This window comes from Salmo salar, chromosome 10, assembly GCF_965601325.2.
Source record: "Salmo salar chromosome 10, fSalSal1, whole genome shotgun sequence".
NCBI classification, from domain to species: domain Eukaryota; kingdom Metazoa; phylum Chordata; class Actinopteri; order Salmoniformes; family Salmonidae; genus Salmo; species Salmo salar.
This window is the reverse complement of record NC_138300.1, coordinates 52,484,453-52,556,541: the sequence shown is the minus strand read 5'-3', so window position 1 is coordinate 52,556,541 and position 72,089 is coordinate 52,484,453. Positions and strand designations below refer to the sequence as shown.

General features: G+C 43.4%; 2 protein-coding genes and 1 long non-coding RNA gene across 3 annotated transcripts; all 3 read left to right on the top strand.

Moving 5' to 3' along the window:
• The first annotated feature begins 11,083 nt into the window (after nt 1-11,083).
• LOC106560602 (phospholipase A and acyltransferase 4) lies at nt 11,084-12,678 on the top strand. The gene is made up of 4 exons (XM_014123648.3): nt 11,084-11,180; nt 11,405-11,501; nt 12,101-12,378; nt 12,480-12,678. The coding sequence occupies exons 1-4, from the start codon at nt 11,157-11,159 to the stop codon at nt 12,585-12,587; spliced, it is 507 nt and encodes a 168-aa protein (XP_013979123.1). The 5' UTR covers nt 11,084-11,156; the 3' UTR covers nt 12,588-12,678.
• A 22,555-nt stretch (nt 12,679-35,233) lies between these two features.
• Nucleotides 35,234-37,635, top strand: LOC123724424 (phospholipase A and acyltransferase 4). Its single transcript, XM_045687902.2, has 4 exons — nt 35,234-35,306; nt 35,530-35,626; nt 37,058-37,335; nt 37,437-37,635. Exons 1-4 carry the CDS (start codon nt 35,283-35,285, stop codon nt 37,542-37,544), a joined length of 507 nt encoding a protein of 168 aa, XP_045543858.1. The 5' UTR covers nt 35,234-35,282; the 3' UTR covers nt 37,545-37,635.
• Nucleotides 37,636-62,156: 24,521 nt separating this feature from the next.
• Nucleotides 62,157-64,774, top strand: LOC123724423 (uncharacterized). Its single transcript, XR_006756967.2, has 4 exons — nt 62,157-62,784; nt 63,161-63,303; nt 63,421-63,626; nt 63,746-64,774. It is a non-coding gene; the product is annotated as an uncharacterized LOC123724423 (long non-coding RNA).
• Nucleotides 64,775-72,089: the final 7,315 nt, after the last annotated feature.

Below are 72,089 nucleotides of genomic sequence, written 5' to 3'. Positions count from 1 at the left end.
AACCTTCTTGCCACAGCTCGCAATGATGTGCCATCCTGGATGAGCTGCACTACCTGAGCCACTTGTGTGGGTTGTAGACTCCGTCTCATGCTACCACTAGAGTGAAAGCACCGCCAGCATTCAAAAGTGACCAAAACATCAGCCAGGAAGCATAGGAACTGAGAAGTGGTCTGTGGTCCCCACCTGCAGAACCACTCCTTTATTGGGGGTGTCTTGTTAATTGCCTATCATTTCCACCTGTTGTCTATTCCATTTGCACAACAGCATGTGAAATTTATTGTCAATCAGTGTTGCTTCCTAAGTTTGACAGTTTGATTTCAAAGAAGTGTGATTGACTTGGAGTTACATTGTGTTGTTTAAGATTTCCCTTTATTTTTTTGAGCAGTGTATATTCAAAGCACAATTTTTTTTCTCAGTGATTAGACAACTTTGCAGTATTGTATTTTTGGGGTGTTATTTCTTACATTATTTCCTCAGGACGTTTCCGTGTGTTTTTTGTTGTTGTTGTATTGCATCCATGTGTGTATTGTTTTGTATCGCTAGGTATTACTGCACTGTTGAAGCTAGAGACAAAAGCATTTCGCTGCACCTGTGATGAGAAGATAAGAAACCCGTACACTGATCCAGCCAGCATCACTGCTCCTTATAACATTTTAGGTATCATCCTCAAGGCCTTCGTCAGAGCTTTGGTGAGTGTTTATATTTTGTAGCTGTTACACATACAGGATACACACTACCTGTATCCGTATTTCTTTTCTCTCCTTCTCCCCTCACAGGTGATAATCATCATTCCCCAATCAGAAGACACCTGCTCCTTTTCCATTACCCTATCACATCCCTTTCCCTTGGTTTAAAACCCCAGTCAATCTCTCTCTGGAGTTCAATCTCTCTCTGTGAGCTCGATCTGTGTGTTTAATCTCTCTGTGTCTCAAGCGCTCGCTATCTATCTCTCTCTCTCTCTATGCAGATCGCTCGTTTGTTTTTCCCATACATGTCACAGTTGTCCGGTACCTGTGAGTATTGTTTGGTTGTGGTGCATGACTGTTTGTTTGTTAGTGGGAAAAGGGGTACCAAGACAAGTCGCCCATGGGCATACACAACCCGTAGGTAATTGTTGTCTAAATACCCTAGTTAGAACTGGGTGGACCACCCACTGTATTTTTGGTTACTTAGCTAGCTGTTATTGAAATAGGCTAGTCTATTTTAGGGGTGTTGTTGGATTATTGTTTCTTTTCTTGGGTCCAGCTCAGCCCCTTTTCTCACACCCTATTACCGTGTGTTTAATTTAGGGACAGACGTTCGGCTAGCGGATCTTAGCCGATCTTTGAGAGTATCTCTACCGCTCCTGCTGTCTCTAGAAAGTTGAAAACAGCAGGTCTGGGACAGGTAGCACGTCCGGTGAACAGGTCAGGGTTCCAGCAGGTCTGGGACAGCAGGTCTGGGACAGGTAGCACGTCCGGTGAACAGGTCAGGGTTCCATAGCTGCAGGCAGAACAGTTGGAATTGGAGCAGCAGCATGGCCAGGTAAACTGGGGACAGCAAGGAGTCAAGCCAGGTAGTCCTGAGGCATGGTCCTAGGGCTCAGGTCCTCCGAGAAAGAAAGAATTAGAGAGAGCATATTTAAATTCACACAGGACACCGGAAAAGACAAGAGAAATACTCCAGATGTGACAGACTGACCCTAGACCCCCGACACATAAACTACTGCAGCATAAATACTGGAGGCTGAGACAGGAGGGGTCAGGAGACACTGTGGCCCCATCCGATGAAACCCCCGGACAGGGCCAAACAGGTAGGATATAACCCCACCCACTTTGCCAAAGCACAGCCTCCACACCACTGGAGGGATATCTCCAACCACCAACATATCATCCCGGGACAAGGCCGAGTATAGCCCACAAAGATCTCCGCCACGGCACAACCCAAGGGGGGGGACGCCAACCCAGACAGGAAGACCACATCAGTGACTCCACCCACTCAAGTGACGCACCCCTCCCAGGGACGGCATGGAAGAACACCAGTAAGCCAGTGACTCATCCCCCGTAATAGGGGTAGAGGCAGAGAATTCCAGTGGAAAGAGGGGAAACCGGCCAGTCAGAGACAGCAAGGGCAGATGCATGGTTTGTACATATTTATATCAAAAACCAGCTTTTTACATTAGCATGTGATGTTCAGAACTAGCATACCCACCGCGAACTTCCGGTGAATTTACTAAATTACTCATGATAAACGTTCAAAAAACATACATTATTTTAAGAATTATAGATACAGAACTCCTTTATGCAATCAAAAACATGGATAACATACAGCTGGCTGGGTTCTGTCCATCTGCAAGATAGAACATCTGCCTCCGGTAAGACAAGGGGTGGTGGTCTGTGTTGATTTGTAAATCACAGCTGGTGCACAAAATCTAATATTAAAGAAGTTAAGGTTTTACTCGCCTGGGGTAGAGTCTCTCATAAGCTGTAGACCGCACTTTTTACCAAGAGAGTTCTCATTTATATTTTTCATAGCTGACTATTTACCACAAAAACGATGCTGGCCCTAAGACAGCGCTCAACAAGCTGTATAAGGCCATAAGCAAACAAGAAAATGTCCATCCAGAAGCGGTGCTCCTAATGGCCGGGAAATTTAATGCAGGGTAACTTAAATCCGTTTTATCCAATTTCTACCAGCATGTTTGTTACGCACACATCTTGGAGGGGGGAACGCAACACCCTGCTACACTCAACTCCCCGTGGAGTGATAGAGGTATGTGACTGTAGGTGCGGGTAAGGATGACAGAGGCAGAATATGTTACAGTTTACAGGGAATTTATTTCCTTCACACGGTAATTTGGGGAAAAGGGGCGGGACGGAACCAAAGAAAATAAAAGTTAGTCCTCTCTCCTACCTTACCACTACTTATCTTAGCAGCACCTGGCCAGCTAACCAAAATACAGGGGATGGTCCACCCAGGTCTTACCTAATGTGCATAGACATAGTAAATGCTACAGGTATATGTATGCTCGCAGGCCTCTTGCCTAAGCACTCCCAAGGTGCCCCCCTGGGAACAAAAACAAAATAATTACAACTGTAAAGTGAACGATTTCACTAATCAAAAACAATCTTATGGCATACACATACACCTGCAGGACCGGCTACAAAATACTTTACAAAACTTATATAGACCAACAACAAAACACAGAACATACCAAGAAGCTCTCTTCCTAACAAAGGAACAATGGCTTTTAAAGCTAGGAAGGAGTCGGTAATTGCCGACAGCTGTATCCCCTAACGAGAGGGCGGGATCAGAGCTCCAATCGGCAATGGGGGCCAACCAATCAGCTGCTTGGGGGAATCCAGGAAGCCATTTCCTGAAATACACACATACATATACACAAACCCACAACACAGAAACTGGGGAACGTAACACGCCCACCACAAAAGCTGCAAACTTCCAGTTTGCAACAACAAAAAACACGCATCCCAGTTACTAAACCTGCGATAGAGCATCGGCAACCACATTCCCCGAACCCTTCACATAGTTCATCTGTACATTGTATCCTTGTACAATCAGAGCCCACCGCATAGGGCAGAGGTTCTGATTGTACATTTGCTTCAAAAACACCAAAGCTGTCATCAAGGCAAAGGGTGCCTATTTGAAGACTCTCAATATGAAATATATTTTGATTTGTTTAACACTTTTGGCTACTACATGACTCCACGTGTTAATTCATAGTTTTGATGTCTTCACTATTATTCTACAATGTAGAAAATAGTCAAAATAAAGAAAAACCCTTGAATGTGTAGGTGTTCTAAATCTTTTGACCGGTAGTGTATATATTATATATATTGTGTTGTATTCGGCGCATGTGACAAATACAATTTGATTTACTATGAAGACTGTTGGAACGCATTTTTAAACATTTATTTTTATTTTATTTCACCTTTATTTAACCAGGTAGGCAAGTTGAGAACAAGTTCTCATTTACAATTGCAACCTGGCCAAGATAAAGCAAAGCAGTTTGTCACATAACAACACAGAGTTACACATGGAGTAAAACAAACATACAGTCAATAGTACAGTAGAAAAATAAGTCTATATACAATGTGAGCAAATGAGGTGAGATAAGGGAGGTAAAGGCAAAAAAAGGCCATGGTGGCGAAGTACATACAATATAGCAAGTAAAACACTGGAATAGTAGATTTGCAGTGGAAGAAAGTGCAAAGTAGAAATAGAAATAATGGGGTGCAAAGGAGCAAAATAAATAAATACAGTAGGGGAAGAGGTAGTTATTTGGGCTAAATTATAGATGGGCTATGTACAGGTGCAGTGATCTGTGAGCTGCTCTGACAGCTGGTGCTTAAAGTTAGTGAGGGAGATAAGTGTTTCCAGTTTCAGAGATATTTGTAGTTCGTTCCAGTCATTGGCAGCAGAGAACTGGAAGGAGAGGCGGCCGAAGGAGGAATTGGCTTTGGGGGTGACCAGTGAGGTATACCTGCTGGATCGCGTGCTACAGGTGGGTGCTGCTTTGGTGACCAGCGAGCTGAGATAAGGGGGGACTTTACCTAGCAGGGTCTTGTAGATGACCTGGAGCCAGTGGGTTTGGTGACGTGTATGAAGCGAGGGCCAGCCAACGAGAGCGTACAGGTCGCAGTGGTGGGTAGTATATGGGGCTTTGGTGACAAAACGCATGGCACTGTGATAGACTGCATCCAATTATTGAGTAGGGTATTGGAGGCTATTTTGTAAATGACATCGCCGAAGTCGAGGATCGGTAGGATGGTTCAGTTTTACGAGGGTTTGTTTGGCAGCATGAGTGAAGGATGCTTTGTTGCGAAATAGGAAGCCAATTCTAGATTTAACTTTGGATTGGAGATGTTTGATGTGAGTCTGGAAGGAGAGTTTACAGTCTAACCAGACATCTAGGTATTTGTAGTTGTCCACATATTCTAAGAACCGTCCAGAGTAGTAATGCTGGATGGGCGGGCGGGTGCAGGCAGCGATCGGTTGAAGAGCATGCATTTAGTTTTACTTGCATTTAAGAGCAGTTGGAGGCCACGGAAGGAGAGTTTTATGGCATTGAAGCTCGTCTGGAGGGTTGTTAACACAGTGTCCAAAGAAGGGCCAGAAGTATACAGAATGGTGTCGTCTGCGCAGAGGTGGATCAGAGACTCACCAGCAGCAAGAGCGACACAATTGATGTATACAGAGAAGAGAGTCGGCCCAATAATTGAACCCTGTAGCACCCCCATAGCATTGAAACCAGGATGTGGCCAGACCAGCTTCCTCTCATCAGTTTTTGGCCTCAAGCCCAGAATTTTTTTCAGACATTTATCGGTGTGAAACATCCTAAACCAGTACATCCTCCTTAGTCTACGTGATAAACGACAGATGTGTGGAATGGGTCAAAGTGGAGCTTGCAAGCATTACGACCATATATGGAGGGGTTGTAATTTTCCACCATAGTGTGCACATGTAAGAGTAATTGTGTGTATTGATGATGAGAGAAATAAAGAGACAGAGAGATCAAACCAGATGCTGTATCTCATTGAATACGATCAAAGAGTTCTGACTCCATCGACCATGTTCAGATATCAGTTTCACTATGGTGTTAGGGGCGGCAGGTAGCCTAGTGGTTAGAGCTTTGGGCCAGTACTCTGCTGTTAGGGGCAGCAGGTAGCCTAGTGGTTAGAGCTTTGGGCCAGTACTCTGCTGTTAGGGGCAGCAGGTAGCCGAGTGGTTAGAGCATTGGGCCAGTACTATGCTGTTAGGGGCAGCAGGTAGCCTAGTGGTTAGAGCATTGGGCCAGTACTCTGCTGTTAGGGGCAGCAGGTAGTCTAGTGTTTAGAGCATTGGGCCAGTACTCTGCTGTTAGGGGCAGCAGGTAGCCTAGTGGTTAGAGCATTGGGCCAGCACTCTGCTGTTAGGGGCAGCAGGTAGCCGAGTGGTTAGAGCATTGGGCCAGTACTATGCTGTTAGGGGCAGCAGGTAGCCTAGTGGTTAGAGCATTGGGCCAGTACTATGCTGTTAGGGGCAGCAGGTAGTCTAGTGGTTAGAGCATTGGGCCAGTACTCTGCTGTTAGGGGCAGCAGGTAGCCTAGTGGTTAGAGCATTGGGCCAGTACTCTGCTGTTAGGGGCAGCAGGTAGCCTAGTTGTTAGAGCATTGGGCCAGTACTCTGCTGTTATGGGCAGCAGGTAGCCTAGTGGTTAGAGCATTGGTCCAGTACTCTGCTGTTAGGGGCGGCAGGTAGCCTAGTGGTTAGAGCATTGGGCCAGTACTCTGCTGTTAGGGGCAGCGGGTAGCCTAGTGGTTAGAGCATTGGGCCAGTACTCTGTTGTTAGGGGCAGCAGGTAGCCTAGTGGTTACAGCTTTGGGCCAGTAACCGAAAGGCTGCTGGTTCGAATCCCGGAGCTGACAAGGTGAACATCTGTCATTCTGCTCCTGAACAAGGCAGTTAACCCACTGTTCCATGAGCGCTGAAGACATGGATGTTGATTAAGGCAGCCCCCCCCTCATCTCTCTGATTCAGAGGGGTTTGGTTAAACGCGGAAGATACATTTCAGTTGTACAACTGACTAGGTATCCCCCTTTCCCTAACATATTACTTCACTCTCCCCCAATTCTGGAATTGGAATATAGGCTTCCACAAATACATTTCCAGAAGAACATCATACCTGGAGTTACCAAATGGATGACCTCTCCATTTCCAATGTACAGAGCCCAGTGTTTGTATGGACCTCTGTTTATCTCAATCATGTCACCAATCTCCATCTAAGAATAAGGTGGGTAAGAAGACATGTAATTATGTAACACCCCCTTCCCCCCCACACACACGCAGTCCTGTTTTACTAACATATTTCCTCTAACCCCTAACCCTAAAGCTGGTCCCCACAAGTATAGTTAAACATGTCCACACACACACACACACACACCTTTTATGGTATTGTTGATTAATATAATTTAGCATTAGTCAAAGATCAGCAACAGTACTTACTGTGGTCGGGCTCCTGGTTTTCATGTGAATGTTGATTGTGTCTAGTTAAAAAAATCTTGCCCTTTGATTACAAGATCCAAAACTAACATCCTGCTATTCAATTTAACTCTAAAGACCCAACCGTTTTTGCAACTAGCTCAACCTCTGGCTTAGAATGTTTGTTTCTCGATTCATTTTACTCACTAATTCAGAAAGGAAACACCACGTAGAAATATATTTAACCATTTATTTTTAAAAAATGAATAATGCAAGTCTTGGCGACATAGGTTCTGCTCCTTCAGGGTAGCTCACTGCCTAAGCAAAGTAGAAATATTTAAAATGACCTACAAGCAGTGAGTGCAGTAAGCTATAATAATTCGCCCAAACAGCAGAACCACACACCTGACTATGTGTAGCTACGGCAGAAAGCTTTGATTAGATATGATCAAATAGACCAGCTAAAGTCATCCTACCATTACAGGACTGTATACTATAGACCAGCTAAAGTCATCATACCATTACAAGACTGTATACTATAGAACAGCTAAAGTCATCCTACCATTACAAGACTGTATACTATAGACCAGCTAAAGTCATCCTACCATTACAGGACTGTATAATATAGACCAGCTAAAGTCATCCTACCATTACAAGACTGTATACTATAGAACAGCTAAAGTCATCCTACCAATACAGGACTGTATACTATAGACCAGCTAAAGCCATCCTACCACTACAAGACTGTATACTTTGTAGCATGACCTGTGTAATGTACTGTATGTCTCATTTGACGATCCGCAGGATTCCTTCGCAAGATAAGCTGTTATCTTGGCATATAGGAATATTCTATGTATCTAACTAACAACAGTAAGCAATACAAACCCAGCCGTTCTGGAGACACACCGCCGGGTGCTCTCGCTGAAATCATCTGGTGGGTCTACATTAAAATATCTCCTTATCTAGCAAACAGCCTTAAGTAATGACACAGCCAACCACCTGTAGCTATATGCAATGTTCTTTATATCAAGTAGCCAGAAAAGACGACAACATGTAGGCTATTGACCGTGGCTGACGCCATCATAGCAAACATAATGAGGCATGATACTGGCAGACCTCATCGTGTTCAGGAGTTTAATAGACCAGTGAATGGCATTCTAACATTACATGGCTGTCTACCATGCCTATGTGTGAAAGCTAACTATGTATGTTCAATGTTAGCGAGCTAGCTAACATTGGCTATAACTTGCAATGCAAATGGATTTCTGTTACTACTCAGATCATACACGTAACGTTAGATAGCTAGACTCTTACCCGTATACATGGATGAACGCTTCACGGCAGACTGTAACCCTTTAACCTTTAACTCCATTTTGTTTGTAGCTACATCTTGTTTAGCCCGGGTTATGTCAAGTCACTCTGGTTTACACTGACCGTGTGCTAGCGAGTAGACCAACACAACTTTTTCCCACTGAATTTTGTTGATAGCACCTGCTAAATTTAGGAAAGCAATGTTGTTGAGAGCAGTAGCAACACTTTTGCAGTTATTCATGGGTAATGTTATATCTTTCAAAAAAAGCCGCAGTAGCAGAGATTATCTACACATACTGAGCAGCTCACGTTAGAGACAGAAGCATGCTACATGGCAGACCAATCCGAACTCATCTCCGAGCATGTCCAGCCGAGCCATTATATCAGCCAATCAGGTTCCTTTCTTTTTCCGTGGCTAAACCAGCTAGGCTCATAATTTAACAATTTTATTCGTATTTACAGATTGGATACAAGTTTGTTATTAATGCACATGAATGTTCACATGTTCCAGAAGACATTTCTGCCTAAAAACAATTTTGACCAACAACAAAAAAAAGACGATAAAACGCCTCTGCTGTGAAGTTGTGACATGCGACATACGCCTAGCTTCCTGAAACGGGTCACAATTGCTAAAAAAAAAAAGTAATCCATCAGCCGGAAAGTAGAGCATTGCAGTAGTCTAACCTAGAAGTGACAAAAGCATGGACAAATTTTTCTGCATCATTTTTGGACAGAACATTTCTGATTTTTGCAATGTTACGTAGCTGGAAAAAAGGTATCCTTGAAACAGTCTTGATATGTTCGTCAAAAGAGAGATCAGGGTCCAGAGTAACGCTGAGGTCCTTCACAGTTTTATTTGATACAACTGTACAGCCCATCAAGATTAATTGTCAGATTCAACAGAAGATCTCTTTAATAAAATCAACACTCTGATGGCATAGTCTCAGAACTGTCTGGTGACAATCCACAAACACAACAAACTGATAAAATTCTGTAGTACAGAGACATTACAAGCTAATTGTTAGAAAGTGTTTGACTTCATAATGTTCATGTCCTCTTGTTCTTCCCTTAAGGTCTGCGGGGTCACCAGGGTCAAGGTTCAGGTCAGTGGGGTCATCTACTTCTGGCCTACCACCCGTGGAAGCCGGACCTCGTTGGAGCAGAGAGGTCGGGGAGAGGTTACTAACACTTTCACCCGCCTCTTGCTCGAAGTCAGCTACCACCCAGAGGATGCCCACAGCCACAATGGCTGTGAGTCCCAGGGTAAGCAGAGTGTCCCTACTGGGTTGTAGGAGGTCCCAGGGTAAGCAGAGTGTCCCTACTGGGTTGTAGGAGGTCCCAGGGTAAGCAGAGTGTCCCTACTGGGTTGTAGGAGGTCCCAGGGTAAGCAGAGTGTCCCTACTTGGTTGTAGGAGTGAAAATAGTAACATATTCTTCTGGCTCTGCTACCTGCTTACAGTGGGAGGCATGGATCCAGGTGTCTTTCCCTAAGCACTTTACCTTCGCTGGGGTAGTGAGGGCGATCTGATGTGGTCCTTTCCACCTGGGTTTCAAAGGTTCTTTACAGCTGTTGTGCCTCCTGACCATTACCCAATCTCTCCAGGCTGGAGATCGTGATGGGGACGGTTGTCTGGGGGAGTTTGGGCAGCAGAAACCTGTGAGGTGAACAGCTCGAATACATTAAGTCAGAGCTATACAGTACTTCATCATACTGTCATCCAACAGATGCAGATCAGAGACTGCAGCTGGTGTTGACTCGGGTCCTCATGGGATGGGCCATCAGTACCTCATGTGGACTGAGGCCAGTTTTCAGGACCAGGGTGGAACACATTGAAAACAAGGCAATGGATAGCACATCCACCCAGGCAAGTCCTGTTTTGAGCACATATTTTTTACACTTTATTTTTCAAAACGCCATTGTAGCGTTCTACAAGTCCAGAACATTCCGGATGAAACAGTACATGCAAATTTCTCTTAATTTGCATCATGTCACACAATTCTTTCATTATCTTCGAGGTGAAATGTGTCCCCCTAGCGTTAACTAAACTTTGTGGTACACCGAGTCTTGGAACAATATCTTGTAACAGGCACTTAGCCAAAGTCTTTGCTTCCTCATTTGCTTCAATCCATTTAGAGTAACTGTCAAGCATTACCAACATATAATTCTTTCTTCTACAGGCAGGCATGTGAACAAAATCTTTTTGCATATTTACCAAAGGGCCCGAGCGGACTGGTAGGCTTGACAAAGGTCTGTGCTTGCGTTTCCTACGTTGTGTTCTACAACTACAGTAGGTTGACTATGACCTTAATATGGTGACCTTAATATGGTGACCTTAATATGGTGACCTTAATATGGTGACCTTAATAATATGATTTAAAACCAGTGTCAGAGGAAGGCCTGAAGAATTGTCAAAAACTCCAGTCACCCAAGTCATAGACTGTTCTCACTGCTACCGCATGGCAAGTGGTACCGGAGCGGCAAGTCTAGGTCCAAAAGGCTCCTTAACAGCTTCTACCCCCAAAGCCATAAGACTGCTGAACAATTCATCAAATGACTACCCGGACTGCTTGTAGGTCATTTTATATATTGCCGCTTTTCTTGGGCAGTGAGCTACTCTGAAGGAGCAGAACCTATGTCGCCAAGACTTGCCTTATTCATTCTTTATTAAGGGGTTAAACATATTTCTATGTGGTGTTTCCTTTCTGAAGTAGTGATTATGTAGAAACAAATATATAGAAAAAGAAACATTCAATGCCAGAGATAGAGCTAGTTGCAGGAACGCTCGGGTCTCAAATAGTTAATTTGAATAACAGGATGTTGGTTTTGGACCTTGTAATCTAAGGGCGAGGTTTTTTTCATTAGACACAGCCCACAGTGAGACATTCACATGAAAACCAGGAGTCCGACCACAGTAAGTACTGTTGCTGATCTTTGACTAATGCTAATTTATAACAATCAACAGTATCATAAAAGGTGTGTGTGTGTGTGGGACATGTTTAACTATACTTGTGGGGACCAGCTTTAGGGTTAGGGGTTAGAGGAAATATGTTAGTAAAACAGGACTGTGTGTGTGGGGGGGGGGGGGGGAAGGGGGTGTTACATAATTACATGTCTTCTTACCCACCTTATTCTTAGATGGAGATTGGTGACATGATTGAGATAAACAGAGGTCCATACAAACACTGGGCTCTATACATTGGAAATGGAGAGGTCATCCATTTGGTAACTCCAGGTATGATGTTGTTCTGGAAATGTATTTGTGGAAGCCTATATTCCAATTCCAGAATTGGGGGAGAGTGTAAACATCATCTGATATCAAATGTTAACAGCATAGTACTGACCCAATGCTCTAACCACTAGGCTACCTGCTGCCCCTAACAGCATAGTACTGACCCAATGCTCTAACCACTAGGCTACCTGCTGCCCCTAACAGCAGAGTACTGGCCCAATGCTCTAACCACTAGTCTACCTGCTGCCCCTAACAGCATAGTACTGACCAAATGCTCTAACCACTAGGCTACATGCTGCCCCTAACAGCATAGTACTGATCCAATGCTCTAACCACTAGGCTACCCGCTGCCCCTAACAGCAGAGTACTGGCCCAATGCTCTAACCACTAGACTACCTGCTGCCCCTAACAGCAAAGTAAAACTGATACCTGAACATGGTTGGTAGAGTCAGAACTTTATGAACGTATTCAATCAGCTACAGCATCTGCTGTGCTCTCTGACTCTTTATTTCTCTCATCAGCAAAACACACATGTACAATTACACTTACATGTGTGTATACACACACACACACACACCTTTTACTTTCTTCCTGTTTTGTAGATGGGCCTTCAAGAGTAGTTTTCTGCAGTGTTAGCTCATCCAGCGGCAGTCTTTCCTGTAAAGGCATGGTTACAATAGAGAAGTTAAAGGATGTGGCAGCAGGGAATACTTACAAAATCAACAACTACTTGGATGACGAGTACAAACCAAGGCCGACTGACGTCATTATGGGGGAAGTGGACAAAATGAGAGGCCGCACAATAAAATATGGCCTCCTTGGAAACAACTGCGAGCATTTTGTTACTTTCCTCCGTTATGGCAAATCAGAGTCCAAACAGGTAGACATGACAGTATAATTGAGAGAATATTCTAATTAATGCTTTGCTTGATGAGATGCACTCCATATTAATTTATTTTCTGCTTGTCTTTTTCCTTATAGGCAGATGACTTCATGAAGAATGTGTTAGCTGGTCAACTAGGCCTGTTTGGTGTAATGGCTGCTGTTGCTGTTTCTACAGTTGCTGCAGCTAGCACAGTTAGTAAATAATTTATTGGTTCTCTCATGAGTCCATGGAGAATGTCAGTGATGCAAAATGTTGTTTATAGCCTAATGAATAAAGGACCATCTCAAAGACCAATGTAGTTGTGTGGTAATTTTTCATTCAAAGCAAACAGAATATTAAATTAATACAGTTGCCTTTATATTACCAAAACCATATTACCATGACCTTGATTAATACTGCAGGGGGCTAAATCAGGGTCACACAGTGTTTCTGGGAAGTCTTAAACAAATCAACTTAGAAACAAAAGTATACACCTCACACACATGGTTATGGGCTTAAACAAAAGAAGACACCTGTACCATGTCAGATATAGAGATGAAATGTATTACATTTTGAGTTTGCATCCCAATATTAGACTTTATATACACTACCATTCAATAGTTTGGGGTCACATAGAAATGTCCTTGTTTTTGTCCTTTAAAATAACATCAAATTGATCAGAAATACAGTGTAGACATTGTTTATGTTGTAAATGACTATTGTAGCTGGAAACGGCTGATTTTGAATGGAATATCTTCATAGGCATACAGAGGCCCATTATCAGCAACCATCACTCCTGTGTTCCAATGGCACGTTGTGTTAGCTAATACAAGTTTATCATTTTAAAAGGCTAATTGATCATTAGAAAACCGTTTTGCAATTATGTTAGCACAGCTGAAAACTGTTGTTCTAATTAAAGAAGAAATAAAACGGGCCTTCTTTAGACTAGTTGAGTATCTGGAGCATCAACATTTGTGGATTCGATTACAGGCTCAAAATGGCCAGAAACAAAGAACTTTCTTCTGCAACACATCAGTCTATTCTTGTTCTGAGAAATTAAGGCTATTCCATGCGAGAAATTGGCAAGAAACTAAAGATCTCGTACAACGCTGTGTACTACTCCCTTCACAGAACAGCGCAAACTGGCTCCAACCAGAATAGAAAGATGAGTGGGAGGCCCAAGGGCACACCTGAGCAAGAGGACAAGTACATTAGAGTTTCTAGTTTGAGAAACAGACACCTCACAAGTCTTCAACTGGCAGCTTCATTAAATAGTACCCGCAAAACACCAGTCTCAATGTCAACAGTGAAGAGGCGACTCCGGGATGCTGGCCTTCTAGGCAGAGTTGCAAAGAAAAAGCAATATCTCAGACTGGCCAATAAAAAGAAAAGATTAAGATGGGCAAAAGAACACCGACACTGGACAGAGGAACTCTGCCTAGAAGGCCAGCATCCCGGAGTCACCTCTTCACTGTTGATGTTGAGACTGGTGTTTTGAGGGTACTATTTAATGAATCTGCCAGATAAAACATGGTCCTGAGAACCAAATCATGAAATACTTTTCCCAATAGATCCTTTTCCAGTACACACTGACATCACGCACAGATGCACGCAACTCTTGGCGGCAGTAAGAAAGCCATCGCCATCGGCGCCCATTCAATATAGCCTATACGTTTTTATTACTTCTAAACAAAATGACTTTGAGGTTCTCATACACTTACAATGATGTTTTGATTCTTGCTTGAACAGTCGCTAAGATTATATTTGCTTGTGATCTTTGCAAAATAACTATTTTGGATGCTACAGTTGCTAGCTAGAATGCTAAAGCTCATTGATATCGGCTGTAGCAAAAGCTAGCTAAAGAGCCATTATACTGGTTGAAGTGTTTCTTTAAGAATAATGCAGTTGATTTGCGATGACAAACATTATATTAAGCAGGACATTCAAAAGAGCCTTAAAATCCAATAATATTCCAAAAGTAGAGACAAATGCACTCATAAGCAACATGTAAATATAGGCTTTTTTCTATAAGAACTCCCTTTGTTCTGACACCAACTTGTGCGCATCATCCTCGTGCAGCAATGTTTGCAAACACAGAAAGGGGTCTATGAACAGGATTTCAGACCACCAACAGAGGGCAGTAATAGTTTACCTACTGATGTATGGGGCATGAGCATGGAACTGTTGCAAACTGTCAGACATGAGCGAGATTTGGGATTAACACATAAAATGTTTAACATTTAACATAAAATCTTTGAACATTCTAGATAAGGCATTCTAGATAACACGTAAGCATGTTATATCTATGAACATTTTGAAGAATACAAGCCTCCACGTCCTGAGAAGGCTCGAGAAGTGGCTTGATTAGACTATAGATAATATCATATCAAAATCAAATGAAACTTTATTGGTCATGTACACATATTTGCAGATGATATCGCAGGTGCAGCGAAATGCTTTTGTTTCTAGCTTCAACAGTGCAGGAATACCTAGCAATACAAACATGAGGTAGTCCTTCACTGTTGATCTTTATCAAGAACTACATTACTGTAGGGTAGTGGTTCCAGATCTTTCACGATTACTGTGCCACCAACTGAATTTTGCTCTGCCCGGAGTAATCCTGAAGTGCCCCCTCATATGCATTTTACCAGTAAGCCTATGGTCTCATGAGTTTTCTCAAGTATCCCCTGTGGATATACCAAGTACGCTCAGGAGTCCTAGCACCCCTGGTTGGGAAACCAGGGGTTTTTAAGTAAGCATTTCACTGTTGTATTTTGCGCATGTGACAAATACAATTTGATTTGATTTTGTCAACCACTTTGAAAAAAATGTTGATGACATCCGCTACTCATTCGCTCAGTTCACTGGTCTAACTCACACAGAACTACCCTACACCTTTAACCTCTTTCTCCACTTGACATCCTGCGACTAGTTAGGTCTGACCACCCGACAACCTGCCCGCTCGACCCCATCCCCTCCTCCATTCTCCAGACCATCTCTGGAGACCTTCTCCCATTCTTCACTTCCCTCATCAACTCATCCCTAACCACTGGCTGCATCCCCTTCTCCAGACCATCTCTGGAGACCTTCTCCCATTCTTCACTTCCCTCACCAACTCATCCCTGACCCCTGGCTGCCTCCCCTCTAACTTCAAAATGGCCCGAGTCTTTTCCCTCCTTAAGAAACCAACACTTGACTCATCTGATGTCAAAAACTACAGACCTGTATCCCTTCTTTCTTTTCTTTCCAAAACCCTTGAGCGTGCTGTCTCTGATCAACTTTCTAGTTATCTCTCTCAGAACAATCTTCCAGACCCCAACCAGTCAGGCTTCAAGACAGGTCACTCAACGGAGACTGCTCTTCTGTGTCCCGGAGGTTCTCCGCGCTGCCAAAGCTGACTCTCTCTACTACGTTCTCATCCTCCTAGATCTATCCACTGCCTTCAACACCGTGAACCATCAGATCCTCCTCTCCACCCTCTCAGGGCTGGGCGTCTCACTCTCTGCACATTCTTGGATTGCATCCTACCTGGCAGGCCGTTCCTACCTGGTGATGTGGCGAGGATCTGTCTGCACCACGTACTCTCACTACTGGTGTCCCCCAGAGTATGGTTCTAGGCCCTCTTCTCTATACACTAAGTCACTCAGGTCCGTCATATTCTCACATGGTCTCTCCTATCATTGCTATGCGGATGACACTCAACTACTTTTCTCCCCCCCCCCCCCCCTTCTGATACCCAGGTAGCGACACGTATCTCTGCATCCCTGGCAGATATCTCAACTTGGATGTCTGCCCACCACCTTAAGCTGAACTTTGACAAGACGGAACTGCTTTTCCTCCCGGGGAAGGCCTGCCCGCTCAAAGACCTCCATCACGGTTGACAACTCCACAGTGTCCGCCTCCCAGAGTGCAAAGAACCTTGGTGTGACCCTGGACAACACCCTGTCGTTCTCTGCAAATATCAAAGCACTGACCCGCTCCTGCAGGTTCTTGCTCTACACTATCTGTAGAGTACTACCCTACCTCACACAGGAAGCGGCGCAGGCCCTAATCCAGGCACTTGTCTTCTCCCGTCTGGACTACTGCAACTCGCTGTTGGCTGGGCTCGCCGCTTGTGCCATTAAACACCTGCAACTTATCCAGAACGCTGCAGCCCACCTGGTTTTCAACCTTCCCAAGTTCCCTGTCACTCCACTCCTCTACACGCTCCACTGGCTTCCTGTCGAAGCTCACATCCACTACAAGACCATGGTGCTTACCTACGGAACAGCAACAGGAACTGCACCTCCATAACTTCAGGCTATACTCAAACCCTACACCCCAACCCGAGCACTCCGTTCTGCCACCTCAGGTCTCTTGGCCCTCCCACCCTTACACGAGGGAAGCTCCCGCTCAGCCCAGTCCAAGCTCTTCTTTCTCCTGGCACCCCAATAGTGGAGCCAGCTTCCCCCTGTAGCTAGGACAGCAGAGTCTCTGCCCATCTTCTGAAACATCTGAAGCCCTACCTCTTCAAACAGTTTCTTGAATAATTCTCCTCCTCACCTCAACTGGCCTCCTATTGATCAGATTTTCACAACTCATTTACCAATCACATGTTTTGTCTTTTGATTGGAATACCCACAGGAGACCATTTTGAAAACTTTAAGAGCCTCCTTACTTGTTCACCTGTAAACCTGGTGAAGAGTGAAGACAAAGGCCCAAAATGCATTGGTTTTATCAACTGTTATCGACTTCCACTGTCCTCAAAGAGTTGCTGAATTTCTTCATCACTCTCACAGATGAGGTGAAATGATACAATGTATCCACTTTGCTGGCGATGTGTGCTGCTCAAATAATTATAAAATTATAACGACAGCCGGAGCGAATCAGACATGAAACTTTAACAACTCTATTTAGTAGGAATACTGGTACCCAACAGCAGCGGTTCCCAACCAGGAGTACTAGGACCTGGGGGTACCTGGCCTGTCCACAGGGTTTACTAGAACCCTTGCTGGTACTTGCCCTATCCACAGGAGGTACTTGTGAAGACTCATGAGATCATAGGCCTACTGTTAAAATGCACATGAGGGAGTTCTTCAGGGTTACTCCTGGCAGAGCAGAATTCAGTTGGTGGCACAGTAACTGAAAAAGGTCTGGAACCAGTACCCTACAGTAATGTAGTTCTTGATAAAGATCAACAGTAAAGGACTACCTCATGTTTTCACAATTAGGGGGCTGTGCATTGAACACAATCAGACAGTGTTCTTCAGACACAGTCGCCCTGTTTCTACACTGAAAAAACGGGAGAAGGTGGGCCGTCAAATTTACGAAAACGTGTTTTGTTTCTCCTCTCAATGCGATTTCATCGCTTGCAATCAATGAAACACAAAGCGCAAAATCAGATCTACTAGTTTGGGGAGTGTGAACCAATAAAGCTAATTCATGATGAGTAATCAGGAACAATTCAAACCGCGCGAGAGAAGAATCTTCCAGGAAGAACGCTGGGGCGTTAGCGGAGAAGACAGTACCTAGAATCTTGGTCAAGGTAAGAATGGTGATTGATTTTATTCAACGTTTGTCTGTGTGGTTGTGGTCAGAATTGTAAGCATTAATGTTATTAGTGATTGCTCCATACCCTCATTTTGTGCTCTTGGTTCTGAAACATATTGGCATGGCAGCTAAAGGTAAAAGACGATGTTGCTAGCTAGCTTCTATGAACAGTAAAACAGGACTATAGGTCAAGATTAACATTTTGCGGAGGTAAAGTTAGTTGGCGAAAACACCATGATATTTACCTATTGGTTAAGACCTTCAAATTTACCAAGCCAAGAACTAATTAAGGTTTGCTGAGGAGTGCACACCGCTTGAGCTAGCTAACATGCTAGCTAACTTGCTAGCTAACTAATGCTATGGTGCTTGTGCACGGCATCATCTGCAATCACTTTGCAGCAGCATTTAGTGCGCCAATTCTTTTTCTTGTGAGGCAAAAGTTACAGTTTTTCATTACATATTTAAGATCTAATGATTATACACCTAATCCTATGAGATTGGTGCTTTCATGCAGTTTAACAGTTTGCCGATGGCTGCCTTAATGTTGTAAAACGTGGTGCAAAGGTGACTTACAGACTTATTGAAATGGGATGTGGAGTTCATTTTAGAATTTGAACAGTGTTACTTTATATTATGGGTGTCCATTTATCATTAAATAAATAAATATTTTTCTAAAATATTCATTCAACGTATGTGCATATGAGTGGATGCGTGCATACATCAATAGATAATTAAATCAAACATTTCATAACAAAAAAAAATATTTAATTAACAAAATGTATATTTACAGGACCATGATGTTTGCCTACTACATTTGTGCTGCTTTGTCCACCCATTAAAATGCTATATAGTGTTGGTGAGTACTGTTAGAGGTTGTTTTAATATCTCCCCAAAAATTCACTCCGAATTCAAATCAAATTTATTTATAAAGTCCTTCTTACATCAGCTGATATATCAAAGTGCTGTACAGAAACCCAGCCTAAAACCCCAAACAGCAAGCAATGCAGGTGTAGAAGCACGGTGGCTAGGAAAAACTCCCTAGAAAGGCCAGAACCTAGGAAGAAACCTAGAGAGGAACCAGGCTGTGAGGGGTGGCCAGTCCTCTTCTGGCTGTGCCGGGTGGAGATTATAACAGAACATGGCCAAGATGTTCAAATGTTCATAGATGACCAGCAGGGTCAAATAATAATAATCACAGTGGATGTTGAGGGTTCAACAGGTCAGCACCTCAGGAGTAAATGTCAGTTGGCTTTTCATAGCCGATCATTTTCAGTCTTTAGGTCTTATGATATTTCTGTTCTCTTTTTTCAGTGTTGTGGAAATGTAAGTGGTGTTCAGAATTGGTGTCTGGTAGGTCCCAACTTTTGCATCATTACAAGTTAAAGACCCACATTACGGCCGTACTGTCCGTTACCCATGTACATACATTGACTGTCCATGCGCATTTAATTCCATGCAACCTGGAATGCCTTAATTGTGCACCAAAGTAAAGTCCACTCAACAGAGGTTACTAAAAATCTCACAAACGTGGCAATATTCAGTTGTCATCTATGTGCTTGTAATGATTTAGCATCAGAAAAGTATTATTTTGTACACATCAACAGCCATCTCAAGAGTAATGAAACTATTACTTCTATGTTTGTAGGCTGTAATTTTAAGACAAACATTAATGGTACCTTTTAAAACTCACAAAAATCGCAAACATTGCTCTCACACATGGTTGGATTTTAAACCTGGAGTAGTCACACCTACTAGAGTATTTTCACCATCAACGGATGAATCACATGCAAATAGTCAGGAAGAAGAGTTTGTTGATGATGCCAATGCTTCTTCTGATTTGTATTGTACAACTAAAGGCTTAGCAACTATTATTGAGGAAAGATTTGCAGCTTCTCTACTGAAATTAGAGCATTTGGCCAAGCTTGGCTATTGATGAGGGAGCTCCATCATTTGATTTGTTCCCCTACCTGTCCCTTTATCTAGTGGCTTTATTGGTGGCATCTTTCGTCAACATAATCTCCAAGTAGATGAATCGGCCATTAAAGAAATTGCTGTTGCAGTTTTGTTCTGGTAATCCTGTTCTAAAGTCTTTTGAAAAAGGTGGTCGTCCTAGCACTGCTTATCAGTGTAAGCAGTATTACAAGGAGCACTTCAGTGTTGTGGAGCCCCCTTGTAACTGAAGATGAGCCCGCATGGCTTGTACTTATGGAGCTGAAAGACATCATTGAGCTTGTTGTTGCCCCTGTGCATAGTGATGACTCTATTTCTTATGTAGAAAGCAAAACAATTGAGCACAGGCATCGATACAAAGACTTGTTCCCTGGCGTTAGGCTTCCACAGAAGCATCATTATCTGGAACACTACCCCCAGATGATTCGATTTTTTGGTCTTCTTGTAAGGCTATAGACAATGCGGTTTGAGGCCAAACATAACTTGAGGCTATCAGACACACAAGGTGCTTCACAAATGTCTCTTTCATTAGCCTCCAAGCATCAGAAGATAGCTTACCAGTTAAGCTCTCCATATCTTAGCAAGTCTGAACTTGAGGTTGAAACTGTCTCCACTCTCCCAGTGGATTTAATCAAAAATGAAATAGCTGAAGCCATTAGACAGAAGTACACTGACACACCTGAGGTTCATCTTTCCCAGTGTGTAACAAGTAAGGTCATAACCTACAGGAAGGGAATGATAGTTGGCCATAAATTAGCAGGTGGATTACCAGATTTTGGTGAAATTGTTCAAATTTGCATTTTGCATGAGAGTTTGTCATTGTCAAGGAACTGTGTGGTTGGTACAGGGAACATTATAGAGTCTTTGAACTTAGTCCTGCTCCCACAAGAGATGTCCCTCTAGTGGCACTAAGTGAACTGGCAGACAGTTATCCCTGGTTGACTGATCATTGGATCAGTCCGCATGGTGACTTTGAAATGGCATAGCCAATAAGAGTTTAAGTATATTTAGCACATACTGGTTGAATATCAATTAAAATGCAGGCCTGCCTAATCAATAGAAATTAGATATGAAAACAATTTCTTACAACTTTCAAATATAATTAACATGTTATGGACCATGAAGAATAATTCTTGACTGTCGTTCTTGTCTGTCTTCTATGCAGACTAAGAAGCAAGATGACGTCAACTCCTGCAGTCATGAATATCATCCTGATTGATGGCAGCTGCCAGAAACTGATTTTCCCTTGTGGACTACCTGATTCTGTGACTGACCTTTTGAACGATGTACCAAAGCAGTGTGGACCACTGCAACTTCAGACTTCAGTTCATGAATCCTATTTTTGGAAATGAGTTATTTTAACCTGACCTCAATGGCAGAAGTAGAGGACAAAGGTACTCTTAAAGTTATTGACATGTCAGAGACCCCCACAATTCATTGTGCTGAAACCTCCAGCAGTATCAACACCCCACTCCCGACAACCTCTGACTTCAATCGTCGCCACATCGATGACTCGTCAACACTACCCAATGGTTCAGTTGACACTGATATACTGTCTTCTCCAGAGTCCACTAGCTCATGGTCCTCTGGTCCTACTTTGTTCTGTGTGCCTCAATTCTCATATGATGCTGAGCTAAAACCTCAGCAGGCCAATTCACCTTACCTTGAAAGTGGCACTCTACTTGTTCCAGAGCCTAAGCTGAAGTCAGACATACTCGACGGCTTGTTGCAAGAAATTGTCCAGTATAAAGTTTATGCCACTGATGGAGAGATGGAACAGGTTGCACAGAGTCTAATCAAGAAGCATCCATGTTTGACTGAGAAGTGTTCCTTCACTGGATGTGGGGATGGAAAACCAGTTTGAAATACAAACTGGCAAACTACCGTACTCGCCTGAGAAGACTGGGATGTCCAGAGGTGACGATAAACTCCTTGAAGCACAAACCTGCATGGATGTCAAGTGCAGCCTATGGTGTTAAAAATCCAAAGAGAACAGAAAGTGAACTTTTGCCCCACAATTCCCTCAGGAGAAACAGAAGAGAGCCTCGAAGACATGCGGAAAGCTCTACTGTCCGACGTGAAGAAAGGAACAGAGACGGTGAAGTTCAAAATGGAGAAGACGTTTGCATACAGGAGACATGAAGTTGTCCGTGACGCACCCATGGTAGAGGACTTCATGACAAGATGGCCTTTGCTCCTTGAAGTCATTGAGGTAAATTAGCCATGCTTGTCTTATTGTTGATCTATTGGTTATGTTATCTGGGATTTGTTGGTGGAAGGTAGATTATTATTTTCCCTCAGCTTGCCACATAAGTAAGCCATATTCAGAGTTATCACCATGTGTGCTGACTGCCTAGTTATTTCTCTCCCTATAGAGAACCCTCTAGTTTACTGCTTGTGTAAACATCTCCAGTCTATTTTCCTTACTGCAGTTTTTAATTTCATTTGTTTAATTACTATTTGCAGGTCAATGCTGAGTTTAAGAGAAGAAGTAAACTGAAAAATAATAATTGTGTTTATCTAACATGTTTCATTCATGTGGAACCGATGTACACATTTGAATTAATTATACTGCTCAAAAAAATAAAGGGAACACTTAAACAACACATCCTAGATCTGACTGAATTAAATAATCTTATTAAATACTTTTTTCTTTACATAGTTGAATGTGCTGACAACAAAATCACACAAAAATAATCAATGGAAATCCAATTTATCAACCCATGGAGGTCTGGATTTGGAGTCACACTCAAAATTAAAGTGGAAAACCACACTACAGGCTGATCCAACTTTGATGTAATGTCCTTAAAACAAGTCAAAATGAGGCTCAGTAGTGTGTCTGGCCTCCACGTGCCTGTATGACCTCCCTACAACGCCTGGGCATGCTCCTGATGAGGTGGCGGATGGTCTCCTGAGGGATCTCCTCCTAGACCTGGACTAAAGCATCCGCCAACTCCTGGACAGTCTGTGGTGCAACGTGGCGTTGGTGGATGGAGCGAGACATGATGTCCCAGATGTGCTCAATTGGATTCAGGTCTGGGGAACGGGCGGGCCAGTCCATAGCATCAATGCCTTCCTCTTGCAGGAACTGCTGACACACTCCAGCCACATGAGGTCTAGCATTGTCTTGCATTAGGAGGAACCCAGGGCCAACCGCACCAGCATATGGTCTCACAAGGGGTCTGAGGATCTCATCTCGGTACCTAATGGCAGTCAGGCTACCTCTGGCGAGCACATGGAGGGCTGTGCGGCCCCCCAAAGAAATGCCACCCCACACCATGACTGACCCACCTCCAAACCGGTCATGCTGGAGGATGTTGCAGGCAGCAGAACGTTCTCCACGGCGTCTCCAGACTCTGTCACGTCTGTCACGTGCTCAGTGTGAACCCGCTTTCATCTGTGAAGAGCACAGGGCGCCAGTGGCTAATTTGCCAATCTTGGTGATCTCTGGCAAATGCCAAACGTCCTGCACGGTGTTGGGCTGTAAGCACAACCCCCACCTGTGGACGTCGGGCCCTCATACCACCCTCATGGAGTCTGTTTCTGACCGTTTGAGCAGACACATGCTCATTTGTGGCCTGCTGGAGGTCATTTTGCAGGGCTCTGGCAGTGCTTTTCCTGCTAATCCTTGCACAAAGGCGGAGGTAGCGGTCCTGCTGCTGGGTTGTTGCCCTCCTACGGCCTCCTCCACGTCTCCTGATGTACTGGCCTGTCTCCTGGTAGCGCCTCCATGCTCTGGACACTACGCTGACAGACACAGCAAACCTTCTTGCCACAGCTCGCAATGATGTGCCATCCTGGATGAGCTGCACTACCTGAGCCACTTGTGTGGGTTGTAGACTCCGTCTCATGCTACCACTAGAGTGAAAGCACCGCCAGCATTCAAAAGTGACCAAAACATCAGCCAGGAAGCATAGGAACTGAGAAGTGGTCTGTGGTCCCCACCTGCAGAACCACTCCTTTATTGGGGGTGTCTTGCTAATTGCCTATCATTTCCACCTGTTGTCTATTCCATTTGCACAACAGCATGTGAAATTTATTGTCAATCAGTGTTGCTTCCTAAGTTTGACAGTTTGATTTCAAAGAAGTGTGATTGACTTGGAGTTACATTGTGTTGTTTAAGATTTCCCTTTATTTTTTTGAGCAGTGTATATTCAAAGCACAATTTTTTTTCTCAGTGATTAGACAACTTTGCAGTATTGTATTTTTGGGGTGTTATTTCTTACATTATTTCCTCAGGACGTTTCCGTGTGTTTTTTGTTGTTGTTGTATTGCATCCATGTGTGTATTGTTTTGTATCGCTAGGTATTACTGCACTGTTGAAGCTAGAGACAAAAGCATTTCGCTGCACCTGTGATGAGAAGATAAGAAACCCGTACACTGATCCAGCCAGCATCACTGCTCCTTATAACATTTTAGGTATCATCCTCAAGGCCTTCGTCAGAGCTTTGGTGAGTGTTTATATTTTGTAGCTGTTACACATACAGGATACACACTACCTGTATCCGTATTTCTTTTCTCTCCTTCTCCCCTCACAGGTGATAATCATCATTCCCCAATCAGAAGACACCTGCTCCTTTTCCATTACCCTATCACATCCCTTTCCCTTGGTTTAAAACCCCAGTCAATCTCTCTCTGGAGTTCAATCTCTCTCTGTGAGCTCGATCTGTGTGTTTAATCTCTCTGTGTCTCAAGCGCTCGCTATCTATCTCTCTCTCTCTATGCAGATCGCTCGTTTGTTTTTCCCATACATGTCACAGTTGTCCGGTACCTGTGAGTATTGTTTGGTTGTGGTGCATGACTGTTTGTTTGTTAGTGGGAAAAGGGGTACCAAGACAAGTCACCCATGGGCATACACAACCCGTAGGTAATTGTTGTCTAAATACCCTAGTTAGAACTGGGTGGACCACCCACTGTATTTTTGGTTACTTAGCTAGCTGTTATTGAAATAGGCTAGTCTATTTTAGGGGTGTTGTTGGATTATTGTTTCTTTTCTTGGGTCCAGCTCAGCCCCTTTTCTCACACCCTATTACCGTGTGTTTAATTTAGGGACAGACGTTCGGCTAGCGGATCTTAGCCGATCTTTGAGAGTATCTCTACCGCTCCTGCTGTCTCTAGAAAGTTGAAAACAGCAGGTCTGGGACAGGTAGCACGTCCGGTGAACAGGTCAGGGTTCCAGCAGGTCTGGGACAGCAGGTCTGGGACAGGTAGCACGTCCGGTGAACAGGTCAGGGTTCCATAGCTGCAGGCAGAACAGTTGGAATTGGAGCAGCAGCATGGCCAGGTAAACTGGGGACAGCAAGGAGTCAAGCCAGGTAGTCCTGAGGCATGGTCCTAGGGCTCAGGTCCTCCGAGAAAGAAAGAATTAGAGAGAGCATATTTAAATTCACACAGGACACCGGAAAAGACAAGAGAAATACTCCAGATGTGACAGACTGACCCTAGACCCCCGACACATAAACTACTGCAGCATAAATACTGGAGGCTGAGACAGGAGGGGTCAGGAGACACTGTGGCCCCATCCGATGAAACCCCCGGACAGGGCCAAACAGGTAGGATATAACCCCACCCACTTTGCCAAAGCACAGCCTCCACACCACTGGAGGGATATCTCCAACCACCAACATATCATCCCGGGACAAGGCCGAGTATAGCCCACAAAGATCTCCGCCACGGCACAACCCAAGGGGGGGGACGCCAACCCAGACAGGAAGACCACATCAGTGACTCCACCCACTCAAGTGACGCACCCCTCCCAGGGACGGCATGGAAGAACACCAGTAAGCCAGTGACTCAGCCCCCGTAATAGGGGTAGAGGCAGAGAATTCCAGTGGAAAGAGGGGAAACCGGCCAGGCAGAGACAGCAAGGGCAGATGCATGGTTTGTTCATATTTATATCAAAAACCAGCTTTTTACATTAGCATGTGATGTTCAGAACTAGCATACCCACCGCGAACTTCCGGTGAATTTACTAAATTACTCATGATAAACGTTCAAAAAACATACATTATTTTAAGAATTATAGATACAGAACTCCTTTATGCAATCAAAAACATGGATAACATACAGCTGGCTGGGTTCTGTCCATCTGCAAGATAGAACATCTGCCTCCGGTAAGACAAGGGGTGGTGGTCTGTGTTGATTTGTAAATCACAGCTGGTGCACAAAATCTAATATTAAAGAAGTTAAGGTTTTACTCGCCTGGGGTAGAGTCTCTCATAAGCTGTAGACCGCACTTTTTACCAAGAGAGTTCTCATTTATATTTTTCATAGCTGACTATTTACCACAAAAACGATGCTGGCCCTAAGACAGCGCTCAACAAGCTGTATAAGGCCATAAGCAAACAAGAAAATGTCCATCCAGAAGCGGTGCTCCTAATGGCCGGGAAATTTAATGCAGGGTAACTTAAATCCGTTTTATCCAATTTCTACCAGCATGTTTGTTACGCACACATCTTGGAGGGGGGAACGCAACACCCTGCTACACTCAACTCCCCGTGGAGTGATAGAGGTATGTGACTGTAGGTGCGGGTAAGGATGACAGAGGCAGAATATGTTACAGTTTACAGGGAATTTATTTCCTTCACACGGTAATTTGGGGAAAAGGGGCTGGACGGAACCAAAGAAAATAAAAGTTAGTCCTCTCTCCTACCTTACCACTACTTATCTTAGCAGCACCTGGCCAGCTAACCAAAATACAGGGGATGGTCCACCCAGGTCTTACCTAATGTGCATAGACATAGTAAATGCTACAGGTATATGTATGCTCGCAGGCCTCTTGCCTAAGCACTCCCAAGGTGCCCCCCTGGGAACAAAAACAAAATAATTACAACTGTAAAGTGAACGATTTCACTAATCAAAAACAATCTTATGGCATACACATACACCTGCAGGACCGGCTACAAAATACTTTACAAAACTTATATAGACCAACAACAAAACACAGAACATACCAAGAAGCTCTCTTCCTAACAAAGGAACAATGGGGGCCAACCAATCAGCTGCTTGGGGGAATCCAGGAAGCCATTTCCTGAAATACACACATACATATACACAAACCCACAACACAGAAACTGGGGAACGTAACACGCCCACCACAAAAGCTGCAAACTTCCAGTTTGCAACAACAAAAAACACGCATCCCAGTTACTAAACCTGCGATAGAGCATCGGCAACCACATTCCCCGAACCCTTCACATAGTTCATCTGTACATTGTATCCTTGTACAATCAGAGCCCACCGCATAGGGCAGAGGTTCTGATTGTACATTTGCTTCAAAAACACCAAAGCTGTCATCAAGGCAAAGGGTGCCTATTTGAAGACTCTCAATATGAAATATATTTTGATTTGTTTAACACTTTTGGCTACTACATGACTCCACATGTGTTAATTCATAGTTTTGATGTCTTCACTATTATTCTACAATGTAGAAAATAGTCAAAATAAAGAAAAACCCTTGAATGTGTAGGTGTTCTAAATCTTTTGACCGGTAGTGTATATATTATATATATTGTGTTGTATTCGGCGCATGTGACAAATACAATTTGATTTACTATGAAGACTGTTGGAACGCATTTTTAAACATTTATTTTTATTTTATTTCACCTTTATTTAACCAGGTAGGCAAGTTGAGAACAAGTTCTCATTTACAATTGCAACCTGGCCAAGATAAAGCAAAGCAGTTTGTCACATAACAACACAGAGTTACACATGGAGTAAAACAAACATACAGTCAATAGTACAGTAGAAAAATAAGTCTATATACAATGTGAGCAAATGAGGTGAGATAAGGGAGGTAAAGGCAAAAAAAGGCCATGGTGGCGAAGTACATACAATATAGCAAGTAAAACACTGGAATAGTAGATTTGCAGTGGAAGAAAGTGCAAAGTAGAAATAGAAATAATGGGGTGCAAAGGAGCAAAATAAATAAATACAGTAGGGGAAGAGGTAGTTATTTGGGCTAAATTATAGATGGGCTATGTACAGGTGCAGTGATCTGTGAGCTGCTCTGACCAGCTGGTGCTTAAAGTTAGTGAGGGAGATAAGTGTTTCCAGTTTCAGAGATATTTGTAGTTCGTTCCAGTCATTGGCAGCAGAGAACTGGAAGGAGAGGCGGCCGAAGGAGGAATTGGCTTTGGGGGTGACCAGTGAGGTATACCTGCTGGATCGCGTGCTACAGGTGGGTGCTGCTTTGGTGACCAGCGAGCTGAGATAAGGGGGGACTTTACCTAGCAGGGTCTTGTAGATGACCTGGAGCCAGTGGGTTTGGTGACGTGTATGAAGCGAGGGCCAGCCAACGAGAGCGTACAGGTCGCAGTGGTGGGTAGTATATGGGGCTTTGGTGACAAAACGCATGGCACTGTGATAGACTGCATCCAATTTATTGAGTAGGGTATTGGAGGCTATTTTGTAAATGACATCGCCGAAGTCGAGGATCGGTAGGATGGTTCAGTTTTACGAGGGTTTGTTTGGCAGCATGAGTGAAGGATGCTTTGTTGCGAAATAGGAAGCCAATTCTAGATTTAACTTTGGATTGGAGATGTTTGATGTGAGTCTGGAAGGAGAGTTTACAGTCTAACCAGACATCTAGGTATTTGTAGTTGTCCACATATTCTAAGAACCGTCCAGAGTAGTAATGCTGGATGGGCGGGCGGGTGCAGGCAGCGATCGGTTGAAGAGCATGCATTTAGTTTTACTTGCATTTAAGAGCAGTTGGAGGCCACGGAAGGAGAGTTTTATGGCATTGAAGCTCGTCTGGAGGGTTGTTAACACAGTGTCCAAAGAAGGGCCAGAAGTATACAGAATGGTGTCGTCTGCGCAGAGGTGGATCAGAGACTCACCAGCAGCAAGAGCGACACAATTGATGTATACAGAGAAGAGAGTCGGCCCAATAATTGAACCCTGTAGCACCCCCATAGCATTGAAACCAGGATGTGGCCAGACCAGCTTCCTCTCATCAGTTTTTGGCCTCAAGCCCAGAATTTTTTTCAGACATTTATCGGTGTGAAACATCCTAAACCAGTACATCCTCCTTAGTCTACGTGATAAACGACAGATGTGTGGAATGGGTCAAAGTGGAGCTTGCAAGCATTACGACCATATATGGAGGGGTTGTAATTTTCCACCATAGTGTGCACATGTAAGAGTAATTGTGTGTATTGATGATGAGAGAAATAAAGAGACAGAGAGATCAAACCAGATGCTGTATCTCATTGAATACGATCAAAGAGTTCTGACTCCATCGACCATGTTCAGATATCAGTTTCACTATGGTGTTAGGGGCGGCAGGTAGCCTAGTGGTTAGAGCTTTGGGCCAGTACTCTGCTGTTAGGGGCAGCAGGTAGCCTAGTGGTTAGAGCTTTGGGCCAGTACTCTGCTGTTAGGGGCAGCAGGTAGCCGAGTGGTTAGAGCATTGGGCCAGTACTATGCTGTTAGGGGCAGCAGGTAGCCTAGTGGTTAGAGCATTGGGCCAGTACTCTGCTGTTAGGGGCAGCAGGTAGTCTAGTGTTTAGAGCATTGGGCCAGTACTCTGCTGTTAGGGGCAGCAGGTAGCCTAGTGGTTAGAGCATTGGGCCAGCACTCTGCTGTTAGGGGCAGCAGGTAGCCGAGTGGTTAGAGCATTGGGCCAGTACTATGCTGTTAGGGGCAGCAGGTAGCCTAGTGGTTAGAGCATTGGGCCAGTACTATGCTGTTAGGGGCAGCAGGTAGTCTAGTGGTTAGAGCATTGGGCCAGTACTCTGCTGTTAGGGGCAGCAGGTAGCCTAGTGGTTAGAGCATTGGGCCAGTACTCTGCTGTTAGGGGCAGCAGGTAGCCTAGTTGTTAGAGCATTGGGCCAGTACTCTGCTGTTATGGGCAGCAGGTAGCCTAGTGGTTAGAGCATTGGTCCAGTACTCTGCTGTTAGGGGCGGCAGGTAGCCTAGTGGTTAGAGCATTGGGCCAGTACTCTGCTGTTAGGGGCAGCGGGTAGCCTAGTGGTTAGAGCATTGGGCCAGTACTCTGTTGTTAGGGGCAGCAGGTAGACTAGTGGTTAGAGCATTGGGCCAGTACTCTGCTGTTAGGGGCAGCAGGTAGCCGAGTGGTTAGAGCATTGGGCAAGTACTATGCTGTTAGGGGCAGCAGGTAGCCTAGTGGTTAGAGCATTGGGCCAGTACTCTGCTGTTAGGGGCAGCAGGTAGTCTAGTGGTTAGAGCATTGGGCCAGTACTCTGCTGTTAGGGGCAGCAGGTAGCCTAGTGGTTAGAGCATTGGGCCAGCACTCTGCTGTTATGGGCAGCAGGTAGCCGAGTGGTTAGAGCATTGGGCCAGTACTATGCTGTTAGGGGCAGCAGGTAGCCTAGTGGTTAGAGCATTGGGCCAGTACTATGCTGTTAGGGGCAGCAGGTAGTCTAGTGGTTAGAGCATTGGGCCAGTACTCTGCTGTTAGGGGCAGCAGGTAGCCTAGTGGTTAGAGCATTGGGCCAGTACTCTGCTGTTAGGGGCAGCAGGTAGCCTAGTTGTTAGAGCATTGGGCCAGTACTCTGCTGTTAGGGGCAGCAGGTAGCCTAGTGGTTAGAGCATTGGTCCAGTACTCTGTTGTTAGGGGCAGCAGGTAGCCTAGTGGTTACAGCTTTGGGCCAGTAACCGAAAGGCTGCTCGTTCAAATCCCGGAGCTGACAAGGTGAACATCTGTCATTCTCCAAATGGATGACCTCTCCATTTCCAATGTACAGAGCCCAGTGTTTGTATTGACCTCTGTTTATCTCAATCATGTCACCAATCTCCATCTAAGAATAAGGTGGGTAAGAAGACATGTAATTATGTAACACCCCCCCTCCCCCCCCCCACACACACAGTCCTGTTTTACTAACATATTTCCTCTAACCCCTAACCCTAAAGCTGGTCCCCACAAGTACAGTTAAACATGTCCACACACACACACACACACCTTTTATGGTATTGTTGATTAATATAATTTAGCATTAGTCAAAGATCAGCAACAGTACTTACTGTGGTCGGGCTCCTGGTTTTCATGTGAATGTTGATTGTGTCTAGTTAAAAAAATCTTGCCCTTTGATTACAAGATCCAAAACTAACATCCTGCTATTCAATTTAACTCTAAAGACCCAACCGTTTTTGCAACTAGCTCAACCTCTGGCTTAGAATGTTTGTTTCTCGATTCATTTTACTCACTAATTCAGAAAGGAAACACCACGTAGAAATATATTTAACCATTTATTTAAAAAAAATGAATAATGCAAGTCTTGGCGACATAGGTTCTGCTCCTTCAGGGTAGCTCACTGCCTAAGCAAAGTAGAAATATTTAAAATGACCTACAAGCAGTGAGTGCAGTAAGCTATAATAATTCCCCCAAACAGCAGAACCACACACCTGACTATGTGTAGCTACGGCAGAAAGCTTTGATTAGATATGATCAAATAGACCAGCTAAAGTCATCCTACCATTACAAGACTGTATACTATAGACCAGCTAAAGTCATCCTACCATTTCAAGGCTGTATACTATAGACCAGCTAAAGTCATCCTACCATTACAGGACTGTATACTATAGACCAGCTAAAGTCATCTTACCATTACAGGACTGTATACTATAGACCAGCTAAAGTCATCCTACCATTACAAGACTGTATATTATAGACCAGCTAAAGTCATCCTACCATTACAAGACTGTATACTATAGACCAGCTAAAGTCATCCTACCATTACAGGACTGTATACTATAGACCAGCTAAAGTCATCCTACCATTACAGGACTGTATACTATAGACCAGCTAAAGTCATCCTACCATTACAAGACTGTATACTATAGAACAGCTAAAGTCATCCTACCATTACAAGACTGTATACTATAGACCAGCTAAAGTCATCCTACCATTACAGGACTGTATACTATAGACCAGCTAAAGTCATCCTACCATTACAAGACTGTATACTATAGAACAGCTAAAGTCATCCTACCATTACAGGACTGTATACTATAGACCAGCTAAAGCCATCCTACAACTACAAGACTGTATACTTTGTAGCATGACCTGTGTAATGTACTGTATGTCTCATTTGACGATCCGCAGGATTCCTTCGCAAGATAAGCTGTTATCTTGGCATATAGGAATATTCTATGTATCTAACTAACAACAGTAAGCAATACAAACCCAGCCGTTCTGGAGACACACCGCCGGGTGCTCTCGCTGAAATCATCTGGTGGGTCTACATTAAAATATCTCCTTATCTAGCAAACAGCCTTAAGTAATGACACAGCCAACCACCTGTAGCTATATGCAATGTACTTTATATCAAGTAGCCAGAAAAGACGACAACATGTAGGCTATTGACCGTGGCTGACGCCATCATAGCAAACATAATGAGGCATGATACTGGCAGACCTCATCGTGTTCAGGAGTTTAATAGACCAGTGAATGGCATTCTAACATTACATGGCTGTCTACCATGCCTATGTGTGAAAGCTAACTATGTATGTTCAATGTTAGCGAGCTAGCTAACATTGGCTATAACTTGCAATGCAAATGGATTTCTGTTACTACTCAGATCATACACGTAACGTTAGATAGCTAGACTCTTACCCTTATACATGGATGAACGCTTCACGGCAGACTGTAACCCTTTAACCTTTAACTCCATTTTGTTTGTAGCTACATCTTGTTTAGCCCGGGTTATGTCAAGTCACTCTGGTTTACACTGACCGTGTGCTAGCGAGTAGACCAACACAACTTTTTCCCACTGAATTTTGTTGATAGCACCTGCTAAATTTAGGAAAGCAATGTTGTTGAGAGCAGTAGCAACACTTTTGCAGTTATTCATGGGTAATGTTATATCTTTCAAAAAAAGCCGCAGTAGCAGAGATTATCTACACATACTGAGCAGCTCACGTTAGAGACAGAAGCATGCTACATGGCAGACCAATCCGAACTCATCTCCGAGCATGTCCAGCCGAGCCATTATTTCAGCCAATCAGGTTCCTTTCTTTTTCCGTGGCTAAACCAGCTAGGCTCATAATTTAACAATTTTATTCGTATTTACAGATTGGATACAAGTTTGTTATTAATGCACATGAATGTTCACATGTTCCAGAAGACATTTCTGCCTAAAAACAATTTTGACCAACAACAAAAAAAAGACGATAAAACGCCTCTGCTGTGAAGTTGTGACATGCGACATACGCCTAGCTTCCTGAAACGGGTCACAATTGCTAAAAAAAAAAGTAATCCATCAGCCGGAAAGTAGAGCATTGCAGTAGTCTAACCTAGAAGTGACAAAAGCATGGACAAATTTTTCTGCATCATTTTTGGACAGAACATTTCTGATTTTTGCAATGTTACGTAGCTGGAAAAAAGGTATCCTCGTCAAAAGAGAGATCAGGGTCCAGAGTAACGCTGAGGTCCTTCACAGTTTTATTTGATACAACTGTACAGCCCATCAAGATTAATTGTCAGATTCAACAGAAGATCTCTTTAATAAAATCAACACTCTGATGGCATAGTCTCAGAACTGTCTGGTGACAATCCACAAACACAACAAACTGATACATTCTGTAGTACAGAGACATTACAAGCTAATTGTTAGAAAGTGTTTGACTTCATAATGTTCATGTCCTCTTGTTCTTCCCTTAAGGTCTGCGGGGTCACCAGGGTCAAGGTTCAGGTCAGTGGGGTCATCTACTTCTGGCCTACCACCCGTGGAAGCCGGACCTCGTTGGAGCAGAGAGGTCGGGGAGAGGTTACTAACACTTTCACCCGCCTCTTGCTCGAAGTCAGCTACCACCCAGAGGATGCCCACAGCCACAATGGCTGTGAGTCCCAGGGTAAGCAGAGTGTCCCTACTGGGTTGTAGGAGGTCCCAGGGTAAGCAGAGTGTCCCTACTGGGTTGTAGGAGGTCCCAGGGTAAGCAGAGTGTCCCTACTGGGTTGTAGGAGGTCCCAGGGTAAGCAGAGTGTCCCTACTTGGTTGTAGGAGTGAAAGTAGTAACATATTCTTCTGGCTCTGCTACCTGCTTACAGTGGGAGGCATGGATCCAGGTGTCTTTCCCTAAGCACTTTACCTTCGCTGGGGTAGTGAGGGCGATCTGATGTGGTCCTTTCCACCTGGGTTTCAAAGGTTCTTTACAGCTGTTGTGCCTCCTGACCATTACCCAATCTCTCCAGGCTGGAGATCGTGATGGGGACGGTTGTCTGGGGGAGTTTGGGCAGCAGAAACCTGTGAGGTGAACAGCTCGAATACATTAAGTCAGAGCTATACAGTACTTCATCATACTGTCATCCAACAGATGCAGATCAGAGACTGCAGCTGGTGTTGACTCGGGTCCTCATGGGATGGGCCATCAGTACCTCATGTGGACTGAGGCCAGTTTTCAGGACCAGGGTGGAACACATTGAAAACAAGGCTATGGATAGCACATCCACCCAGGCAAGTCCTGTTTTGAGCACATACTTTTTACACTTTATTTTTCAAAACGCCATTGTAGCGTTCTACAAGTCCAGAACATTCCGGATGAAACAGTACATGCAAATTTCTCTTAATTTGCATCATGTCACACAATTCTTTCATTATCTTCGAGGTGAAATGTGTCCCCCTAGCGTTAACTAAACTTTGTGGTACACCGAGTCTTGGAACAATATCTTGTAACAGGCACTTAGCCAAAGTCTTTGCTTCCTCATTTGCTTCAATCCATTTAGAGTAACTGTCAAGCATTACCAACATATAATTCTTTCTTCTACAGGCAGGCATGTGAACAAAATCTTTTTGCATATTTACCAAAGGGCCCGAGCGGACTGGTAGGCTTGACAAAGGTCTGTGCTTGCGTTTCCTACGTTGTGTTCTACAACTACAGTAGGTTGACTATGACCTTAATATGGTGACCTTAATATGGTGACCTTAATATGGTGACCTTAATATGGTGACCTTAATAATATGATTTAAAACCAGTGTCAGAGGAAGGCCTGAAGAATTGTCAAAAACTCCAGTCACCCAAGTCATAGACTGTTCTCACTGCTACCGCATGGCAAGTGGTACCGGAGCGGCAAGTCTAGGTCCAAAAGGCTCCTTAACAGCTTCTACCCCCAAAGCCATAAGACTGCTGAACAATTCATCAAATGACTACCCGGACTGCTTGTAGGTCATTTTATATATTGCCGCTTTTCTTGGGCAGTGAGCTACTCTGAAGGAGCAGAACCTATGTCGCCAAGACTTGCCTTATTCATTCTTTATTAAGGGGTTAAACATATTTCTATGTGGTGTTTCCTTTCTGAAGTAGTGATTATGTAGAAACAAATATATAGAAAAAGAAACATTCAATGCCAGAGATAGAGCTAGTTGCAGGAACGCTCGGGTCTCAAATAGTTAATTTGAATAACAGGATGTTGGTTTTGGACCTTGTAATCTAAGGGCGAGGTTTTTTTCATTAGACACAGCCCACAGTGAGACATTCACATGAAAACCAGGAGTCCGACCACAGTAAGTACTGTTGCTGATCTTTGACTAATGCTAATTTATAACAATCAACAGTATCATAAAAGGTGTGTGTGTGTGTGTGGACATGTTTAACTATACTTGTGGGGACCAGCTTTAGGGTTAGGGGTTAGAGGAAATATGTTAGTAAAACAGGACTGTGTGTGTGGGGGGGGGGGGAGGGGGGGTGTTACATAATTACATGTCTTCTTACCCACCTTATTCTTAGATGGAGATTGGTGACATGATTGAGATAAACAGAGGTCAATACAAACACTGGGCTCTGTACATTGGAAATGGAGAGGTCATCCATTTGGTAACTCCAGGTATGATGTTCTTCTGGAAATGTGTTTGTGGAAGCCTATATTCCAATTCCAGAATTGGGGGAGAGTGTTAACATCATCTGATATCAAATGTTAACAGCATAGTACTGACCCAATGCTCTAACCACTAGGCTACCTGCTGCCCCTAACAGCATAGTACTGACCCAATGCTCTAACCACTAGGCTACCTGCTGCCCCTAACAGCAGAGTACTGGCCCAATGCTCTAACCACTAGACTACCTGCTGCCCCTAACAGCAGAGTACTGGCCCAATGCTCTAACCACTAGGCTACCTGCTGCCCCTAACAGCATAGTGCTGATCCAATGCTCTAACCACTAGGCTACCTGCTGCCCCTAACAGCATAGTACTGACCCAATGCTCTAACCACTAGGCTACCTGCTGCCCCTAACAGCATAGTACTGACCCAATGCTCTAACCACTAGGCTACCTGCTGCCCCTAACAGCAGAGTACTGGCCCAATGCTCTAACCACTAGGCTACCTGCTGCCCCTAACAGCAGAGTACTGGCCCAATGCTCTAACCACTAGGCTACCTGCTGCCCCTAACAGCATAGTACTGGCCCAATGCTCTAACCACTAGACTACCCGCTGCCCCTAACAGCAGAGTACTGGCCCAATGCTCTAACCACTAGACTACCCGCTGCCCCTAACAGCATAGTACTGGCCCAATGCGCTAACCACTAGACTACCCGCTGCCCCTAACAGCAGAGTACTGGCCCAATGCTCTAACCACTAGGCTACCTGCTGCCCCTAACAGCATAGTACTGGCCCAATGCTCTAACCACTAGACTACCCGCTGTCCCTAACAGCAGAGTACTGGCTGGCCCAATGCTCTAACAACTAGACTATCTGCTGCCCCTAACAGCAGAGTACTGGCCCAATGCTCTAACCACTAGACTACCTGCTGCCCCTAACAGCAGAGTACTGGCCCAATGCTCTAACCACTAGACTACCTGCTGCCCCTAACAGCAGAGTACTGGCCCAATGCTCTAACCACTAGGCTACCTGCTGCCCCTAACAGCAGAGTACTGGCCCAATGCTCTAACCACTAGTCTACCTGCTGCCCCTAACAGCATAGTACTGACCAAATGCTCTAACCACTAGGCTACATGCTGCCCCTAACAGCATAGTACTGATCCAATGCTCTAACCACTAGGCTACCCGCTGCCCCTAACAGCAGAGTACTGGCCCAATGCTCTAACCACTAGACTACCTGCTGCCCCTAACAGCAAAGTAAAACTGATACCTGAACATGGTTGGTAGAGTCAGAACTTTATGAACGTATTCAATCAGCTACAGCATCTGCTGTGCTCTCTGACTCTTTATTTCTCTCATCAGCAAAACACACATGTACAATTACACTTACATGTGTGTATACACACACACACACCTTTTACTTTCTTCCTGTTTTGTAGATGGGCCTTCAAGAGTAGTTTTCTGCAGTGTTAGCTCATCCAGCGGCAGTCTTTCCTGTAAAGGCACGGTTACAATAGAGAAGTTAAAGGATGTGGCAGCAGGGAATACTTACAAAATCAACAACTACTTGGATGACGAGTACAAACCAAGGCCGACTGACGTCATTATGGGGGAAGTGGACAAAATGAGAGGCCGCACAATAAAATATGGCCTCCTTGGAAACAACTGCGAGCATTTTGTTACTTTCCTCCGTTATGGCAAATCAGAGTCCAAACAGGTAGACATGACAGTATAATTGAGAGAATATTCTAATTAATGCTTTGCTTGATGAGATGCACTCCATATTAATTTATTTTCTGCTTGTCTTTTTCCTTATAGGCAGATGACTTCATGAAGAATGTGTTAGCTGGTCAACTAGGCCTGTTTGGTGTAATGGCTGCTGTTGCTGTTTCTACAGTTGCTGCAGCTAGCACAGTTAGTAAATAATTTATTGGTTCTCTCATGAGTCCATGGAGAATGTCAGTGATGCAAAATGTTGTTTATAGCCTAATGAATAAAGGACCATCTCAAAGACCAATGTGGTTGTGTGGTAATTTTTCATTCAAAGCAAACAGAATATTAAATTAATACAGTTGCCTTTATATTACCAAAACCATATTACCATGACCTTGATTAATACTGCAGGGGGCTAAATCAGGGTCACACAGTGTTTCTGGGAAGTCTTAAACAAATCAACTTAGAAACAAAAGTATACACCTCACACACATGGTTATGGGCTTAAACAAAAGAAGACACCTGTACCATGTCAGATATAGAGATGAAATGTATTACATTTTGAGTTTGCATCCCAATATTAGACTTTATATACACTACCATTCAATAGTTTGGGGTCACATAGAAATGTCCTTGTTTTTGTCCTTTAAAATAACATCAAATTGATCAGAAATACAGTGTAGACATTGTTTATGTTGTAAATGACTATTGTAGCTGGAAACGGCTGATTTTGAATGGAATATCTTCATAGGCATACAGAGGCCCATTATCAGCAACCATCACTCCTGTGTTCCAATGGCACGTTGTGTTAGCTAATACAAGTTTATCATTTTAAAAGGCTAATTGATCATTAGAAAACCGTTTTGCAATTATGTTAGCACAGCTGAAAACTGTTGTTCTAATTAAAGAAGAAATAAAACGGGCCTTCTTTAGACTAGTTGAGTATCTGGAGCATCAACATTTGTGGATTCGATTACAGGCTCAAAATGGCCAGAAACAAAGAACTTTCTTCTGCAACACATCAGTCTATTCTTGTTCTGAGAAATTAAGGCTATTCCATGCGAGAAATTGGCAAGAAACTAAAGATCTCGTACAACGCTGTGTACTACTCCCTTCACAGAACAGCGCAAACTGGCTCCAACCAGAATAGAAAGATGAGTGGGAGGCCCAAGGGCACACCTGAGCAAGAGGACAAGTACATTAGAGTTTCTAGTTTGAGAAACAGACACCTCACAAGTCTTCAACTGGCAGCTTCATTAAATAGTACCCGCAAAACACCAGTCTCAATGTCAACAGTGAAGAGGCGACTCCGGGATGCTGGCCTTCTAGGCAGAGTTGCAAAGAAAAAGCAATATCTCAGACTGGCCAATAAAAAGAAAAGATTAAGATGGGCAAAAGAACACCGACACTGGACAGAGGAACTCTGCCTAGAAGGCCAGCATCCCGGAGTCACCTCTTCACTGTTGATGTTGAGACTGGTGTTTTGAGGGTACTATTTAATGAATCTGCCAGATAAAACATGGTCCTGAGAACCAAATCATGAAATACTTTTCCCAATAGATCCTTTTCCAGTACACACTGACATCACGCACAGATGCACGCAACTCTTGGCGGCAGTAAGAAAGCCATCGCCATCGGCGCCCATTCAATATAGCCTATACGTTTTTATTACTTCTAAACAAAATGACTTTGAGGTTCTCATACACTTACAATGATGTTTTGATTCTTGCTTGAACAGTCGCTAAGATTATATTTGCTTGTGATCTTTGCAAAATAACTATTTTGGATGCTACAGTTGCTAGCTAGAATGCTAAAGCTCACTGATATCGGCTGTAGCAAAAGCTAGCTAAAGAGCCATTATACTGGTTGAAGTGTTGAAGTGTTTCTTTAAGAATAATGCAGTTGATTTGCGATGACAAACATTATATTAAGCAGGACATTCAAAAGAGCCTTAAAATCCAATTATATTCCAAAAGTAGAGAGAAATGCACTCATAAGCAACATGTAAATATAGGCTTTTTTCTATAAGAACTCCCTTCGTTCTGACACCAACTTGTGCGCATCATCCTCGTGCAGCAATGTTTGCAAACACAGAAAGGGGTCTATGAACAGGATTTCAGACCACCAACAGAGGGCAGTAATAGTTTACCTACTGATGTATGGGGCATGAGCATGGAACTGTTGCAAACTGTCAGACATGAGCGAGATTTGGGATTAACACATAAAATGTTTAACATTTAACATAAAATCTTTGAACATTCTAGATAAGGCATTCTAGATTTACATTTACATTTACATTTAAGTCATTTAGCAGACGCTCTTATCCAGAGCGACTTACAAATTGGTGCATTCACCTTATGATATCCAGTGGAACAACCACTTTACAATAGTGCATCTAAATCTTTTAAGGGGGGGGGGGGTTAGAAGGATTACTTTATCCTATCCTAGGTATTCCTTAAAGAGGTGGGGTTTCAGGTGTCTCCGGAAGGTGGTGATTGACTCCGCTGTCCTGGCGTCGTGAGGGAGCTTGTTCCACCATTGGGATGCCAGAGCAGCGAACAGTTTTGACTGGGCTGAGCGGGAACTGTGCTTCCTCAGAGGTAGGGGGGCCAGCAGGCCAGAGGTGGATGAACGCAGTGCCCTTGTTTGGGTGTAGGGCCTGATCAGAGCCTGAAGGTATGGAGGTGCCGTTCCCTTCACAGCTCCGTAGGCAATCACCATGGTCTTGTAGCGGATGCGAGCTTCAACTGGAAGCCAGTGGAGAGAGCGGAGGAGCGGGGTGACGTGAGAGAACTTGGGAAGGTTGAACACCAGACGGGCTGCGGCGTTCTGGATGAGTTGTAGGGGTTTAATGGCACAGGCAGGGAGCCCAGCCAACAGCGAGTTGCAGTAATCCAGACGGGAGATGACAAGTGCCTGGATTAGGACCTGCGCCGCGTCCTGTGTGAGGCAGGGTCGTACTCTGCGAATGTTGTAGAGCATGAACCTATAGGATCGGGTCACCGCCTTGATGTTAGTGGAGAACGACAGGGTGTTGTCCAGGATCACGCCAAGGTTCTTAGCACTCTGGGAGGAGGACACAAGGGAGTTGTCAACCGTGATGGCGAGATCATGGAACGGGCAGTCCTTCCCCGGGAGGAAGAGCAGCTCCGTCTTGCCGAGGTTCAGCTTGAGCTGGTGATCCGTCATCCACACTGATATAGATAACACGATAGATAGATAACACGTAAGCATGTTATATCTATGAACATTTTGAAGAATACAAGCCTCCACGTCCTGAGAAGGCTCGAGAAGTGGCTTGATTAGACTATAGATAATATCATATCAAAATCAAATTAAACTTTATTGGTCATGTACACATATTTGCAGATGATATCGCAGGTGCAGCGAAATGCTTTTGTTTCTAGCTTCAACAGTGCAGGAATACCTAGCAATACAAACATGAGGTAGTCCTTCACCTGTTGAGCTTTATCAAGAACTACATTACTGTAGGGTAGTGGTTCCAGATCTTTCACGATTACTGTGCCACCAACTGAATTTTGCTCTGCCCGGAGTAATCCTGAAGTGCCCCCTCATATGCATTTTACCAGTAAGCCTATGGTCTCATGAGTTTTCTCAAGTATCCCCTGTGGATAGACCAAGTACCCTCAGGAGTCCTAGCACCCCTGGTTGGGAAACCAGGGGGTTTTAAGTAAGCATTTCACTGTTGTATTTTGCGCATGTGACAAATACAATTTGATTTGATTTTGTCAACCACTTTGAAAAAAATGTTGATGACATCCGCTACTCATTCGCTCAGTTCACTGGTCTAACTCACACAGAACTACCCTACACCTTTAACCTCTTTCTCCACTTGACATCCTGCGACTAGTTAGGTCTGACCACCCGACAACCTGCCCGCTCGACCCCATCCCCTCCTCCATTCTCCAGACCATCTCTGGAGACCTTCTCCCATTCTTCACTTCCCTCATCAACTCATCCCTAACCACTGGCTGCATCCCCTTCTCCAGACCATCTCTGGAGACCTTCTCCCATTCTTCACTTCCCTCACCAACTCATCCCTGACCCCTGGCTGCCTCCCCTCTAACTTCAAAATGGCCCGAGTCTTTTCCCTCCTTAAGAAACCAACACTCGACTCATCTGATGTCAAAAACTACAGACCTGTATCCCTTCTTTCTTTTCTTTCCAAAACCCTTGAGCGTGCTGTCTCTGATCAACTTTCTAGTTATCTCAGAACAATCTTCCAGACCCCAACCAGTCAGGCTTCAAGACAGGTCACTCAACGGAGACTGCTCTTCTGTGTCCCGGAGGTTCTCCGCGCTGCCAAAGCTGACTCTCTCTACTACGTTCTCATCCTCCTAGATCTATCCACTGCCTTCAACACCGTGAACCATCAGATCCTCCTCTCCACCCTCTCAGGGCTGGGCGTCTCACTCTCTGCACATTCTTGGATTGCATCCTACCTGGCAGGCCTTTCCTACCTGGTGATGTGGCGAGGATCTGTCTGCACCACGTACTCTCACTACTGGTGTCCCCCAGAGTATGGTTCTAGGCCCTCTTCTCTATACACTAAGTCACTCAGGTCTGTCATATTCTCACATGGTCTCTCCTATCATTGCTATGCGGATGACACTCAACTACTTTCTCTCCCCCCCCCCCTTCTGATACCCAGGTAGCGACACGTATCTCTGCATCCCTGGCAGATATCTCAACTTGGATGTCGGCCCACCACCTTAAGCTGAACTTTGACAAGACGGAACTGCTTTTCCTCCCGGGGAAGGCCTGCCCGCTCAAAGACCTCCATCACGGTTGACAACTCCACAGTGTCCGCCTCCCAGAGTGCAAAGAACCTTGGTGTGACCCTGGACAACACCCTGTCGTTCTCTGCAAATATCAAAGCACTGACCCGCTCCTGCAGGTTCTTGCTCTACACTATCTGTAGAGTACTACCCTACCTCATACAGGAAGCGGCGCAGGCCCTAATCCAGGCACTTGTCTTCTCCCGTCTGGACTACTGCAACTCGCTGTTGGCTGGGCTCGCCGCTTGTGCCATTAAACCCCTGCAACTTATCCAGAACGCTGCAGCCCACCTGGTTTACAACCTTCCCAAGTTCCCTGTCACTCCACTCCTCTGCACGCTCCACTGGCTTCCTGTCGAAGCTCACATCCACTACAAGACCATGGTGCTTACCTACGGAACAGCAACAGGAACTGCACCTCCATAACTTCAGGCTATACTCAAACCCTACACCCCAACCCGAGCACTCCGTTCTGCCACCTCAGGTCTCTTGGCCCTCCCACCCTTACACGAGGGAAGCTCCCGCTCAGCCCAGTCCAAGCTCTTCTTTCTCCTGGCACCCCAATAGTGGAGCCAGCTTCCCCCTGTAGCTAGGACAGCAGAGTCTCTGCCCATCTTCTGAAACATCTGAAGCCCTACCTCTTCAAACAGTTTCTTGAATAATTCTCCTCCTCACCTCAGCTGGCCTCCTATTGATCAGATTTTCACAACTCATTTACCAATCACATGTTTTGTCTTTTGATTGGAATACCCACAGGAGACCATTTTGAAAACTTTAAGAGCCTCCTTACTTGTTCACCTGTAAACCTGGTGAAGAGTGAAGACAAAGGCCCAAAATGCATTGGTTTTATCAACTGTTATCGACTTCCACTGTCCTCAAAGAGTTGCTGAATTTCTTCATCACTCTCACAGATGAGGTGAAATGATACAATGTATCCACTTTGCTGGCGATGTGTGCTGCTCAAATAATTATAAAATTATAACGACAGCCGGAGCGAATCAGACATGAAACTTTAACAACTCTATTTAGTAGGAATACTGGTACCCAACAGCAGCGGTTCCCAACCAGGAGTACTAGGACCTGGGGGTACCTGGCCTGTCCACAGGGTTTACTAGAACCCTTGCTGGTACTTGCCCTATCCACAGGAGGTACTTGTGAAGACTCATGAGATCATAGGCCTACTGCTAAAATGCACATGAGGGAGTTCTTCAGGGTTACTCCTGGCAGAGCAGAATTCAGTTGGTGGCACAGTAACTGAAAAAGGTCTGGAACCAGTACCCTACAGTAATGTAGTTCTTGATAAAGATCAACAGTAAAGGACTACCTCATGTTTTCACAATTAGGGGGCTGTGCATTGAACACAATCAGACAGTGTTCTTCAGACACAGTCGCCCTGTTTCTACACTGAAAAAACGGGAGAAGGTGGGCCGTCAAATTTACGAAAACGTGTTTTGTTTCTCCTCTCAATGCGATTTCATCGCTTGCAATCAATGAAACACAAAGCGCAAAATCAGATCTACTAGTTTGGGGAGTGTGAACCAATAAAGCTAATTCATGATGAGTAATCAGGAACAATTCAAACCGCGCGAGAGAAGAATCTTCCAGGAAGAACGCTGGGGCGTTAGCGGAGAAGACAGTACCTAGAATCTTGGTCAAGGTAAGAATGGTGATTGATTTTATTCAACGTTTGTCTGTGTGGTTGTGGTCAGAATTGTAAGCATTAATGTTATTAGTGATTGCTCCATACCCTCATTTTGTGCTCTTGGTTCTGAAACATATTGGCATGGCAGCTAAAGGTAAAAGACGATGTTGCTAGCTAGCTTCTATGAACAGTAAAACAGGACTATAGGTCAAGATTAACATTTTGCGGAGGTAAAGTTAGTTGGCGAAAACACCATGATATTTACCTATTGGTTAAGACCTTCAAATTTACCAAGCCAAGAACTAATTAAGGTTTGCTGAGGAGTGCACACCGCTTGAGCTAGCTAACATGCTAGCTAACTTGCTAGCTAACTAATGCTATGGTGCTTGTGCACGGCATCATCTGCAATCACTTTGCAGCAGCATTTAGTGCGCCAATTCTTTTTCTTGTGAGGCAAAAGTTACAGTTTTTCATTACATATTTAAGATCTAATGATTATACACCTAATCCTATGAGATTGGTGCTTTCATGCAGTTTAACAGTTTGCCGATGGCTGCCTTAATGTTGTAAAACGTGGTGCAAAGGTGACTTACAGACTTATTGAAATGGGATGTGGAGTTCATTTTAGAATTTGAACAGTGTTACTTTATATTATGGGTGTCCATTTATCATTAAATAAATAAATATTTTTCTAAAATATTCATTCAACGTATGTGCATATGAGTGGATGCGTGCATACATCAATAGATAATTAAATCAAACATTTCATAACAAAAAAAAATATTTAATTAACAAAATGTATATTTACAGGACCATGATGTTTGCCTACTACATTTGTGCTGCTTTGTCCACCCATTAAAATGCTATATAGTGTTGGTGAGTACTGTTAGAGGTTGTTTTAATATCTCCCCAAAAATTCACTCCGAATTCAAATCAAATTTATTTATAAAGTCCTTCTTACATCAGCTGATATATCAAAGTGCTGTACAGAAACCCAGCCTAAAACCCCAAACAGCAAGCAATGCAGGTGTAGAAGCACGGTGGCTAGGAAAAACTCCCTAGAAAGGCCAGAACCTAGGAAGAAACCTAGAGAGGAACCAGGCTGTGAGGGGTGGCCAGTCCTCTTCTGGCTGTGCCGGGTGGAGATTATAACAGAACATGGCCAAGATGTTCAAATGTTCATAGATGACCAGCAGGGTCAAATAATAATAATCACAGTGGATGTTGAGGGTTCAACAGGTCAGCACCTCAGGAGTAAATGTCAGTTGGCTTTTCATAGCCGATCATTTTCAGTCTTTAGGTCTTATGATATTTCTGTTCTCTTTTTTCAGTGTTGTGGAAATGTAAGTGGTGTTCAGAATTGGTGTCTGGTAGGTCCCAACTTTTGCATCATTACAAGTTAAAGACCCACATTACGGCCGTACTGTCCGTTACCCATGTACATACATTGACTGTCCATGCGCATTTAATTCCATGCAACCTGGAATGCCTTAATTGTGCACCAAAGTAAAGTCCACTCAACAGAGGTTACTAAAAATCTCACAAACGTGGCAATATTCAGTTGTCATCTATGTGCTTGTAATGATTTAGCATCAGAAAAGTATTATTTTGTACACATCAACAGCCATCTCAAGAGTAATGAAACTATTACTTCTATGTTTGTAGGCTGTAATTTTAAGACAAACATTAATGGTACCTTTTAAAACTCACAAAAATCGCAAACATTGCTCTCACACATGGTTGGATTTTAAACCTGGAGTAGTCACACCTACTAGAGTATTTTCACCATCAACGGATGAATCACATGCAAATAGTCAGGAAGAAGAGTTTGTTGATGATGCCAATGCTTCTTCTGATTTGTATTGTACAACTAAAGGCTTAGCAACTATTATTGAGGAAAGATTTGCAGCTTCTCTACTGAAATTAGAGCATTTGGCCAAGCTTGGCTATTGATGAGGGAGCTCCATCATTTGATTTGTTCCCCTACCTGTCCCTTTATCTAGTGGCTTTATTGGTGGCATCTTTCGTCAACATAATCTCCAAGTAGATGAATCGGCCATTAAAGAAATTGCTGTTGCAGTTTTGTTCTGGTAATCCTGTTCTAAAGTCTTTTGAAAAAGGTGGTCGTCCTAGCACTGCTTATCAGTGTAAGCAGTATTACAAGGAGCACTTCAGTGTTGTGGAGCCCCCTTGTAACTGAAGATGAGCCCGCATGGCTTGTACTTATGGAGCTGAAAGACATCATTGAGCTTGTTGTTGCCCCTGTGCATAGTGATGACTCTATTTCTTATGTAGAAAGCAAAACAATTGAGCACAGGCATCGATACAAAGACTTGTTCCCTGGCGTTAGGCTTCCACAGAAGCATCATTATCTGGAACACTACCCCCAGATGATTCGATTTTTTGGTCTTCTTGTAAGGCTATAGACAATGCGGTTTGAGGCCAAACATAACTTGAGGCTATCAGACACACAAGGTGCTTCACAAATGTCTCTTTCATTAGCCTCCAAGCATCAGAAGATAGCTTACCAGTTAAGCTCTCCATATCTTAGCAAGTCTGAACTTGAGGTTGAAACTGTCTCCACTCTCCCAGTGGATTTAATCAAAAATGAAATAGCTGAAGCCATTAGACAGAAGTACACTGACACACCTGAGGTTCATCTTTCCCAGTGTGTAACAAGTAAGGTCATAACCTACAGGAAGGGAATGATAGTTGGCCATAAATTAGCAGGTGGATTACCAGATTTTGGTGAAATTGTTCAAATTTGCATTTTGCATGAGAGTTTGTCATTGTCAAGGAACTGTGTGGTTGGTACAGGGAACATTATAGAGTCTTTGAACTTAGTCCTGCTCCCACAAGAGATGTCCCTCTAGTGGCACTAAGTGAACTGGCAGACAGTTATCCCTGGTTGACTGATCATTGGATCAGTCCGCATGGTGACTTTGAAATGGCATAGCCAATAAGAGTTTAAGTATATTTAGCACATACTGGTTGAATATCAATTAAAATGCAGGCCTGCCTAATCAATAGAAATTAGATATGAAAACAATTTCTTACAACTTTCAAATATAATTAACATGTTATGGACCATGAAGAATAATTCTTGACTGTCGTTCTTGTCTGTCTTCTATGCAGACTAAGAAGCAAGATGACGTCAACTCCTGCAGTCATGAATATCATCCTGATTGATGGCAGCTGCCAGAAACTGATTTTCCCTTGTGGACTACCTGATTCTGTGACTGACCTTTTGAACGATGTACCAAAGCAGTGTGGACCACTGCAACTTCAGACTTCAGTTCATGAATCCTATTTTTGGAAATGAGTTATTTTAACCTGACCTCAATGGCAGAAGTAGAGGACAAAGGTACTCTTAAAGTTATTGACATGTCAGAGACCCCCACAATTCATTGTGCTGAAACCTCCAGCAGTATCAACACCCCACTCCCGACAACCTCTGACTTCAATCGTCGCCACATCGATGACTCGTCAACACTACCCAATGGTTCAGTTGACACTGATATACTGTCTTCTCCAGAGTCCACTAGCTCATGGTCCTCTGGTCCTACTTTGTTCTGTGTGCCTCAATTCTCATATGATGCTGAGCTAAAACCTCAGCAGGCCAATTCACCTTACCTTGAAAGTGGCACTCTACTTGTTCCAGAGCCTAAGCTGAAGTCAGACATACTCGACGGCTTGTTGCAAGAAATTGTCCAGTATAAAGTTTATGCCACTGATGGAGAGATGGAACAGGTTGCACAGAGTCTAATCAAGAAGCATCCATGTTTGACTGAGAAGTGTTCCTTCACTGGATGTGGGGATGGAAAACCAGTTTGAAATACAAACTGGCAAACTACCGTACTCGCCTGAGAAGACTGGGATGTCCAGAGGTGACGATAAACTCCTTGAAGCACAAACCTGCATGGATGTCAAGTGCAGCCTATGGTGTTAAAAATCCAAAGAGAACAGAAAGTGAACTTTTGCCCCACAATTCCCTCAGGAGAAACAGAAGAGAGCCTCGAAGACATGCGGAAAGCTCTACTGTCCGACGTGAAGAAAGGAACAGAGACGGTGAAGTTCAAAATGGAGAAGACGTTTGCATACAGGAGACATGAAGTTGTCCGTGACGCACCCATGGTAGAGGACTTCATGACAAGATGGCCTTTGCTCCTTGAAGTCATTGAGGTAAATTAGCCATGCTTGTCTTATTGTTGATCTATTGGTTATGTTATCTGGGATTTGTTGGTGGAAGGTAGATTATTATTTTCCCTCAGCTTGCCACATAAGTAAGCCATATTCAGAGTTATCACCATGTGTGCTGACTGCCTAGTTATTTCTCTCCCTATAGAGAACCCTCTAGTTTACTGCTTGTGTAAACATCTCCAGTCTATTTTCCTTACTGCAGTTTTTAATTTCATTTGTTTAATTACTATTTGCAGGTCAATGCTGAGTTTAAGAGAAGAAGTAAACTGAAAAATAATAATTGTGTTTATCTAACATGTTTCATTCATGTGGAACCGATGTACACATTTGAATTAATTATACTGCTCAAAAAAATAAAGGGAACACTTAAACAACACATCCTAGATCTGACTGAATTAAATAATCTTATTAAATACTTTTTTCTTTACATAGTTGAATGTGCTGACAACAAAATCACACAAAAATAATCAATGGAAATCCAATTTATCAACCCATGGAGGTCTGGATTTGGAGTCACACTCAAAATTAAAGTGGAAAACCACACTACAGGCTGATCCAACTTTGATGTAATGTCCTTAAAACAAGTCAAAATGAGGCTCAGTAGTGTGTCTGGCCTCCACTTGCCTGTATGACCTCCCTACAACGCCTGGGCATGCTCCTGATGAGGTGGCGGATGGTCTCCTGAGGGATCTCCTCCCAGACATGGACTAAAGCATCCGCCAACTCCTGGACAGTCTGTGGTGCAACGTGGCGTTGGTGGATGGAGCGAGACATGATGTCCCAGATGTGCTCAATTGGTTTCAGGTCTGGGGAACGGGCGGGCCAGTCCATAGCATCAATGCCTTCCTCTTGCAGGAACTGCTGACACACTCCAGCCACATGAGGTCTAGTATTGTTTTGCATTAGGAGGAACCCAGGGCCAACCGCACCAGCATATGGTCTCACAAGGGGTCTGAGGATCTCATCTCGGTACCTAATGGCAGTCAAGCTACCTCTGGCGAGCACATGGAGGGCTGTGCGGCCCCCCAAAGAAATGCCACCCCACACCATGACTGACCCACCTCCAAACCGGTCATGCTGGAGGATGTTGCAGGCAGCAGAACGTTCTCCACGGCGTCTCCAGACTCTGTCACGTCTGTCACGTGCTCAGTGTGAACCCGCTTTCATCTGTGAAGAGCACAGGGCGCCAGTGGCGAATTTGCCAATCTTGGTGATCTCTGGCAAATGCCAAAACGTCCTGCACGGTGTTGGGCTGTAAGCACAACCCCCACCTGTGGACGTCGGGCCCTCATACCACCCTCATGGAGTCTGTTTCTGACCGTTTGAGCAGACACATGCTCATTTGTGGCCTGCTGGAGGTCATTTTGCAGGGCTCTGGCAGTGCTTTTCCTGCTAATCCTTGCACAAAGGCGGAGGTAGCGGTCCTGCTGCTGGGTTGTTGCCCTCCTACGGCCTCCTCCACGTCTCCTGATGTACTGGCCTGTCTCCTGGTAGCGCCTCCATGCTCTGGACACTACGCTGACAGACACAGCAAACCTTCTTGCCACAGCTCGCAATGATGTGCCATCCTGGATGAGCTGCACTACCTGAGCCACTTGTGTGGGTTGTAGACTCCGTCTCATGCTACCACTAGAGTGAAAGCACCGCCAGCATTCAAAAGTGACCAAAACATCAGCCAGGAAGCATAGGAACTGAGAAGTGGTCTGTGGTCCCCACCTGCAGAACCACTCCTTTATTGGGCGTGTCTTGCTAATTGCCTATCATTTCCACCTGTTGTCTATTCCATTTGCACAACAGCATGTGAAATTTATTGTCAATCAGTGTTGCTTCCTAAGTTTGACAGTTTGATTTCACAGAAGTGTGATTGACTTGGAGTTACATTGTGTTGTTTAAGTGTTCCCTTTATTTTTTTGAGCAGTGTATATTCAAAGCACAATTTTTTTTCTCAGTGATTAGACAACTTTGCAGTATTGTATTTTTGGGGTGTTATTTCTTACATTATTTCCTCAGGACGTTTCCGTGTGTTTTTTGTTGTTGTTGTATTGCATCCATGTGTGTATTGTTTTGTATCGCTAGGTATTACTGCACTGTTGAAGCTAGAGACAAAAGCATTTCGCTGCACCTGTGATGAGAAGATAAGAAACCCGTACACTGATCCAGCCAGCATCACTGCTCCTTATAACATTTTAGGTATCATCCTCAAGGCCTTCGTCAGAGCTTTGGTGAGTGTTTATATTTTGTACCTGTTACACATACAGGATACACACTACCTGTATCCGTATTTCTTTTCTCTCCTTCTCCCCTCACAGGTGATAATCATCATTCCCCAATCAGAAGACACCTGCTCATTTTCCATTACCCTATCACATCCCTTTCCCTTGGTTTAAAACCCCAGTCAATCTCTCTCTGGAGTTCAATCTCTCTCTGTGAGCTCGATCTGTGTGTTTAATCTCTCTGTGTCTCAAGCGCTCGCTATCTATCTCTCTCTCTCTCTATGCAGATCGCTCGTTTGTTTTTCCCATACATGTCACAGTTGTCCGGTACCTGTGAGTATTGTTTGGTTGTGGTGCATGACTGTTTGTTTGTTAGTGGGAAAAGGGGTACCAAGACAAGTCGCCCATGGGCATACACAACCCGTAGGTAATTGTTGTCTAAATACCCTAGTTAGAACTGGGTGGACCACCCACTGTATTTTTGGTTACTTAGCTAGCTGTTATTGAAATAGGCTAGTCTATTTTAGGGGTGTTGTTGGATTATTGTTTATTTTCTTGGGTCCAGCTCAGCCCCTTTTCTCACACCGTATTACCGTGTGTTTAATTTAGGGACAGACGTTCCGCTAGCGGATCTTAGTATCTCTACCGCTCCTGCTGTCTCTAGAAAGTTGAAAACAGCAGGTCTGGGACAGGTAGCACGTCCGGTGAACAGGTCAGGGTTCCAGCAGGTCTGGGACAGCAGGTCTGGGACAGGTAGAACGTCCGGTGAACAGGTCAGGGTTCCATAGCTGCAGGCAGAACAGTTGGAATTGGAGCAGCAGCATGGCCAGGTAAACTGGGGACAGCAAGGAGTCAAGCCAGGTAGCCGTGAGGCATGGTCCTAGGGCTCAGGTCCTCCGAGAAAGAAAGAATTAGAGAGAGCATATTTAAATTCACACAGGACACCGGAAAATACAAGAGAAATACTCCAGATGTGACAGACTGACCCTAGACCCCCGACACATAAACTACTGTAGCATAAATACTGGAGGCTGAGACAGGAGGGGTCAGGAGACACTGTGGCCCCATCCGATGAAACCCCACCCACTTTGCCAAAGCACAGCCTCCACACCACTGGAGGGATATCTCCAACCACCAACATATCATCCCGAGACAAGGCCGAGTATAGCCCACAAAGATCTCCGCCACGGCACCACCCAAGGGGGGGACGCCAACCCAGACAGGAAGACCACATCAGTGACTCAACCCACTCAAGTGACGCACCCCTCCCAGGGACGGCATGGAAGAACACCAGTAAGCCAGTGACTCAGCCCCCGTAATAGGGGTAGAGGCAGAGAATTCCAGTGGAAAGAGGGGAAACCGGCCAGGCAGAGACAGCAAGGGCAGATGCATGTTTTGTTCATATTTATATCAAAAACCAGCTTTTTACATTAGCATGTGATGTTCAGAACTAGCATACCCACCGCAAACTTCCGGTGAATTTACTAAATTACTCATGATAAACGTTCACAAAAAACATACATTATTTTAAGAATTATATATACAGAACTCCTTTATGCAATCGCGGTGTCAGATCTTAAAATAGCTTTTCGGCGAAAGCACATTTTGCAATATTCTGAGTAGATAGCTCAACCATCACAGGCTAGCTAATTTGACACCCACCAAGTTTGGTGCTCACTAAACTCAGAATTACTATAAGAAAAATTTGATTACCTTTGCTGTTCTTCGTCTGAATGCACTCCCAGGACTTCTACTTCAACAACAAATGTTGTTTTGGTTCCAAATAATCCATAGTTGACAGCTTCTCCTACTTCGCGCGAGTTCAAAGTATATGTGGTGGTACCGTGGTAAACATTAGTGTTGTTTAGCTCTAGTGGGTATTTTTTGTAGAAGTGAATTTCCTGTTTTCCCTCATGCCAAATTAAGAGCTTCATCCACACATTGTGGAGAGTAGCCTCTTCACAAAATGGCCTCCAAGGTTCTTTCAAGAACCCCATAGGAGGTGGGGTTCATCGAGGAACCTCCTTAGTTGGTGGGGGTTCTTGCAGGAACCTAACTGCCCAACTGAAACATTTGTATTTTCATTTGAAAGGACGGCAGGTGCAGGCACTTACCTTAAATTGAGGAGATCTTTACAAGTTAAGGTTTGTCCCTTGTATGATCTAAAATTACTGTTTTATGATGATACCATCTATCTTTTCATATTGGTGCAAATATCAATCAACAAAGAGTTAAGATTATGTAGGCTATAAGAATATGTTGAAGGCTAGCTGTATTGGGTGCAGATGACTGAACTGCTCACTTTAGTGTCTGTGTCTGCAGGTATACAGACGAGGAGGCGTACAAAGGTATGTCTATTGGTATGTTATGCTCATCACATTTTCCATCCTCCTCACTTACCTCTTCAATAAATATCCCATTGGCCTCTACATTATGGACAAGGTATGTGTATGAAAACCATTATCAAAACTGTTTTTTGTCATTCACATACAGCACAAAATCCAAGGTATAAATACTGTCATGTTCTGTTAATCATCTGTAATTACAATTTTTTGGGATTCACAGACTTCCCCCTCCCTCTGAATATAACATAGTATTATTATGATTACTGGGGGGAGGGGGGGGGGGGTTGTCAAGAAATGTACCCCAAAAGGTTCTTCGAGTATCCATTAAAAGGGGGTATTTGAACTTATAGGGGTTCCCCCAGAGTTTCAATTTGAAGAACCCCTAAAGATACTCCAGGAACATTTTATTTTTAGAGTGTACTGCTGCCAAGAGTTACACGCATCTGTGCGTGATGTCAGTGTGTACTGGAAAAGGATCTATTGGGCAAAGTATTTCATGATTTGGTGCTCAGGACCATGTTTCATCTTTATTGTCCCCCACAATGAAATTTGAGAAGGGGACTGTGGATCTGTCTCCGTCCTTAAGCATGTTCGTACGTTGTTTCATCACACGTAATATCTCAGACAGCACTGGCACGATTTGGTGAATGATGCATCTTCCCATAGAGATCCGGCATTAACAAAATTATACTGATTGGCCAGATGGTGGCAATATAACAAGTGATTGAAAATGAAGACTTTGAAAGGTCATGCCCCTAACCAGGGTTGGGTAGGTTACTTTCTAAATGTAATCTGTTACAGTTACTAGATATCAGTTTTGGACGGGTAACTTTTGGATTACCCAAACACTGATTACATTCCATTACTTTTAGATTACTGTCCCCTTAAGAGGCATTAGAAGAAGTCAAAAATGTGTGTTACCAATTGAACGACATCTATTGCAGGATAAATCAATGTTACAGTTTACATAGCTGGCCATATATGGATGTTACATTTGACTTTATGGGTTGGTTATGTAGGCTTCTTCTAACCCACCGCTATCTACTACATATAATAATATGATTAAATGATAAGACTTTGGTTTTTAATGTAAAGATAACAGAATTGCAGTCATTCCAATAAATGTTATACCCCTTGATCTTCAAGAATAGGACTTGGAAATATGGAGCTATAGATAAGCCAAATGCTGTGCTCATGGAATGGCATGCTTTGCCAAGAGTGTGCAAAGCTGTCATCAAGGCAAAGGGTGGCTACTTTGAAGAATCTAAAATATATTTTGATTTGTTTAACACTTTTTTGGTTACTACATGATTCCTATGAGTTATTTCATAGTTGTGATGTCTTCACTATTATCTACAATGTAAAAATGAAGAAAAACCCTTGAATGAGTAGGTTTGTCCAAACTTTTGACTGGTACTGTATATATCATTTATACGTTTAAAAATGGATGTAGCAACTACAGATAGACTTAAAAGGGGCAATAAAAGCCCCACTTTCATTCCACACGCTGGGATCTGCGCTATGCAGCTGTTGCAAGAGCGCATTTTTCATTGTTTTTGAAACCAGTGGATTGCCAATGATTGATAGGTAGCTTAAACTACTTGAATTCAACCATTATTGGGTTCAAATACACATTTAGATTTGTGAACAGCCATCGAAGCGTTTATTCAAGTTGGATACTCTTTGGATGCCGACAGCAGTCGCACCATTGGAAGACATACAGTAGCTTGGACTGTAGCCTACAAAAGCCTATTCCTGCTGTTTTCCCCCGATCCATCAAACACATTTGGTGTGTAATCATAGTGGTCTCTGACTTGTGGTCAGACTCGCTCAACGCTGATTTGAATGCCATTGAGAAAACATTAGTGTCCGAAATTTATTTTTTTATTTTTTTCCGCAAACATCATTTCTGAATTTCAAAGTAATCCTCGAAGTAATCATCTAGTTTTCAAAAGTATCTGATTACAATATTTTTGCTGGTAATGTAAGGGATTACAAAAAACGATAACAGATTACATGTAATCCGTTAAATGCAGGTTTCACAGACCCAGATTACATGTAATCCGGTACTCACCAACCGTGCCCCTAACCCCAACCCCGTTTGACATAAAGTCATGAAGGTCTCCAATGATACATTTTCTGCCATTTAGAATTTTGTGAAAACACTTAAATGCTTCTCCTCTGGCACTGAATGACCGATCTGCACGAAACTTGATATGTGGCATCTATGGACAAAGGTCTAGTACAAGTACTGAAAACAACATGGCCGCTATTGACCAATAAACATTCACGTGGGCTTGGTCTGGCACAAATGCATATAAAACAGTCAAGGATATTCATATTGTAACAACATTTAGCACACATGTTGTAAACACTGTCAAGACACGAAATATGAAAGAAAATTCATATCAACCACACGGTGGCGGTATAACAGGCACATGTCTATATCGATTGATCTGTTGGACATACAGAGTGAGGAAATCCACCATTTACAAAACTACACTGTTTGGCCCAAGGGGGGGGGGTGTAATTTTGTAAATGGTGGATTTCCTCACTCGGTATGTCAAACAGATCAATAGATACAAAGACATGTTTACTGTTGTCTTGTTTACTGTAGATAAACAGCATATTGATGTCACCAAAAACCTGTCCTCCTATCTTACTGTATGCATTCAAGGAACAAGTACAGAACATTAAAGTGCAGGTTTCACAGACCCAGAATAAGTCTACTCCTGGATTAAGAATCACTTTCAATTGAGATTACTCATTAGCAATTCTTTCAAATTCAGGAGTAGGTTTAATATGGGTCCGGGGCTAATACGTTACAAAATAATATATGATTCATATGAACTGTATGAGAGGATTCTCCATACATCATTTTCCTGCAGTCAATTGACCCAAATCCCCCCAGTAGGTGCTTCATGGGTATAATGTTGTTTCATCATTTAATTAATTAATATTTATTTATTTAAACAGAAGGTGTTTCGATGTCAAATGGTTGTTATTTTTCAGTTTTATGTGATGTATATAAAGTCTAATATTAAGATAAACTCAATGTAATACATTTCAACTCTATATCTGACATGGTACAGGTGTCTTCTTTGTTTAAGCCCATAACCACGTGTGTGAAGTGTATACTTCTGTGTCTAAGTAGATTTGTTTAAGACTACCCAGAAACACTCTGTGACCCTGATTTAGCCCACTGCAGTTAAAGGTTAATAAAGTTCATGTTTTGATGAATACAAAGGCAAGTATCTTAATTTAATATTCTGTTTGCTTTGAAGGAAAAATGACCACACAACCACATTGGTCTTTGAGATGATACTTTATTCATCAGGCTATAAACAACATTTTGAATCTCTGACATTCTCAATGGACTCATGAGAGACCGAAGAAACCTATTTACTAAGTGTTTGCTGCAGCAACTGTAGAAATAGCAACAGCAGCCAGTACACCAAACAGTTATGTAGTAGCAGTCAAATACTTAATGAAGTCATCTTCCTATAAGGAAAAAGACAAGCAGAAAATAAATTATTATGGAGTGCATCTCCTCAAGCAAAGCATTAATTAGGATATTCTCTCAATTATACTGTCATGGCTACCTGTTTGGATTTTGATTGTTTGATTTGCCATAACAGACGAAAGTAACACAATGCTCGCAGTTGTTTCCAAGGATGTCATATTGTATTGTTGCCTATACTTTTGTCCACTTCCTTCTGAATGACTTTTATAGTCCTTGGATTGAACAGTTTTTGATTTAGGTGACTTTTGCAATCGTGACATTACAGGAAAGACTGCTGCTGGATGAACAAACCCAGAAGTAACGTGATCATGAAGGCAATAATGGAGCGTTCAACAACACCCGAAGGTTGTTGAGAACCCAACAAACACAGTTTTTTTCTTTTATAGATGAGTACATCCTCCTTAGTCTGGGTGACAAACAACAGATGTGGCATGTGAGAAAGGAGTAACCGCCAGCCAGATAGCATTGTCTGATGATGGCGCCAGAGGAGATGGCTGCCGTTTCACGGGCTCCCAACCATTTGTGCTATTGTGTTTTTTCGCATTATTTGTAACGTATTTTGTACATAATGTTTCTGCCACTGTCTCTTATGACCGAAAAGAGCTTCAGGATATCAGGACAGCGATTACTCACTTCGTACTGGACAAATACTTTTTCTTTAACAAGTCTGACGCAAAGGATTTACTACAGACACCCGACAAGGCCCAAATCCCATCAGTTGCATGAAGAAGAGACCGTTATCGGGGATGTATGTCGGGGTGCCTTGTAAGGATCCGAAGGAGAGCGAGTAATCCCCCTCTACCATCAGTCCTATTAGCCAACGTGCAATCATTAGATAACAAAATGGATGAGCTCCGATCAAGACTATCTTATCAACGGGACATTAAAAACTGTAATATCTTATGTTTCACGAGTCGTGGCTGAACTACGACATGGATAACATACAGCTGGCTGGGTTCTGTCCATCTGCAAGATAGAACATCTGCCTCCGGTAAGACAAGGGGTGGTGGTCTGTGTTGATTTGTAAATCACAGCTGGTGCACAAAATCTAATATTAAAGAAGTTAAGGTTTTACTCGCCTGGGGTAGAGTCTCTCATAAGCTGTAGACCGCACTTTTTACCAAGAGAGTTCTCATTTATATTTTTCATAGCTGACTATTTACCACAAAAACGATGCTGGCCCTAAGACAGCGCTCAACAAGCTGTATAAGGCCATAAGCAAACAAGAAAATGTCCATCCAGAAGCGGTGCTCCTAATGGCCGGGAAATTTAATGCAGGGTAACTTAAATCCGTTTTATCCAATTTCTACCAGCATGTTTGTTACGCACACATCTTGGAGGGGGGAACGCAACACCCTGCTACACTCAACTCCCCGTGGAGTGATAGAGGTATGTGACTGTAGGTGCGGGTAAGGATGACAGAGGCAGAATATGTTACAGTTTACAGGGAATTTATTTCCTTCACACGGTAATTTGGGGAAAAGGGGCTGGACGGAACCAAAGAAAATAAAAGTTAAAGTCCTCTCTCCTACCTTACCACTACTTATCTTAGCAGCACCTGGCCAGCTAACCAAAATACAGGGGATGGTCCACCCAGGTCTTACCTAATGTGCATAGACATAGTAAATGCTACAGGTATATGTATGCCCGCAGGCCTCTTGCCTAAGAACTCCCAAGGTGCCCCCCTGGGAACAAAAACAGAATAATTACAACTGTACAGTGAACAATTTCCCTAATCAAAAACAGTCCTATGGCATACACCTGCAGGACCGGCTACAAAATACTTTACAAAACTTATACAGACCAACAACAGAACATACCAAGAAGCTCTCTTCCTAACAAAGGAACAATGGCTTTTAAAGCTAGGAAGGAGTCGGTAATTGCCGACAGCTGTATCCCCTAACGAGAGGGCGGGATCAGAACTCCAATCGGCAATGGGTGCCGGCCAATCAGCTGCTTGGGGGAATCCAGGAAGCCATTTCCTGAAATACACACATACATATAAACAAACCCACAACACAGAAACTGGGGAACGTAACGCGCCCACCCCAAAAGCTGCAAACTTCCAGTTTGCAACAACAAAAAACACGCATCCCCAGTTACTAAACCCGCGATAGAGCATCGGCAACCACATTCCCCGAACCCTTCACATAGTTCATCTGTACATTGTATCCTTGTACAATCAGAGCCCACCGCATAAGGCGGATGTTTTGATTGTACATTTGCTTCAAAAACACCAAAGGATTATGGTCCGTGAAGACTAGTACAGGCAAGGCACTGGAGCCCACATATACCTAAAAAAAACTGTAAGGCCAGCAATAAAGCTAGCGTCTTTGTTCAATGGTGGAGTCAAAGTTGGGGGCTTGTCAAAGTTGGGGGCGGCAAGCACTGGGGCACTACAAAGTAGCGCTTTGGCGGACTCGAGCATAGTTACAGTCCTGGGACCACTTATATGGTACTTTGGGACTAAGCAGAGATGTAAGGGGAGCTACTACCATCGAAAATGTCTTACAGAATGTACGATAGTACCCTGCCACCCCCAGGAATCTGTGCAACTGGCGGCGAGTCGTGGTAGCAGGAAAAGCAACAATTGATCCACTTGCCAGTTACTGGGCGCACTTGACCTCGTCCCACCTGCTTCCCTAAGTAAGTCACAGTAGCCTTCCCAAACTTACACTTGGCCAAATTGAGGGTTAAAAGAAGCATTCTCCAACCTCTGAAACACCCTTTAAGGTGGCGAGATGATCAGATGAATGAATCACCACATCAATGTAAGCAGTACAATTTGGCACATCTGCAAACACAATATGCGCTGAAAAGTAGCAGGTGCATTACACATTACAAAAGGGCATCACAGTGTATTGTACGAAGTTATCAGGCGTAACGATAGCCGAGATGTCAGAAGCTCGAGAGGTCAGAGGCACCTGCCAATAACCTTTTAGCAAATCTTACTTACTAACATAAGCAGCAGAGCCAATTCTGTCAATGCAGTCATCTAAGCGAGGTAGAGGAAAAGAGTCATACTTTAACTGCATTTACGCGATGATAGTCCGTACATAAGTGGGAAGTACCGTCAGCCTTAGGAACAGAGAATACACAGGGAACTCCAGGAGCTGTTAAATTAAATCAAAGTTTGTCACGTGCGCCGAATACTTACAGTGAAATGCTTACTTACAGGCTCTAACCAATAGTGCAAAAAAAGTATTAGGTGAACAATAGGTAAGTAAAGAAATAAAAACACCAGTAAAAAGACAGTGAAAAATAACAGTAGCAAGGCTATATACAGACACCGGTTAGTCAGGCTGATTGAGGTAGTATGTACATGTAGATATGGTTAAAGTGACTATGCATATATCATGAACAGAGAGTAGCAGTAGCGTAACAGAGGGTTTGGTGGGTGGCGGGACACAATGCAGATAGCCCGGTTAGCCAAAGTGCGGGACACTGGTTGGTCGAGCCAATTGAGGTAGTATGTACATGAACGTATAGTTGAAGTGACTATGCATATATGATAAACAGAGAGTAGCAGCAGCATAAAAGAGGGGTGGGGGGGCACACACAATGCAAATAGTCTGGGTAGCTATTTGATTACCTGTTCAGGAGTCTTATGGCTTGGGGGTAAAAACTGTTGAGAAGCCTTTTTGTCCTAGACTTGGCACTCCGGTACCGCTTGCCATGCGGTAGTAGAGAGAACAGTCTATGACTGGGGTGGCTGGGGTCTTTGACAATTTTTAGGGCCTTCCTCTGACACCGCCTGGTGTAGAGGTCCTGGATGGCAGGCAGCTTAGCCCCAGTGATGTACTGGGCCGTACTCACTACCCTCTGTAGTGCCTTGCGATCAGAGGCCGAGCAATTGCCGTACCAGGCAGTGATGTAACCAGTCAGGATGCTCTCGATGTTGCAGCTGTAGAACCTTTTGAGGATCTCAGGATCCATGCCAAATCTTTTTAGTTTCCTGAGGGGGAATAGGCTTTGTCATGCCCTCTTTTTACGACAGTCTTGGTGTGTTTGGACCATTCTAGTTTGTTGGTGATGTGGACACCAAGGAACTTGAAGCTCTCAACCTGCTCCACTACAGCCCCGTCGATGAGAATGGGGGCGTGCTCGGTCCTCCTTTCCTGTAGTCCACAATCATCTCCTTAGTCTTGGTTACATTGAGGTCAGAGGTTGTTATTCTGGCACCACCCGGCCAGGTCTCTGACCTCCTCTCTATAGGCTGTCGCGTCGTTGATCAGGCCTACCACTGTTGTGTCGTCTGCAAACTTAATGATGGTGTTGGAGTCGTGCCTGGCCATGCAGTCGTGGGTGAACAGGGAGCGTCCCATCTGGCCAACATCCAGTGAAATTGCAGAGCGCCAAATTCAAAATACAGAAATACACATAATAAGCATTCATAAAATATACAAGTGTTATACATCGGCTTAAAGATTAACCTCTTGTTAACCTCACTAGGGTAGGGGGCATTATTTTCACCTCTGGATGAAAAGCGTGCCCAAAGTAAACTGCCTGCTACTCAGGCCCAGAAGCTAGGATATGCATATAGATTTGGATAGAAAACTCTAAAGTTTCCAAAACTGTTAAAATAATGTCTGTGAGTATAACAGAACCATCCAGGAAGTGAGATTTGTTTTATGTTTGTAGTTTTCCATTGACTGCCTATACAGATTCCATTGATTTAGGGCTCAAATTGCACTTCCTATGGCTTTCACTAGATGTCAACAGTCTTTAGAAATGGTTTCAGGCTTGTATTCTGAAAAATTAGGGAGTAAGACCACTCTGAATGAGTGGACACTGCAGTGTCCCAAATGACGGGTAAAGGAGTGGGTTGCTGAGGTCCAGCAGTGGCCTGAAGGTATGCTAGGTTCAGGAGTGGGTTGCTGAGGTCCAGCAGTGGCCTGAAGGTATGCTAGGTTCAGGAGTGGGTTGCTGAGATCCAGCAGTGGCCTGAAGGTATGTTACTGTAGGTTCAGGAGTGGGTTGCTGAGGTCCAGCAGTGTCCTGGAGGTATGCTAGGTTCAGGAGTGGGTTGCTGAGGTCCAGCAGTGGCCTGAAGGTATGCTAGGTTCAGGAGTGGGTTGCTGAGGTCCAGCAGTGGCCTGAAGGTATGCTAGGTTCAGGAGTGGGTTGCTGAGATCCAGCAGTGGCCTGAAGGTATGTTACTGTAGGTTCAGGAGTGGGTTGCTGAGGTCCAGCAGTGCCCTGAAGGTATGTTAGGTTCAGGAGTGGGTTGCTGAGGTCCAGCAGTGGCCTGAAGGTATGCTAGGTTCAGGAGTGGGTTGCTGAGGTCCAGCAGTGGCCTGAAGGTATGCTAGGTTCAGGAGTGGGTTGCTGAGGTCCAGCAGTGGCCTGAAGGTATGATAGGTTCAGGAGTGGGTTGCTGAGGTCCAGCAGTGGCCTGAAGGTATGTTAGGTTCAGGAGTGGGTTGCTGAGGTCCAGCAGTGGCCTCAAGGTATGTTAGGTTCAGGAGTGGGTTGCTGAGGTCCAGCAGTGGCCTGAAGGTATGTTAGGTTCAGGAGTGGGTTGCTGAGGTCCAGCAGTGGCCTGAAGGTATGTTAGGTTCAGGAGTGGGTTGCTGAGGTCCAGCAGTGGCCTGAAGGTATGTTACTGTAGGTTCAGGAGTGGGTTGCTGAGGTCCAGCAGTGGCCTCAAGGTATGTTAGGTTCAGGAGTGGGTTGCTGAGGTCCAGCAGTGGCCTGAAGGTATGTTAGGTTCAGGAGTGGGTTGCTGAGGTCCAGCAGTGGCCTGAAGGTATGCTAGGTTCAGGAGTGGGTTGCTGAGGTCCAGCAGTGGCCTGAAGGTATGCTAGGTTCAGGAGTGGTTGCTGAGGTCCAGCATTTAGATCTGAACAAATAGAGCAACAACTCAAAACGGACAACCAGAAAAAGCTCAAACCAAGTTTATTCCACCCACAAGCATATATTTATACTTTCAGACTTGGCGGAGTCACCGCCTTACAAGTCTAAGATAAACAATCCTTCTCTGTGGTTTGACAGAAACACTGTATGGTCCTCTTACTGGTATTGTCATGGCCTTAAATCTAGGACCCTCATGGGCGTGGAAGTGTGTGTGTGTATGGGATAGGACTGTAGTCAGATGGTCTTCGGGGTGGGCCCCAATGGCCCCCCACCCAGCAGTGTGTGTATAGGATAGGACTGTAGTCAGATGGTCTTCGAGGTGGGCCCCTATGTCCCGCCAACCCAGCAATGTCTTCTGTCTTCAACTGTTGACTAATCCTGAGTTGAGTTCCACATCCCTCATTGTCCTAGTTCCACAGAAACTGGCCTTCCTTATCAGGAACTGAAACTAGACTGCTACCCTTTGCCTCCTTCCTATATTCATATTAATATTCAGCAAAAAACGTGTTTGAACAGAATTTAAACTTTCTACACTTCCTCTTGTCTCACTCAGTAACTGTCCATGCACAAAGTTCCTATTCACCCTTAATTGACCCCTAAAATATACATGTCTTACACATGTAAAGTAGTCAATATGTTCTAATATGATGACAGGAATGAGTATATTTCAAGCCAGAATGCAACAGGTAGAAAAGTGAATGTTTCGCTGTCTCTCAACTTCATAAATGTATTGATGTCAGTGGAGTCATGTTTGTAACCTGCCCTATGTTTGACAACCACACTTCAGGATAGTCAGACAGGAAATGTCCAGAAGAAGGCTGATGGGCTTTACCTCAGTGTGAAACAGAGGGAATACTACCTCTACCGTTTGACAGGTAAGGCCCAACAGCAAAATTATCTCTAACACATTATTAATCAAGCAGTTCAACTGATTTGTGAAAGAAAATACATTAGTCAAACACAACAGACCATGTTTATGATCAAATGTAGGGTTGACCTATGTTATTAATTGATCTAATGTAAAACATTTAATTAAACTGAGAAATGACATGACCCTTAACAGCAGACTATCTTGTGAGCCACAACTCTGCATGCCTTGCAATAATGTTATAACCGCATGACAACAAATGCTTTAGAAATGAGTTGATTGCTTTGTACTCTCTTTGTTTCTGCCTCTATAGTAGTTCTGTAACTTATAGTCATGTAACATATCTGAATCTACAGTGTATCTAATCACCCCTTTTTATTCAGACGGCAACAAGAGGAAGACAAGGCAGCCTTGACAACTGCCATTGTTCAACTTGACGAGCAGCAGGCAGAGTTTTGGCTCCCCACAGAGGATAAGCTGCTCAATACTGACAACTTTGTGTGGCCATGGGAGAGACTAGGCACCAGTAAGTATATGACTGCAGAACGTACAGTATCTATTGTGATTTCATTTTTACCTTCAGCGTAGGCTGCAGTCATTGCTGTTGTTCTGTTATATACCTCTGTGAGTTTACATCTCACAGGCAACAGCCATCTTGCAATCAAAAAGGCAATCTTGGACAGACGGACGTTGCTGAACAGACTGCAGGAGGAAGAGAAGATCCTGGTGCAGGAGATGAAGAGGGACTGGGAGAGCCTACAAAGAGCAGTGGGAACTGGAAGCGCTGGGGGAGCCTACAAAGAGCAGTGGGAACTCTGGAGGCTTTGTCCCTGCATCTGCAAGATCAGAGTAAGTTGAGGTTCATACAATTTTTGGACTGAACTTTTTGTCTTGCTTTACAAATATCCTCCACACTATTTTGTGTAATGGAATTGTAAATCATTTACTGCTTTACATGTGACTTTTAGGCAATGCAGTGGAGTTATCAGAGAGAGGGAGGAATGGCCTTTTCTGCCTCCTGAAGAGAAGATTGAGTGAACCGACACAAGACCAAGACAACAGCAGGAATACCTACCACAAGCTGATTCTGGGAGAAGGGGCTATTTTTGATGACTCTGATGAAGATGAGAACTCAGATGAAGATGTATGTCCTATTGCTGAGAGCTCAGATGAAGATAGAAGTCCTATTGCTGAGAGCTCAGATGAAGATATAAGTCCTATTGCTGAGAGCTTAGATGACGACTGCTGTGTTTTCTGAAATCATACACCACCCCTGCCTCTCTCGCTCGCTCTCTCTCGCTCTCTCGCTCTCTCTCTCTCTCTCTCTCTCTCTTGCAGGAGAGAGAGAAGGCTGCCACCACCTCCCTCGGGAGCAGCCTAGTCTCCCGATGTTGACCCCTGACCCCTCACCTTCTGAACCCTTCCAGGGAAATGTAATTTGACTGATACGCTAGTGGAGAAGGAATGTCTAATTTCAGCGCATTTGTTGCCATGTTTCCTCTCCTCCGTTTCTTCTGGTCCTATGGCGACTATGGCGACATCAGCAGCAACTCAGAATGTTGGCTTAGGACTTCTTTACTGAGGAATGTGGTTGTTGTTAATGTTATTTTGTTATTATATATATTTTTTGTATTTTCTATGCTGCTCGGATTGTGATTTTGGTGTAATTTTGAGTTGCAAAATAGTCCTTGGTCTCAATTGGACTGCTTAAATAAATAAAGTAAAAGTCTTAATAAATAAATCAATAACAGGTCTGTACATAGTATGAATAAATTATTTTGATGTAATAAAAAGTGTAATACATTGCTGCCCCTTTCAGCATTGTAAGTACATCACCTATCTGAAATGTGACTTGCCAAATCTAACAGTAGCCTATCAATCGTTTTTATGTTTGACTTTAAATCAGTTAACGGTGTATCAATGAAAATCTGATATTGAGTGGAATGTACTGCTGCCCAACCCTTATACTTCAGCAGTGCATCGTACCCTACACCATAGTTTCAAATGGTGGGACATAGGGGCTATTTCCATGGGTCCTATTGAAGCTCCCGAGTGGCTCAGCGGTCTAAGGCACTGCATCTCAGTGCTAGAGCCGTCACTACAGGCACCCTGGTTAGAATTCAGGCTGTATCACAAACAGCCGTGATTGGGCGTCCCATAGGGCGGTGCACAATTGGCCCAGTGTCGTCCAGGTTTGGCCTGTCATTGTAAATAAGAATTTGTTCTTAACTGATTTGCCTAGTTAAATAAAAAAGTACAGCAGCTTACGATTTGATAGCTGTTTTACCAAAATTCATTAATATCAATTAATATACTCATGGTATGAAGAAAAACAAACATTTTACAGTATGCAGTTCACAAACTATAGCCTACTAAGACAGGCACCTGTTACAATGCTGATTGACATAGGTTATGAGCAGTGGATTGGTCTGAGCAACTTTAGTAGGCCTAGTGATTTTACTATGAGTAATGAGAAAACAATCAGCAAAAGTACTTAGATTGAATATGTAGGCATATTCTGACATCAGTGGACTTGCGTGACAGGTGTCATGAAGAAGAGCGTTTTGAAAGGGCTGATACAGTTTTGTACTATGTAGGCCACACAGGGCTCCTTTTACAATTTGTAAAAGTGAACTAATTATTAGGCTATAGCTTATTATATTTCCCAACTGAACTTCAAATAGGCTACGCAATATAGGGCTATATGCGTTAACAAGCGCATCTTCATAGAGGAGTTTATTATTGACCCATAGTTGGCTAGGTGGGTCTATTGATTATAATACATATAGACCTACGTGTATATCATCATTGTTTATATGCTGTATATATAACCTACCATGTTCGTTTGTTTATTACCTTACGGGCATTCTTTCTGAAGACTGCCCCTGCATCATATTGACATGTGGCATGTTTTGTGACAGGTGTGTTTATCTGCTTGGGTTAACAGAGGGATGTATTGTAATTAAATCATGAGGCTCCCACATTTCAAACTCAAATATTAAGGACCGAAAAACACGTTTTAAAAACTGCACCAATTGAAACATTGAGTTGACATGTGCTGATGCAGCACAGCGTTATGTAGGTTTTAATGAAGGTACATATCAATTTACAGGCATATTATAATGATATTACCAAATATATTGATAAGAATCCGATTAGGGATAGGGTTAGAATAATAAACTACAAAATGTTTCCATATTTGTAGTTCACAATTTATCAGGTTTAGGGAAGAAAATGTCATTATTTTTGCATACACGATTTATTAAAACGTGATTCAAACTAAAGACAGATGCAGTTCCAATAATTGATGAATACTATCAAAAAGTAATATTACAAATCTGACAGGATCACGATACCCTTCCAACAAAGAACTATCAATGTCACGTGACGTCACGCAACGTAACCGTAACGGAAGAACCAAGCAGTGACTCAAAACACAAAGACTACGTAGAGATGTCTGTTCGAAGTGCATGTTTACCATTCTCCCTCTTTATATGTCAGATACTTAGTTGTTGTTATGATCAGAACCTGTAAAATGTACTATTTATTTCCTCTAATTGTAATAATAATACAAGCAATTGCGAGCTTTACTAGCAAACGTCGCTGTTGGCAAAAAATATGGGACCTGTTCATCAGGGGTCAACGTTACAGAACGGTCACTTAGAAATGTTTTGTGTAGAGCTATAAATAAAATTGTGTCAGCGGTACAAACTATAACAAAACTTCAAAATTGACTAGGAACATACCGATTAAGTATGAATTTTATTGTCATCTAATAAATATATGCCCTATACATATTTATGCAGTTTATTGACCTGAGAATTGTTCATGTTACTAAACTAAATCTTAATATCTTAATTTAATTCTGAAGATCTCTTTGGTCGCCACAGAATTTTGATTTTTGTTGGCCGTTATGTGTGGAACAATACATAGAATCCCATGCATTTAGATATTCTAGTGCCTTAAATTATTGATGGGAGACTTTTTTGAATGTGTATTTTGTGTTTTATTATAGTCTGTTTTGTTTGTAATGTACAGTACCAGCCAAATGTTTGGACACACCTACAGTACTCATTCCAGGGTTTTTATTTATTTGTACTATTTTCTACATTTTAGAATAATAGTGAAGACATCAAAACTATGAAATTACATATAACTCATTAAAATACAATAATAGTCTAGAATTATGTGGAGCGAAATACAGAAACTACTAGATTATTGGTAATTTCTTATTCAATAATTTACCTTGCTTTCACTTTAAAATAGCTAGCTAGCTACCTCCAAATAAGCAGTTATGTTTATTTGTACTAATAGCCCAAACTCAGAGAGCTTTGAGTTAAGGGATTCAGAAGGGGCTTGGCATTGATGTAGTTCAATGCACCATGAGTTTGTGCTATTAGTACATAAAAACATTGTGCTAATTTGTACATATAGTACATAATTAATGAGAGACTGGGTTGGGCTGCAGCACCCTCAAAACCCTCACTTATCTCGGCTCTGACTAAAGCAGTTATTGATTAAGCACAATACAATGTACCTCATATGATTGGCCAATAGAGGGGACCATGTAGACAGTAAATGATCAGTCAGTGATCTAACATCAAGCCAGTCCTCAAGTCTTCTCAGGACTTGTTTGGGGTTTGTAATCTTCAACATTTTCAGAGATCTAACATGGCTACGTGCATAAAATACTAATCTGGTATTTAAAAATATTTCAGGAGCTATTTATTCTCAATCACACTGGCACATTGATGACCGTACACAGCCAGCTGGTCATCTGAAAACCTGTTGTATAGAACATTTAACAGAATATCTCATGATTTGGGACTCAGGACCTTAACATTTGTAATCTTTATTTACTGTAGATAAACATCTTCATCTTGTTTGTTTTTTCTATTTATGTTTTGAGGTTGGACTTTAGCATGTAGTGCGTCACCTCGTTAGTCAGCACAGTCATCACCTTTAGTTGGCACTCCCTATCTGATCTTCCCTGTTTTTGTTTTACTAAACTTTTTGGTTTGCTTCTTGTCTTTAAGTTAAGTGTGGGTTTTTCTTTAGTTTGCCTCTTCTTCGGCAAATTTAGTGGGCGCTCACAGTGGGTGTCTTTTAAGTTCAAGTTGTTGTTGCTGGTCAACTTTCAGTGGAGTGTCTTTCAGAACTCCTCCTAAAACCCCACCTGTTTAGTTTTGGTTGTGGTCAGTGACTCTTTGTTAGTCCCCCCCTTCTGTTGGAGCAAAAATGTTTGGTTTTCTTGCTGGGGAACATAACAACATAGATGTCATCAAAAACCTTTTATGCTACTGTATGCAAGGAACAAAGTTCAGAACATTTAAAGGTGGTTTTCACAGACCCAGATTAAGCCTAGATCTGGACTAAGAATTGCTTTCAATAGATATTTCCGATTGACCCTGTTATTCAGTCCAGGAGTAGGTTTAATCTGGGTCAGACAATCCAGCCCTAAAAGTAAAAATGGCCTAAAACATTGACAGAATATTTGGTAACAGTTTACATGAAAATAGTCTATCACCACTTCCCCTGCTACTATCACCCCTTCCACTTCCACTGTTACTATCACCCCTTCCACTGCTACTATCACCCCTTCCACTTCCACTTCCACTGTTACTATCACCCCTTCCACTGCTACTATCACCCCTTCCAGTTCCACTGATACTGTCACCACTTCCCCTGCTACTAGCACCACTTCCACTGCTACTAACACCCCTTCCACTTCCACTGCTACTATCACCCCTTCCACTTCCACTGATACTGTCACCACTTCCCCTGCTACTAGCACCACTTCCACTGTTACTATCACCCCTTCCACTTCCACTGCTACTATCACCCCTTCCACTTCCACTGATACTGTCACCACTTCCCCTGCTACTAGCACCACTTCCACTGTTACTATCACCCCTTCCACTTCCACTGATACTGTCACCACTTACCCTGCTACTAGCACCACTTCCACTGTTACTATCACCACTTCCACTGATACTGTCACCACTTCCCCTGCTACTAGCACCACTTCCACTGTTACTATCACCCCTTCCACTTCCACTGATACTGTCACCACTTCCCCTGCTACTAGCACCACTTCCACTGCTACTATCACCCCTTCCACTTTCACTGATACTGTCACCACTTCCCCTGCTACTAGCACCACTTCCACTGTTACTATCACCACTTCCACTGATACTGTCACCACTTCCACTGTTTCTAGCACCACTTCCACTGTTACTATCACCACTTCCACTGATACTGTCACCACTTCCACTGTTACTATCACCCCTTCCACTTCCACTGCTACTATCACCCCTTCCACTTCCACTGATACTATCACCACTTCCACTTCCACTGCTACTATCACCCCTTCCACTTCCACTGATACTGTCACCACTTCCCCTGCTACTAGCACCACTTCCACTGCTACTATCACCCCTTCCACTTCCACTGATACTGTCACCACTTCCCCTGCTACTAGCACCACTTCCACTGTTACTATCACCCCTTCCACTTCCACTGATACTGTCACCACTTCCACTGCTACTATCACCCCTTCCACTTCCACTGATACTGTCACCACTTCCCCTGCTACTAGCACCACTTCCACTGTTACAATCACCCCTTCCACTTCCACTGATACTGTCACCACTTCCCCTGCTACTAGCACCACTTCCACTGTTACTATCACCCCTTCCACTGATACTGTCACCACTTCCCCTGCTACTAGCACCACTTCCACTGTTACTATCACCCCTTCCACTTCCACTGATACTGTCACCACTTCCCCTGCTACTAGCACCACTTCCACTGCTACTAACACCACTTCCACTGAAGTAACAAAATGCTTGTAGTTGTTTCCAATGAGGTTATAGGGAATTGTGTGGCCAACTTCCTTCATAATGACGTCAGTGTTCCTTGGTGTGTACTTGTCATCAAGGTAGTTGTTGATTTTGTAAACACGCCTTGCTGCCAAATCCTCTAACTTCTCTACTGTAACGTGCCTTTACAGGAACCGCTGGGTGAGCTACTGTTGGAGAAGCAGGCCCATCTACAAACAGAAGGAAAACAAGGAGTGTGTGTGTTTTGATGATTAGAGAGAGAGAGAGAGAGAGAGAACATCAAATGCTGAAGCTAATCAAATAAGTTCAAAAAGTTCTGACTCGAACATTCTTGTTCAGAAGTCAGTTTTACTATGCTGTTCCTGAGTCATTTTTTTTACTTTGCTGTTCCTGAGTCAGTTTTACTGTGCTGTTCAGAAGTCAGTTTTACTATGCTGTTCAGAAGTCAGTTTTACTACGCTGTTCCTGAGTCAGTTTTACTATGCTGTTCCTGAGTCAGTTTTACTATGCTGTTCCTGAGTCAGTTTTACTATGCCGTTCCTGAGTCAGTTTTACTATGCTGTTCAGAAGTCAGTTTTACTATGCTGTTCCTGAGTCAGTTTTACTATGTTGTTCAAAAGTCAGTTTTACTATGCTGTTCAGAAGTCAGTTTTACTATGTTGTTCCTGAGTCAGTTTTACTATGCTGTTCAGAAGTCAGTTTTACTATGCTGTTCCTGAGTCGGTTTTACTATGCTGTTCAGAAGTCAGTTTTACTATGCTGTTCCTGAGTCAGTTTTACTATGCTGTTCAGAAGTCAGTTTTACTATGCTGTTCCTGAGTGAGTTTTACTATGCTGTTCAGAAGTCAGTTTTACTATGCTGTTCAGAAGTCAGTTTTACCGTGCTGTTCCTGAGTCCGTTTAACAACGCTGTTCAGAAGTCAGTTTTACTATGCTGTTCAGAAGTCAGTTTTACTATGCTGTTCAGAAGTCAGTTTTACTTTGCTGTTCCTGAGTCAGTTTTACTATGCTGTTCCTGAGTCAGTTTTACTATGCTGTTCCAGAGTCAGTTTTACTATGCCGTTCCTGAGTCAGTTTTACTATGCTGTTCAGAAGTCAGTTTTACTATGCTGTTCCTGAGTCAGTTTTACTATGCTGTTCCAGAGTCAGTTTTACTATGCCGTTCCTGAGTCAGTTTTACTATGCTGTTCAGAAGTCAGTTTTACTATGCTGTTCAGAAGTCAGTTTTACTATGCTGTTCAGAAGTCAGTTTTACTATGCTGTTCAGAAGTCAGTTTTACTTTGCTGTTCCTGAGTCAGTTTTAGTATGCTGTTCCTGAGTCAGTTTTACTATGCTGTTCCTGAGTCAGTTTTACTATGCCGTTCCTGAGTCAGTTTTACTATGCTGTTCAGAAGTCAGTTTTACTATGCTGTTCCTGAGTCAGTTTTACTATGCTGTTCAGAAGTCAGTTTTACTTTGCTGTTCCTGAGTCAGTTTTACTATGCTGTTCCTGAGTCAGTTTTACTATGCTGTTCCAGAGTCAGTTTTACTATGCCGTTCCTGAGTCAGTTTTACTATGCTGTTCAGAAGTCAGTTTTACTATGCTGTTCAGAAGTCAGTTTTACTATGCTGTTCAGAAGTCAGTTTTACTTTGCTGTTCCTGAGTCAGTTTTACTATGCTGTTCCTGAGTCAGTTTTACTATGCTGTTCCTGAGTCAGTTTTACTATGCCGTTCCTGAGTCAGTTTTACTATGCTGTTCAGAAGTCAGTTTTACTATGCTGTTCCTGAGTCGGTTTTACTATGCTGTTCAGAAGTCAGTTTAACTGTGTTGTTCAGAAGTCAGTTTTACTATGCTGTTCCTGAGTCAGTTTTACTATACTGTTCAGAAGTCAGTTTTATTATGCTGTTCAGAAGTCAGTTTAACTGTGCTGTTCAGAAGTCAGTTTTACTATGCTGTTCCTGAGTCAGTTTTACTATGCTGTTCCTGAGTCAGTTTTACTATACTGTTCAAAAGTCAGTTTTACTATGCTGTTCAGAAGTCAGTTTTACTATGTTGTTCCTGAGTCAGTTTTACTATGGTGTTCAGAAGTCAGTTTTACTATGCTGTTCCTGAGTCAGTTTTACTATACTGTTCAGAAGTCAGTTTTACTATGCTGTTCAGAAGTCAGTTTAACTGTGCTGTTCAGAAGTCAGTTTTACTATGCTGTTCCTGAGTCAGTTTTACTATGCTGTTCAGATGTCAGTTTTACTATACTGTTCAGAAGTCAGTTTTACCGTGCTGTTCCTGAGTCAGTTTTCCTATGCTGTTCCTGAGTCAGTTTAACTACGCTGTTCAGATGTCAGTTTTACTATGCTGTTCAGAAGTCTGTTTTACTATGGTGTTCCTGAGTCAGTTTTACTATGCTGTTCAGAAGTCAGTTTTACTATGCTGTTCAGAAGTCAGTTTTACTATGCTGTTCAGAAGTCAGTTTTACTTTGCTGTTCCTGAG

Bases quoted from the DNA above. Each gene is read 5' to 3' on its own strand.
- LOC106560602 (XM_014123648.3), top strand. From the start codon at position 11,157: ATGAAAACCAGGAGTCCGACCACA. The intron at 11,502-12,100 runs GTATGATGTTGT...CCTGTTTTGTAG, and splicing joins CATCCATTTGGTAACTCCAG to ATGGGCCTTCAAGAGTAGTT. The intron at 12,379-12,479 runs GTAGACATGACA...TTTTCCTTATAG, and splicing joins GCAAATCAGAGTCCAAACAG to GCAGATGACTTCATGAAGAA.
- LOC123724424 (XM_045687902.2), top strand. From the start codon at position 35,283: ATGAAAACCAGGAGTCCGACCACA. The intron at 35,307-35,529 runs GTAAGTACTGTT...CCTTATTCTTAG, and splicing joins AAACCAGGAGTCCGACCACA to ATGGAGATTGGTGACATGAT. The intron at 35,627-37,057 runs GTATGATGTTCT...CCTGTTTTGTAG, and splicing joins CATCCATTTGGTAACTCCAG to ATGGGCCTTCAAGAGTAGTT.